Source organism: Achroia grisella, unplaced genomic scaffold, assembly GCF_030625045.1.
Source record: "Achroia grisella isolate CSIRO2021 unplaced genomic scaffold, CSIRO_AGI_Agris_v1 utg567, whole genome shotgun sequence".
In the NCBI taxonomy this organism is placed as follows: domain Eukaryota; kingdom Metazoa; phylum Arthropoda; class Insecta; order Lepidoptera; family Pyralidae; genus Achroia; species Achroia grisella.
The window spans coordinates 715413-766595 of record NW_026712947.1 but is presented as its reverse complement, the minus strand read 5'-3'; the positions used below and the strand labels follow the sequence as shown (position 1 = coordinate 766595).

The window sequence follows — 51183 nt, the reverse complement described above, 5'->3', positions numbered from 1 at the left end:
TAAGCCGGGCACTCTATTCTCCCAAATTTGAATTCAAAATGAATACGTATTATTGTAAACATGTGCAACTATATTTGAAAAGTATACGAGCTTAGTTTTTTGTCACTTCTCATCTCGAAATCACTCCGAACTGACGGTGGATTTGACATAAAGATATTTTGAATTTGAATATAATTTAAACTAACGCAATAATTATCCCTTTTTAGACCCTAAAATCGTAAACTTGAATCTATCCGTCACTAAACATGTAAGTAGTATTAATTTATATTTTAGACTCCAGTAATTGACACATTCATAATAAAACAAATTAATCTGAGAGACGGCTGTAGAGAAAAATTTAGGCTTTTTGGTTGCCAAAGTCTGATCTGAAAACCTCGTATATTAGGCTGTACAGCTTCGGTTTTCTAACCGTTTAGCTGTCCTCGCACGGTGGATAGTTTAGTATTGAATATTCAGTAGTCATTCTTGGTGTTTTCTATATATATATTATGTGTGTATTTAAGAAAATAAGTATTTTTTTCATGGATTATAATGGAATGGTGCACCCGCCTGCGCTAACGCTCCTAAACTAAAACCCTAAACCCCATTACTAACAATTCCCTTTCCCCCAAAAATAAGTATTATGTTGATACGGGTTATTCTATTGGTACTAGACAACTGATGTTGACAACATCAGACAGCGCCATCTAGTCCCAAACTAAATAGAGTTTGTGATTTTTTTATTGCTATTATTATAAACAAACTAACTAACCCATCTCGAAGTTTTAAAACTATTTTGACAATTGCTAATGGTATATGTTATTTCGCTTATAGTTTCTTTTTATGGGAAATACCGCGTGAGAATATTAGTCTTATTGATAACGATTAGTCAATAAACACCATTGATAGGGAGTTATATTGCTGTTCATTGAGGTGAACGTGTGAGTGCACTAAGTGCTAATTGCAGTGGGTAATTTATATTTTTTATATGCACTGGATTTAGATTATAATATTATTATAATAATAAAATCATTGTTGCCGATGCTATATTTTTTATATAGATTTATTACTTTTTATAATTTACCATATTCCAATAACAAATAAATGGTACGTAGACTGTAAGTTTCATTACTGATAATCATATAACACAATACTACTTTTTTTTCGGACTACTCTAATGCTGTTGGCCGATGTGTGTGTGTTGGCGAGTGCAGATGGCACTCGAAACCAAAGGAAGAACTTATGGAGCGGCTGAAGGCCAACTCCCGTCTGATGGATACGACTTTAGTCTGATGGCACCGCTAGGGGTTCGAACCTCGGCTCAGGCCGTCGTAGTATCGATCGGAGGGTACCTTCTCATTGGTGATCAAATTTCGACTGATATTGAATCTACATCCATATTGCGACACGTGTTTGCAATCAGTCATTTAATAGAGTTCGGATATAGCTTGGAAGCCTAGTGGTGACTGTTTGTCAACCAAACTGCAAGCAAAGACTACTGACTATAATCCGCCAGATGCAGCTGGATCAAAATAAAGATCTATATGTATCATAATAAGGGGCTTTAATTATTTCTTATTTAAAACTTTGACTAAAATCATTGACAATAGATGACAATTCTTAAACAACATATATAACATCCAAATTTTTCCAGAATGTATCTTTTTTCATATAGGCCTATTATAGACTCTTAATAGACCTACATGAATAATATATTAAACTAGCTGTACACGCGACTTCGCCCTAGTGGAATCTACTTTACATTATTCTTCTAAAATAAAAGTAGTCTAAGTTCTAAAGTTCCAAAATCAGTCCAACCATTTCAGAGATTAGCCGGTACAAACAGACAGACAGACAGACAAAAATGGTAAAAAAAAATATTTTTGTGTATGTACCGTATTTATATTCATATGCATGTAGTAAAAAACGGTTATATCAATATTACAAACAGACACTCCAATTTTATTTATATGTATAGATGTGATGAGGTGTCGCTACATAATTTATTTGTTTATAGCGTACAACTTAGCTGATGAGTGTACTAGTGAAATAATTGTACTATTTACTGTAGTTAGTGTTATTAATACAATAGTTGGAGTGGAAGGGATTATTATTAAAAGAGGATATTGACCTCACTACTAGCAATATACCATGTCAGGTTGTGCTCCAACCACGTAAACCATAATAGTTTTAATTCATAGTGAATTCGTCACGATGAACCTATCCGAGTTATTTCTCACCCTCTAATACTCCCCTGGTGTCCATTAGAATATAGCTATAGTTTAAGTGCAGGCGAGTGCATTATTCTTGATTTATCCATCGCAAAAAAATAGGTACTTTCATATTTTGTTCACTGAGTATGTGTATAACTATCCACTAGCGTATAACAAAAGCTTAAGTGCAGGCGGATGCACCATTCTATACTTATCCATTGGAAAAAAATAGTTACTCTTATATAACTAATTATTTTGTTCACTGAGTATATAAGTTTAGACACTCCTAACGCATGATAATGTTATATGAATTTATCTAAATAACATACAATATTATTGTAAATATAATCTATATTATGATGTTTACCATTGTTAGTTCAAAACAGAGCAGATCGGAGAAACAATTAATGGATCACGTGATGTGTCGGTAGAACGCCTACAGAAAATATTTATCTTCGTAATATTGCCTAATATATGTATACTATTTTTAATGGTTGATAATGGAATGGTGCATTTTGTGTTAACGGTTTCCTGTAATTTCACTGTTCTTGATCTGAAATTTAGCTTACAAAGAATGCTCAGCGAATTGATGACGTAGACTTCTTATAAATAATATAATAGTAATAATAATAATAATCTCAGGACAATTCACACAGCGCCATCTAGGCCCAAATTAAGCTAGCTAAAGCTTGTGTTATGGGTACTAGATAACTGATACAAATTTGACGACCTCGGTGGTCTAGCGGTCTAGCACACCGCTTTACGTCCGATGGTCGCGGGTTCGATTCCTCGCACGGCACAAACATTTGTATTCATGAGTATAATTGTTTGTATCGGTCTGGGTGTTTTCTCTTGTATAATATGTATGTATTTAAGAAAAAAAAAATATGTATCTGTATCAGTTACCTAGTACCCATAACACAAGCTTTAGCTAGCTTAACTTGGGACTAGATGGCGCTATGTGAATTGTCCTGAATATATATTTTTTTTTTTTTGTAAATATATACATATTATACATAGAAAATACCCAGACCGATACACACAATCATACTCATATATACAAATGTTTGTGCCGTGCGAGGAATCGAACCCGCGTCCATCGGTCGTAAAGCGGTGTGCTAGACCGCTAGACCACCGAGGTGGTAATTGGTGGTGGTGGTATAAAGGCAATATAAAGCACGAAATGATACACCAAATAGCATAATATTTTTTTATTTTATTATAAATATATTTTATACAGCATATAACTAAATTAACAACAAACATACTTAACCATTTAACTACAGATTCAGGTACATATCAAATCTATAAATAATTTTATATTGTGATAATCTTAATGATATTATGGATCGATGTTTGTTACTCTTTCACGCAAAAAATTATTTATTTGAGCTTCTCTTTAGTTCAGTCTTAGTTATTTCGAGTTATTTATGATATAAAATATTTAGAATTAGTTTATTTATCTTCAACCGGATCTCTTGGTAGAAACCACGTGACTGTTATAGCGCCTGTGAAATTATTAAATATTATTAGTATAGAGTAGAGCATAATATTGTTTATTAAGAAAATATTTTTTTAAATGCAGATACAGAATATAAATTAACACTCAGACCGATACAAACAATTATACTATTAAAAACAAATGTTTACAACGAAGAATCGAACCTGAGTCATCTGACTTAATATACTTAGACGCATTTATTTAAATATATCAATATAATTGTATCATATCGATTTGGGTTTTTCCTATGTATATTACATAAAAAACCACCCAGACCGATGCACACAATCAATCAATCAAACAAACATACTTAAAGCGTTTGCACTGCGCAGGAATACAACCCGCGACTATCGGAAATTAAGGCGATTTGTTAAACTGCTAAACCAACGAGGTCTCTATATCTATATCTTGCCCTTGAAATAAGAACAGTTGACACAGCACGTCACTTGGCGGCTTAAAAAGAACACCCATGTCGTGGACTTTGTACAAAGTGATCTGACTTTCTATAAAGTCTACCTTGACAAATTATAATATAATTATCACTCACTGAGTAAAAGTAGCGACCACATGTAAAAAGTGAGTTCGCAGTTGGCCGATATGAGATATCCAATTGCATTGACGCCAATGAATGCACTCGATCTGCCCAGCATGACTGAAAGGCATGATACCATCCCTCTGTAACAAAACAGGCAAGGTTAAGGTAAAAAATTTGACGACCTCGGTGGTCTAGCGGTTTAGCACGCCGCTTTACGACCGATGGTCGCGGGTTTGATTCCTTGCACGGCAGAAACATTTGTATTCATGAGTATGATTGTTTGTATCGGTCTAGGTGTTTTCTATGTATATTATGTGTGGATTGTATATTGTATCAGTTGTCTAGTACCCATAACACAAGCCTTAGCTAGCTTAACTTGGGTCTAGATGGCGCTGTGTGAATTGTCCTGAGATTATTATTATTATAGAATGGATTCCTTTATTTGCACTTTCTATAAATACACTAGCAGACCCGACCACGCGTTCCTGTAGCCAAGGTTAAATAATATTGCGACTATAAATTGAGATGTAAGCTATCCTATCTTTCAAGTTGGATCAAATTGCACACAATGTGCAAATCAAATTTGCAATCGGTTCAGTAGTTTAAGAGTCCATCGCGGACAAATAACGTGACACGTAATTTTTATATACAAAGATTTATTCGACCTAAAGATGAGATACCTTTGGGTGGAATAAATGTATTTATAGAAAGTGATAATAATAATAAATAACCCTAGACAATAAAGACAGTGCCATCTACGCCATATAGTCCCACGGTAAGCAGAGCTTGTGTTATGGGTACTGGACAACTGATATAAACACCTACATAATATACAATAGAGAACGCCCAGACTGATACAAACAATCATACTTTTAACTACAAATTTTTGTACCATGCGAGGAATTGAACTCGCAAAGGAAGAAAAGCAGTGCAGAAAATCTTACAATAATACTAATTGCTGAATTTCACCATCGTACTACCCGCCAAGAAGTAAAATACCATCCTAATCATCTGGATGATAGGCGCTCTTCCACCGTGCGTTTTTCCAGAAAAAATTTGCCACGCACAACCACATTGTGGAAACTCTTTCCAGCAATAGTATTTCCGAACTGATACGATATTAAAACCTTAAAAAAAAAGAGCTTATGCCTTCTTAAAATGACGGCAACCCACTTACAATTCCCCTGGTATTACGGGTGCTCATGGGCGGCGGTAATCGCTTAGCATCAGATGAGACGCAAGCTCGTTTGTCCCCTATGCTATAAAAAAATGTAATAATACTAATGAAGCCAGAAACGCTTACATATACTAATTGTAGCGGAATTAAACAAATAATAAAAAATGTGTGTGTTTTCATAGGTACATACAAATCGTAAAAAGAAACAGCCCTACACCGAATGAGTGGTTGAGTTTAAGTTGAGAAAAATTGATATTGTGTTTATATGGAAAATATCCGAAACCACTAATAATAATAAACGATCCAGGACAATTTTCACAGCGCCATCTAGTCTTAGCTTAAGTTGTGTTATGCTTAGCTTGGGAAATACTTACATATACCCACTATTTAAGTATTTCTATCAGTTGAGCAGTATTTCATCATTAATAATTTCTTACTGACCATAAAAGAAGTACTACTTACCTTAACGAAGTAGGATATAGCTCCACGAAATAGACGCTCAAGATCCCCATACTGAGTGCACACAGAATGAAGAAGAAGAAGAATATCCCTCCAGCGATTGGTACAGCAACCAGGTTGAGGAGTACAGCTGCTGATGCTGAGGTGGCCAGGATGGCCATCATTGCCGTGCGCTTCCTGCTGCCACAAGTCAGGGACAGCACCAGATTGCTGGAGCTGGCGAGGGCTCCATAGGTCATAGCTGACAGTAGAGTCGTGTCTTGTATCGTGTCATCGCATACATCTGTAATCATCTAGAAAAGAATAGAAGAAACATTTTTTATTTTATTTTAAAGTATTTGTTTAATTGAGAGGACCACGTTTCGCAGGACCGATCGTCGTGGAGTGTTTTGAGGGGTCTTTGTTCAGTAGTGGACGTCTTACGACCTGAAATGATGATGATGACTATGATGAAGAGTTACTTTATAAAATTTCCTAAATTAATTCTTTGAACATTTTAAGTCACTCACCACTTCTTATGCCACGCTGTTTTAGGTTGTGATGTCACATATTTCATAATTAACATCTAAAATTGTTCAACTTAACAAAGTGCAGTTATGACATTAGTTTTATTTCTGTTATTAAAATGTGACGTCGTGAAAATAATCCTTCGAAGTGTGACGAAGTATGACAAAGTGTAGGGCCCCTTTGCCACACTTCGTCACAGTCTGCACACGTTGGGGTAGGATAGTGTTACACTTTGTCAATCGCTTTTCCACCCTTTCGTGTGACGTAGACGACTAGTGTGACGTGACGTAATTTATGGATGAACTTTTGGGAATAGCGGCGCGTCGTGTCGCCTTATCTTCGTTTGTAAGGATAAGAGTAATACTTACAGTTTCATTTCCATTTGTAACATATTGATCTTCAGTGGAATATCTGATGATGGAGCAAAGGTTCATACCATCCCCACCCCCAGTCCCCAACGCCGAGAAAAGATTATTCATAATATACGGAAGCCAAAGGATGAAACCGCTTCCTCTGTGAATAAAAGTCTTTTCTTACTTTTTTTATTTGCTCTTTTGTGACTAACACACCACTTCCTGTGTCATGCGGTTTTTAGAGATAAGTTCTCCTTTGCTAACAAAAGTTCTAACATGTATGTGAAATCTTGTATTTAAAAATGAATATATATAAGAATTATGTAATTTCAGCTAATTAAGTAAAGTACAAAGAAGGCGACAACTTATCTCATGGAGTGTGGTGATTACATTATTATGAATATTAATAAATGTAGATACTAGGACGCTGGCTGTTGAATATAGATTATCCAGCTATAGGTTATGAGTCGTTATATTATCTGCCTTTACACGTACGCTCTTTCACACGCAAATTGGCTTTCACTGAGAAAAGAAACAGCATGTAAAAGTAGAAAGAGAAAGACCGCGTGGACCGCCAGTGAGCGCATTCCCGCGCATTTCATTGCAAAATGGCGGACATCTGAATATGGAGCAAAGACAATTATTAATAATTTATAAATCTTAAACGTGTATTTGGAAAATAAAATCAGTGGAATAAATTATAAAGTTTTAAAAGAAAGTGAATAGATATGAAACATACGGACAATTATGCACGAAAAAGTGAATACAAAAAATAGTCGAATGCAATCATTCATGATTGGGCCCGCTGGCTTTCACGCGCTTTAAAGAACGTGTCGTGTAAAGGCAAAAATTTAATATGACGCCCTCCAGACGACATAAGAATACGAAATATAAAAAATACTATATGGGCTAACATTTTTTTATGAGCTTTAGACATTAAAGTGTCTCTAAAATTTGCTTGCTAATATACATAAAACAATAACAATTAAAAATAAAATAATCAATGTCTTGTGTAACAAAAATCAATGTATTTAAAAAAAATAACTCTACTCTATGTAAAACTAGTTAATTTAAACTTACGTCATGTATATGATGGCGACCAAATAGAAAAGTTTTATGGTGTTTTTTAACAAAGGTGCTTGGAATAATGGAACGGTTTGATGCCACAGGGATTTCAGGAATGACCCTTGAACAATCGAAGTCTTTTCTTTCTCCTCCAATAGTTTTGTTACCTGAATACAGATGAAATATATCATATACAATCATAAATAAAATATGTTAATGTATTTCAACCAAACAACAAAGGTACTAGGACTCCAGAAAATCGCAGAAGTTAGCAATTTTGAAATAAACATTATAGGTTACGGAGACAAACACGGGAGGTGATAGTTTTGATGCTGTTCATATAAAAACATATAGGTAATTTCTACCACCCAGTAGGCCACCTGCTACTTGTTTATTTCATAAAACACAGCACAGACTTAAAATTGTATATATAATAAATATATAATATATAAATTAATATATTTATCAAACAACGAAACTACTAGGAATTCATAAACCGCCAGAAACAAGTTTTAGAATCAAAATTTAGGTTACATGATTTTGATATTAATACAAACCGGAAAATCTTCTCCGCTCTTCCCGGTATTGCAAGCGTAGATATTCTTGAGTACATTGAGGGCTTCTTCATATTTTCCATGTGTCGCGAGAAATTTGGGGCTCTCGTAGAATAGTTGGAGAAGACAAGCCGTAGCGGCACACGGTATTGCCATTACCAGAGCCAGCAGACGCCACGGATGATAGTATATGTTTAGGAAATCGATCCGATACGAAAATTCCAATGGGAGAATGGGGTATGCGAATACTGTAACAAATGTAAATTGATAGATAGATAGAATATGCTCTTATTTACATTATTATATAAATAAAAACATATTCTATCTGTATCTAGTAATAAGTAAAAAGAATAAGTTCATTTAAATATTAATCAATGCATCTGTAATTACCAAAGAGCGGCAATAAGTATTGATTAAAGCAAACTATAATAAAAACACACTATATCTTTCTTGGTTGTATATTTTTATTTAGAAGACGGTAAGTAGTGATTATAAAAATTACATTTTCAGTGAATTTCATAAGAGGACTTCCACAACTAATCGTTTGTTTGTAACGAGTTCTGATCGATTCTTTCTAGTGAATTTTATATAATATTAAGATAAAATATTAAGATAAATAAATACATCCGTAATTAAAATATTTGATACCAAAAAATTTGATGTAGATTATCTTTATTGAAAATTTATTATAAAGTTTTTTTTTTCATTCAAATTCAATTTTGAAGACAAAATAAATCTATCATATCGCACGTCATACAGTTTGTAACCTAACGTTAATTATTGTTGATAAACTTTATAATTACAAAAAGAACTTTAATTTATACATTACATTGTTTAAATTGTTATAGTATTATTTGAAGGGTACCTACCAGCTACAGCGGCCTGTGAACACATAAGTGAGCAGTTGCATAGCAACATAGAACGGCCGCGCGCTCGCGCCGAGCAACTCTCTCCCAGTAAAGTGTATACGCCAGAATTACTCGCTGAAGTACTGTGATACAAAATTACTAAAGTAAGTATCTATTAAATACTACCCTCGCGATATTTCACCAAGGTAGACTTATAAGGTCATGTAAAAAGTGTCAAAGTGTGCAGTCGTACTTGGGTATTTCTGTCTCAACTGTAATATTATATATAATATCCACTCCGAGCGATCTCCCGTCCAATTCGAATGGGTATCTAAATTACGATAGCCTGAGCCGAGTCTTGAACCCCTAGCGGTGCCCTCAGACTCATATCTGTCAGGCGAGAGTTGGCTATCAGCCGCTCCAAAAGTCCTGCAGGTTTGGAGTGCCATCTGCACTCACCGGTATCGTCCGGTGAAGCTGTAAAGGCGAGCTGCGGCGAACAGCATTAGAGTAGTCCGTAAAAATACATTCTAGGACTAAATAGTGCTGTGTGAATTATCATGTGAAGTTATAATTATATATGTGGAGACATTTTCATTTTTTTAATAGATGATAATGGAATGGTGCTCCTGTCTCCGCTAACGGTTTGCGCTGGCGGGACGCCAGTGGATGATGATAAGATAAACATGAGATTAGGGCAGCTAGCCTATGCATTATGTCAAATTTACCAGGAATTGTAATGGTTTCTACGGGGAACTGCTTGGAGGTCAACCTGACCTGGTACATTGCATGCAATGAGATCATCAATCCTATTTTCTACATTTATTATGTACACCTTAAAGAAGACTATTACAGCATATCTATAAATGTTTAGTACAACACAAACTCTGCTTAGGTTGGGACAAGATGGCGCTATGTAAATTAGCCTGGGTTATTATTATTATTATTATAAAAATAACTTAAACTAACAAAGAGTTAACAAACGTTTGCGTAATTATTAAAAGTGTCTGTTATTGTCTCACCGTGGGGGTAATATTATCGTGCGATAACGGAATTCCAAAGATAACAACAATAATTGCATATTATCTTGTTTATTTACACAAAACAGATAACTTTGTTTAACTATCGCGTGATGTAACACAGTTGCAAAATGGAAAAGCGGGTTATTTACAATTTATAACAATGGTTATGACGTTTCATGATTGTTAATTGTTACGTCAGGTAACCTCCGTTCACGATAAATATGTTTATTTACTTCCTGACAACGGAAATAAATCCGTTTCTATACGAACTTGATGCCGGCCTCGGTGGTCTAGCGGTTTAGCGATTACCGATTTACTTCCATTGATCGTGGGTACGATTCCTCGAACGACATAAACATTTGTATTCATGAGTACGAATGTTTGTAACAGTTTAGATATTTTGTATGTATTTACAAAAAAAAGTGACTATTTTTATCAGTTGTCTAGTACCCTTTACACAAGCTCTGCTTAGCTAAGGACTATATACTGCTGATTGAATTGTGCTGAGATATAATTATTATCATTTTATATAGAAAACAGATCTAATACATTTGTATAACAGAATCTATGCATTAAAACAAAATTGTGCTCAATAACTTAGCATTGTTACAACGGAGGCTACTTTTTGCAGTAATAGTAGAAACTTTTGCCATGCACAATCACATTATGGAATCACCTACTAGCAATGGTATTTCCAAACCGACATGATATTGAAATCTTCAAGAAAAATCCCAATTCAGTCTTAAAAGTCGAGCAACGCACTAACACTATAATTCTCCTGATATTACTGGTGCCCATAGTTGAAATCAATTACCATCAGGTGAGCCGATAGTTCATTTGTGCCATAAAAAAACAGAGTACTTTTATGATCTATCAAAGATCGACTGTCAAAGTCGGCTGCGTGGGTCAACCTATTTCAGCCGTCAATCAGCTTAAGCCGTAAGCTGTGTTTCGGCTGTAGGGTGCAGATTAGGCAGTGGAATTACAGGATCAGAGACATGATATATTAGTTCTCTTGAATGACGCATGAATGATATCACGGGTGTCACATGATAACCATAATTGCATACCAATTACTTAAAAATACTAATCCATTTTTTTATTAAAACACAGTTTTTATTAAAACCAAATATGTGTACTGTTCGAAAACAACGAGCTGAGTTTCTTATCAGTTTTTCTTATGTCAAAATCACTCCGAACTGACGGTAGAATTGAGATACCATAAGATCGTCTGTAATAGACCTACATGAGTAAAGATATTCTGAATTTTAATTATTTAACATTGTATCTTAGTAGGTCGTTGTCTCTTACTTGTTTATGTGTTGTTAAAGCCCTGTTTCCTTTTATTTATTTAAAACTAACAACGCGTCCCAGCTTCGCACTGGCGGATTAGAAATCTTTCCTACTCCTAATGGAATGTTTATAGTTTTATCGTGTATAAACACATTTGCCTACACGGTACGATTGGCGTGCAGGGTACGTAAGAAAATCATTTTTTAAATATCTCTGTATACGTAATAAAAATAAAATTAGGTTGAATTAGTAAGTCTGTAGGGAATTGCAAAGGAATTAATCGAATCATTTCCAAAAGGATCACGTATTTAGTCAGGGGAGGAGATTGTTAGTAACGACGACCTCGGTGGTCTAGCGATCAAGCCGCTTTACGACGGATGGTCGCGGGTTCGATTCCTCGCACGACACAAACATTTCTATTCATGAGTATGATTGTTTGTATCGGTCTGGGTGTTTTCTATGTATAATATATATGTATATACAAAAAAAAATATCTATGTATATGTATCAGTTATCTAGTACCCATAACACAAGCTCTAGCTAGCTTAACTTGGGTCTAGATGGCGCTGTGTGAATTGTCCTGAGATTATTATTATTATTATTATTATTATTATTGTGGTAATATGAACTAATGAACCTATTATTAGCAATGTAAAAAATCAGTCTCTCTGGAAACCACCGTAATAGGTTTCTGCTGAATTTATCATAAAGAGCTGGCTGACCAAAGTCATACTCATCTACATTTGAGCCCCTCCAGCGTAAATCGTTTGCTCGAGAGGATCCACCATTAATTTTCATCCATTAAAAAAAATCTAAATAGTTACATTTTACACAGTTATTTTCATCGAGTATTTCAATTGTAGTACAGTCTGTCTTATACATTGTTCTATGATTTCATGGATGCGATAAGCCAATGAAATCTGAATATATATAACTCAAAGGTGACTGACATAGTGATCTATCAACGCACAGCCCAAACCACTGGACGAATCGGCCTGAAATTTGGCATGCAGGTAGATGTTATGACGTAGGCATCCGCTAAGAAAGGATTTTGATTAATTCTACACCCAAGGGGATAAAATAGGAGATGAAAGTTTGTATGAAACTTTGTCAGTTTTAAACCGATTGGGTTGAGACTTTGCATGCATAAAGCTACTATGACGTAGGCATCCCCTAAGAAAGGATTTTGATAAATTCCCCTAAATTATCCCCTAAGGGGATATATTAACGCGAGCTAAGCCGCGGGCAAAAGCTAGCTATAGCATAGGTGGCAAGACATCTTAGTCCTACAGAATAGTAAGGCATGAGTAGTAGCACGAGCATTATTTTTATACCACGATGATGAAAACTGAGCATATATCGAGCATATATACATATAATAGTTGTAGTTATATACTTACAAAGTAGACGAAATCAGTTTGAGTACAGCCATGGTCCTCCAATCGGGCGCGAAGCTGCTGAGGGCAGCAAATATAAAGCCAACAGACATAGACAGCACTAGTGTCAGCCGTCGGCCCTTCGTGTCCGAAATGTAGCCCCATAACTGAGCTCCGGCCACCACTCCTAAACATATGGGATGAGAATATTGTACTATATTTAAAAAGCGAATTCGTTCTAGACATTTAAATCGTCGGTTCCCGCCATTTCTTAAAACGTCTGTATTATCTTTTTTTTTATTCTGTTTTCCCGTCACTTGGAAATGCAAAAGACTCAGCCCATAAAGCCAAGCAGACTCTCATTCTGTAAGATGTACAGATGTCAAGTAAGTCAAAAGGCTTAAAAGGGAGGATATTTCCTGTTTGGACGCCGTAGAGTTAATACCTGGACCTTCTAATGCTAATGAGCCGATATTGTAGACATAACAACTGATTTATTAGGTACATAAGAAACTTGAATAATAAACAAGTGAAACATACACGCACTCACTACCATCTCTTAGATTGAGATCAGCAGAAAATCAATAGTGACATATCGACAACTAACCGACGAGAGGCATGGCAGTCAATAGAGCTCGCTGTTGCATCGTCAGCTCAAGGTCACACACGGCTGCAGCCACTACGAAGCTGGTCCCGAAAAGGTCCATCCCCATGGCTTGTAATGTCCAGCTGCATACCAGGAGTAGACCAAAATTATATTTTCCAAAGCCTAATAAAAGATATAAAATAAAACAACTTCTTATAATAAAAAAAATATAAATAAAAAGTATCTCACTTCTTACTTAATATTATAAACGCGAAAGTTTGTGAGTATGGATGGATGGATGTTTGTTACTCTTTCACGTAAAAACTACTGAACTGATTTTGATAAAACATTACAGTAATATAGTTTATACATAGAACTAGCTACTCGCCCTGGCTTCGCACGTGTACATGCATTATATATATATATAATAAACCTTCCTATTGATTCACTATCTATTAAAAAACCACTTCAAAATCCGTAGCGTTGTTTTAAAGATTTAAGCATACCTAGGAACGGACGGACAGCGACAGCGACTTTGTTATATACTATGTATGTAAAGATAATATCACATAGGCAAAATTATAAAAGGCTATATTATTATAAATTGAAAAGATATTATGTAAATTGGGCGAAATATAATGATAAATGTCTAAAAGTGTGATGCCAACGCAGTCGTGCGGGTCAGCTAGTACCGAAATATGTAACAATTGCAAAATTGAGTAACAATAGCGAAGTAATCTTGGTCAAAAATAGTTTACTATTTGGCCGACATTATGAAAGAAAGAAAGAAAAATATTTTATTCGTGCAATGTAAAAAATACAATATAAACAACAAACGAAAAAAAAAGAGCAAATAAATAAAAATAATCATAAAATAATCATTTTTTTATATCCATATATACACTGGAATGGCTCCACTCAGCTTTAATATATGTACATTGTACATTATGAAATTTTATTCAGAAATATAAATATTCTTTATTTAAATAGATGCACTTTTGAATAGTATTTTTTTTTATTCTGCCGGTCATTCGAAATGCAGATTCAATTAAGAGAAATGGGAAATTTGCATGTACAAATGTAATTACGTAATATACTTTTGAATTTTTAAGATTTTGTATCTATACAAAGTAGATTATCAAATAACGAAATTCATAGTGAAAGTATTTTAATTTATATTCCAGTTAATAATAAAATAATAAATAAAACATATATTTTAATTAAAAATAAACAGATACATTTTCTCGATCAAAATATTTTCTTGTGTTCACATAAACCTTTAATATTTTTTTTTAATGTTAACTATGAGATAAATGATTTAGTTTCAGGCAAAGACATCCGGCTTATTCAGCTTTAACCTCAAGTAGGTTTATTAATATATTAATTGAAAATTATTGTTAGGGTCTAGTATTGTATTAACAAATTAGATTAGTTAATAATATAATTGCTGTTTACATCTCTCAGTGACCTTTGGAAAATCATATCTATTTCTATAAATAATGTACCTACTATTAGCACATTGTAATACATACTTATAGGGGCTCAAAATAATTATAAAGCTTATCATATTGTCAACTTATATACTTGTAACACTATTATGGATCATGTTAGTTACATTTACATCTTTTATTTAGAATAAGCGTGTTTTATTTACTCTGTTTTTTTTTCGCGCAAGACACGCGTCTTTGTCGGGAAAAACGCGCGAAAATGGAATTAATTAAAATAAATTATACTCTATGAAAAAATATTCGCGCTAATATAATCTATACTAATCATATGCATGCAAGTATGTATCATTAATTTAAAATATAAAAAAAATAGTGTATACTTACGTAAACGAGGTAATAAATAATGTATTTTTAGGATTTTTGCCCGTTTATCACACTTTTCCTATTGCAAAAAAAGGTACATATGCAAAGGAAGATCCGCGGGTCAGCTAGTTTTATATACATATATTTACTTAATACAACAGCCCTCCTAAAACTTGTCTTATCTGTGCTAAAACCGAACGAATGTCCATGATTCTTTGTACAATGTATAGAGATCGTGTTAACCAGAGACAAACATCACGATTCAACTTCATATTGTTTAGAATAAAATCTTATATATAAAATTCTCGTGTCAATACTATAATATAATAATAATAATAAAATAATGAAATTTTATATGCATATTAAGTAGGTCTGAGAATCCGCTACTATCTATTTTTCAGACCCCTAAATGATAAGGTTTGTCTACTCCTAACGTTTTTTTAACGATAAAACGTCTGGTCAAAATTTTAGTTGCCATTTTTTTTTGCAATGCGGCAATAAAAAATCGTGGCATTTTTTATTGCCGCATTACAAAAAAGACCCTAAATTTTCACCCCTCTATCATGAACCCCTATTTTTTAATAGCAAATAAAATTCTCGTGTCACAATGTTAGTTACCATACTCCTTCGAAAAGACCGATTTTTATTTTCTTATTGGTCAAATTTTTTTTATAATGTGCCATTAAAACTACATACAACCCTACAATTTCACCCTTCCATTACTAAACTATTTTTTATTACAGTAAATAGCGATTTTAATGTATATGGCAAAATAATGTTTATGGGGTCAGCTAGTATATTATATATATTTGATACCTGTGAGAGTTAAAGCTTCTTCAACATCCACCACGCGCTGCTGTCTCTTTTCAACGTTCACTATATCCAGTTTTTGTTTCATTTTCTAAACTGAAATTAAATAGTCATATGAAGGTTTTTGGTAATAATTCACAATAGAAAACTATTTAAAATCAACCATTTTAATTATAAAAATGTAGTTAAATTTTCTATGCCTTTAAACAGATAACTTTTGTTGTTTAATTAAAATTATATATGTGTTGATTAAAATAGCGAAACCTGTAGAATGTTAACTCATACACGTACTTACTGGAGAAATAATTAATGGATTTTCTACAGTAAAAAATGATGCACAGTGACCATGTAGAAATTTTTATGCATAACTATCAAAAATGAGTAAAATTTTAGGTTCGGAAATTCAGGGTATCTTTTGATTTTCATGATTATTTCTGAAATTCACTGGATTAATTCTGTATTGTATGGCATGTACTCGTCCTATGCTCCCGATAGGCAAGAAATTAAGATAAACATAGTAATAATAATAATAATAATAAATCCATTTATTGCCAACATCAGCACAGTTACACAGTTACACATTTATACATATTTAACATGATTGGCAATAGGTACAAACTCAGCTATTGCTGGACTGATGGGCGTCCAGCGCTGGTTTTCAGTTTGTACCTACGCAGGCGTACCTAATCACACGTGCTAGATAACAATACCACAACATAATGAAATAAAAATTTAACAAATTAATACATAAATAATAATAATATCCACACACTTCCATATTACCCGTACATATTCATACTAAATGTATGTTCACTTCTTGGCATCAAAAATCTTTGTTTAAAATAATTACACTTTCACGGATGTACCAGATGAGGAAGGTAGAGGTATTGTCAAGTTTAAACGTGATGAGTTCAGCACTCGACATGCGTAAATTTTAGCGTTTTTTTATTTATTATTTTCTTTTATTGATGTTAATGGAATGATGCACCCACCAATAGTGCATGTTGGTGGTCTTTGCTAACGTTTTACGCTCACGGTGCACCAGTGGTGGATGGTAAGATGCACCAGGAATTTATCATGATAGTTTGCAGGGGGAACCGTGTGGAGGTTAATCTGAGATGGTACATTACTAGCAACATTTCAAACATTCCCTTTCGACGTGTTCTCTGTATTTCTATCCAAAGAATCAGTTGGTAACATAATGTTACACAAATATACTGTTGAGTTCATGTATTGAATTGTAAGTTGTGGGTTTTTTTTAATAAATAAATAAATATGAATTGGCACAGATTATAATAATTATAATATCAGGACAATTCACACAGCGCCATCTAGACCTAAGTTAAGCTAGCTAAAGCTTGTGTTATGGGTACTACACAACTGATACATATACATAGATATTTTTTTCGTAAATACATACATATTATACATAGAAAACACCCAGACCGATACAAACAATCATACTCATGAATATAAATGTTTGTGCCGTACGAGGAATCTAACCCGCGACCATCGGACGTAAAGCGGTGTGTCAGACCGCTAGACCACCGAGGTCGTCCGATTGTTTTAATATTGCTCAGTGTAACCTGTTGGGTAGTACCGTGTCAGGTCAACCTCCACGCGGTTCCCCCTGGTAACCATCGTGTTAAATTCCTGGTGAATTTGTCACGATGGGCTAACTGACCTGACATCATGCTCGTCTTATCATCCTCCACTGGTGCCCCGCTAGCATAAACCGTTAGCGCAGGCGGGTGCACCTTTCCATTATCATCCATAAAAAGAACCTTTTGGGTGTGGTAAGTCTTTGTAGTTCGTAATACCGTACGCAGTGATTCTCTCGTAATGGATGCAAATACCAGTTCGCGCGGGTCGTAAGTATTTTATAATTTTTACTTACATTTGATATATTCTTGGAAATTTGTATTATGAATGTATATTTTATTATATGTATTTATAAAAAAACTTTAAACGTTTCCCTCTGAATCTGTTTTTTTTTTATCTATGGTGAGTATAGAGCGTTTTCTCTTATATATATGTGGGCAGGACGCGTCACATCAGTGTCATGTTAGATAACCGGCGTCATCATGGATTGGCATGAACACTAGTTATGATAGGGGTTCCCAAACTTTATGTACGTAGGCAACGGTTGCTATCAGGTGCTAGTTTAGTTTGCAATTGCAATTACATAATCGAAACCAGGAAAATAACCTGAATTACAGTACAGGGGCCCATATCCCGTACGGAAACGCAGGCGATTCTGGGAGTAGCAAATTCGAACTTGCAGACGATTCAAACTTGACTACTGAGACTTCATGTAAATTATTTATGGTCAATGCATTTGAAATATACAGATTATCATTACGTAGTATATAACAAAGCACTGTCTGTCCGTCCCTATGTATGTTTAAATTTTTAAAACTACGCCATGGATTTTGATGCAATTTTTTAATAGATAGAGTGATTCAAGAGGAAATTTATATGTATAATACATGTACCCAAGCGAAGCCGGGGCGAGTAGCTAGTATAGATATATTTTTAACTATTAGACATAATAATTAACTGCAATAGTAATTGGACAAGTTGTTATTTTAATATGTAAATTGTAGAAATGTTTTGAGTAATTAATTAGTGGTAGATGGTAGTTTGTATTCAAATATTTGAACTTAAAAATATGATGTTACAAGAATTGTTTAAAAGAGCAACCCGCAAGTTTTTCGTTCTTCTTGCGATGAAGGCTGTCCGAATGAGCGGCATTACTAACAATCCCTTTACATCGGAGTTGTCATCTAAGTTTGAGAACCCCTGAAGTAGGCTTTACTAGTTTGCATCTTATTTGCTATATTCTCACGCGGCATCTAAAAATATGACGAGTATGTACAACTATCTGCTTACTTTTAATTATTTGTTTAATTATTAATAATAAACTTTATAAATAGCACAGATAATATTACCTATGTTGTGCTTATGTTGTGAAGTGGAAAATTAAGGAGATCGTTTTATTTGTATGGGGTTTTCTTGTTAACTAAGTAAAGTTTACGGCCTCGGTCGCGGGTTCGATCGAATGAGTAACAAATTGCAAACCAAACATTGCTATTTTCCATTATGCATTCATAAATATTAGTTATTTTCTGTTTACAGGTAAAACAAAGCAAATTTAATTTAATTACTTTACGATTATAAATTGTTATTATCTATACATATAAATAAAATTGGAGTGTCTGTTTGTAATATTGAGATAACCGTTTTTTACTACATAAATATGTATATAAATACGGTACTTACACCAAAATAACATATTATACTATTTTTGTCTGTCAGTTTGTTCCGGCTAATCTCTGAAATGGCTGGACCTATTTTGAGATCACTTTTTTTGGCAGGCAGCTGATGAAAAAGGGAGTAACTTTGGCTACTTTTGTTTTAGAAAAAATGTTTTATTTTAGAAAAACAAATGTAAATTCCTCGCGGATGAAGTCGCGGGTACAGCTAGTTGTAAATAATTTTAATTATCTAACTCAATATTGGAACATACAGTTTCTTTTCACATTTTACTATGGGGAATCATAACGATTAATATTACTATTATTTGTTAAATAACAAGCTCAATATATAGTTGCGTAAGGTATGATATATATTTCTAAGAACAATGTAAAATAAAAATTTAATTAAATATAAAAATCCACATAGGTCTATAATCATTACATACATTACATACAAACGCAACGGTTTTGAAGCGGTTTTTTTAATAGATAGAGTGATTCAAGAGGAAGGTTTATATATATAATACATGTATACTCGGGGCGAGTAGCTAGTGTTATATATAATTGATTTATAGTTTCAGATTTCATAAACAAATAGGATGTTACTGACGGCCTTGGTGGTCCACCGCTTCATGTTCGATGGTCCCGGGATCGATTACTCACACGGTACAAACACTTGTGTTCCTGAGTATGATTGTTTTTAACGGTTTGGGTGTGTATATTATGTATGTATTTACAAAAAAATATCTATGTAAAAAAACTAGCTGTACCCGCGACTTCGTCCGCGTGGAATTTAACTTTATTTTTCTAAGATATAAGTAGCCTAAGTTACTCTTTATTACATCAGCTACCTGCCAAAAAAATCCCGTCAAAATCGGTCCAGCCATTTCAGAGATTAGCCGGGACAAACAGACCGACAAACAGGCAAACAAAAATTATAAAAAAAAATATTTTGGTATATGTACCGTACATACATTCATATGCATGTAGTAAAAAGGGTTATTTCAATATTACAAACAGACACTCCAATTTTATTTATATGTATAGATTATGTTATAATGAACTAAAAAATAATTATATCTTTTTTGTGGACGTAACCGTGTTAATTATAATAGCTATATATGTAATTAATAAATAGATAAAAGATAAACGTTGTCGGATAAAGGAAGGTGAAAAACAATTACAATATGTATATATATCGTGCATACATACAATTAGCGTACATAATTATCTACCTACGTACAGATAGAGAGTGCGTAAATGTTATAGCAATCCACTTTGAATGGATATGATTGCGCAGTGCTTCCTAAAGAACGTCCTGTAAATTACACGAATTAATAAATTACACATTGTATTGGATTGACGTGGTCGCTAACTATGGGCCCCATCAACAAGCTCAGAGTCACTCAGAGGGCAATGGAGAGGGCTATGCTCGGAGTTACTTTGCGTGATCGAATCAGAAATGAGGAGATCCGCAGAAGAACCAGAGTGACCGACATAGCCCGAAGAATTGCGACTCTGAAGTGGCAATGGGCAGGGCACATAGCTCGTAGGACAGATGGCCGTTGAGACAGTAAAGTCCTCGAGTGGCGACCACGGACCGGAGGACGCAGCGTGGGAAGGCCTCCAGCAAGGTGGACCGACGATCTGGTCAAGTTCGCTGGAAGGCATTGGATGCGAGCAGCGCAGGACCGATCGTTGTGGAGATCTTTGGGGGAGGCCTATGTCCAGCAGTGGACGTCTTCCGGGCTACGATGATGATGATGACATTGTATTGGATTGTGTTCCTGCTTGAAGAGTGGGTACGGTAGTGATCATAGAGCACAGCATGAAACGATCTTCAGGATTTGGCACGCTTAGGGGAGCAAAAGACGGCCTTACTGGGTACCCAAATTCAAACTTAAATTATTTATTAATGTACGACCTTTGGACTATTGTACACCTGATATTTTTAACACTCTACCTTCCATCCATCTATTTCTACCTTTTAAATGTAGGATAATGGTATAGAATAGAATAGAAAATCATAAACTTACATCGAAGCACTTTTGAATATCACATTTTTTAATCTACCGCTCATTCGGAAAGCTGTCTCATCAAGAAGAACGAGCAAGAAACTTGCGTGTTGCTCTTTTAAATAATTTTTAAGTTTAAGTGTGTGAATACAAACCACCAATTAGCACTAATTCAAATAGAAATAAATACTTAAATAGAAAAAATATTTAATATATAACGAACTGGTTAAACAATTAATAAGAGGGAATCAGTCATAGTGTAATCACTATGACTGATTTCCTCATCTAATGATGATGATGATGTTTAGTATAGTGTACCCGCCTCCGCTAACGGATTACGCTGGCGTGGCACCAGTGGAGGATAAGATGAGTATGAGCTCAGTCAGCCCATCATGACAAATACACGAATTTAACATAATATTTTCCAGGGGAACTGCGTGGAGGTCCACCTGACATGGTAAATTGATAGTAATGGGGTTAGTAATCCACATTACTAAGAACAATAAAATAAACAATACTTCTAAATGAATTTTCAGTTAGGGATATCAACAGAGGAGTAAACCTAATCTTTCTTAAGAACACACATAAAGATTGAACGAAATCGTTTGAATTTGGTCTGAAACATATAAATAAAATTGGAGTGTCTGTTTGTAATACTGATATAACCGTTTTTTACTACATACATATGAATATACCATAAATACGGTACATACCCCAAAATAACAATTTTTACAATTTTTGTCTGTCTGTTAGTTCCGGCTAATCTCTTAAACGGCTGGACCGATTATAACGGGATTTTTTTTGGCAGCAAGCTAATGTAATATAGAGTAACTTAGGCTACTTTTGTTTTAGAAAATAAAGATAAATAACCACGCGGACGAAGTCGCGGGTACAGCTAGTAATATATATACAGACGGATAGTGGTAATCTCTTATGCATCTACATGGATTATTATTATGCATATACTATGGAATACTCGTATGTATATTGTTACTGATGGAGATATTCAGTATGTATCTTTACTTATGGGGCTATAGTCAGGTGTCTTAGCACCTGACTATAGCCCCATAAGTAAAGAAGAAACACTGCGACCTGTATAGATCTATAGTGCTTACCCTTATTCAAAATTAGCTACCTAAACCCGTCAGGGACAAGAATTTAAAGATATTCTTAGGACCGATGGTTTTTACCTCCTCAGGATAGAGTATACTTTCCAAAGGAGATATTTAGTTTATGCATGAGTGGGCTACAACGATATAGTGGTGTTTCCTGTTGAGCTTGACAAGAATCAGCAGATTTATTACATAACGGATCCACATAGAAAATCGTAAACCCGCCAATTTTAATCTATTGCAATAGAGAATTGTTAATAACATAGATAAACACATAAGATGTGTAGTAGCGTTTCCTCTTCAACTTACAAAATCTGCAGATTGATGTTAAGCTAAAACCTAATTTCGCCATGTGTTTATTCAGCTTGCAGTGTCCAGTGAGGGCCCTAGTCATGATGAATAAATACAATTTATTCTTCATTTCATCAGTCGCAAGTAAAACATAACTGTTACTTAGCAAAAAGAATACTAATTTTAAATGTGATGGATTAGTTTTTATTCCACGATCGATGTTCCTAATAGTTACAATGTTCCTAATTACAATGTTAACCTATAGTCACGCGTAAGACTAATGATCCTGAGTACTAAGATGTTATTGCCTCTTACCCTGTAACTTCACTGCCGTATCAGTTATGGTAGGCATTTGTATGTATGTAATATAGCAATCATTGTACATAAATACTGATACAAATATCATAATCGTATTAAACACTATATCCGTTTTTGTTCAGACCACAAAAAACAGTGATTAACATCGGTCGTGTATTCTAATTATGTTTATAAACATGTGCAATATAAAAAGCAATATTTTATTATGTTAAGTGTATAAACTCATTAAAATATAAGTTATTTATTGATATATAAAATTAAGTACATGTTAGTTATGACTTCGGAAAATGTGGATAATGAGAGAGTGCCTTTTGAGGTCGCGATTGATAGAACAGGTAAGGTTTCATAATTTCCTTATATTGCATTTACCATGTTAATCTATGTAAGTAATGTTATAAAGTACAAGATTCATTTCTAAAGGATAAACTCAAAAATAACTTAGCCGATTTTGAAACCTATTTCATTTATAGATAGGTATATTATTGAGTGACATAGGGTTTATTCCAGGCGGACAGTGCCATAGGATGCAGTTACATGTGAAGGCTATTGAAAGGATGGAGGTACTTGGGAAGACTCTGATCCATCATGACCAAACATATCGTATACTGCCTGTACACGACGCCTCTTTTTCTATGTACACTAGCTGTCCTGGCAAATGTTATTTACCCATATAAATTGATATCGCTATTAAATAAGGGTTGATGGTAGAAGGGTGAAAATTTATGGTTATATGTGTATTTTTAATGCCGAAATTAAAAAAAAAGATTGTGTCAAAAATATAGATTTGTTTACGGTGGCTCTTATAATATTGGTTATAAAAATAGATAACGGCCTATTCTCAGGCCTACCGTGCACATATATAAACTGTCATCAAAATCATTTCTGTAATATAGGATTCCATAGCGAATAAAGAAGAGATATTTTTCTTATATATTGTTTATGTTATATGTAATATTGTATTCTGTCATTCTTTTTTATATGCTATTCTTTCTGAACATTTAAATACACTATTTATTGCTTAAATATATTTCCATATTTCTGTATTTCCATATTTCCGTAGTTATATTTACCATAATAATAATAACACATTTCCTTCGCTCCCACTGTCTGATAAAGTTACCAAATCAATTATTTTTTTTTTACTGTGTGTAAGGATAGAAACATTAGTTTCCACAACCGTAAAGTTTGAGGACTCGGTTCTCCTTTCTATCTGCCTAGCCTACTTCAAGATCGGGTCTGAAGATAGGCACATAAAATTGTAATAGTATCATAGTAAATATAATCGTCAAAATCAGTTCATAATGAACATATAGAAACCTATATTAGTAGTACATGTGTTGTATTTATTAAAAAAATTAGATACTCCTATAATTGTATCCGAACTAATATTTTTTTTTTCTTTTTAATGGATGTTAGTGGATTGGTACACCCGCAACTGCTATACCATTGGTGCTGGCGGGGCACCAGTAAAGAATAATAAAATGAGCATGAAGTTAGGCCAGTTAGCCTATCGTGACGAATCCACGAATTTACCACAATGATTTCCAAAGGAAGAGAACCACGTGGAGGTCGACTCAACCAGTAAATTGTTTGCAATATGTTTATTATTACCTATTACTAATAATCCCATCCCACTTACATAATTTAAGTGTAAATCTCTAGTATAAAGTCGAAGCGAATCACTATTTAACGTTATAACTTTTTATTAAAAAAAACTTTTCTTTGTGTTCTATTCAGGTTTTGGTTTGTACAGCTACATCCTCACGGCCCTCACGGGGCTGGTCATCATCTCCTTCGCATGTATAGTGTTCAGTAGCACCATCATTGTGCCATCCAGCGCCTGCGAGCTGGAGACCACGGGCGTTCAACAGGGCCTGCTGGCTTCGGCACCTATAATTGGTCAGTATGCATAAACTAAATATTTCCTTTGGTAAGTATACACTCGATTCTGAAGAGATAAAAAAACATAGTTCCTTCAATTCTTGTCCCTGACGGGTCTAGGTAGTCGTTCTAGTATGTAAATACATGTTGCAATATGGTTGTAGACTCAATAACGATCCGAATTTCACCTTAAACTCACTAATAATATGACCTTAAACTCTGAACACTTCTTGAAAAACCATATGCTGTGGTCTCGTATTAATCGTACAATATGATTAATTGCTTGTAAAAAACATTTTGTCCTATTTTGCTATGTCTTTCTTAGTCAGTAACAAAAATAAATTATTTCAATTACTTACAATGATATCATTGCTAATTCGATGATTATCAATCTGGCGTACCGTTTGGCTGACTGATAACAATGATTCCTGGGCTGATGACGATATTGTTCTGATATTTAGTGTTACGTATATTAGACATCAGGTGACTAGTAATCAACTAAATTCATATATTTACTACCTTTTATCCACGGCTTCGCTCGCTTTGAATCAAAAATATTTCTTATTTTTTTTTTAATAAATAGTATCCTATGTTAATTCTAATATCATTCAGGGAGCTAATGGCCCATATTATAAATAGCTTACAGATATAATAGAACAACCTACATATTAATAATATAATTATAAGAAAAGATATATAAATTGCCTGTGTGGTCACAGCACTGAAGACGGTAATCTGCCACGGTAGCGCCGACACACCACACCCGCCAGTAGTCCTTCTTCATGAAGGTGGGCAGCATGTTCGTGGGAACACGGGCCACAAATGCCTTGAAACTTGCGTTATGACTCGATTCCAGCTGCCTCACCCTGACATTGCCACACCTGACACATAATACATAATACATAGCAAATGTCAACTGCATACGGACCAGGAGTAACCTGACAAGGTCCGTATGTAGTCGACATTTGCTATTTTTCATCAAATGGGTCCTCAGATTTTGTAAAGAATTAATGAAACTCTGTATTAAGGATATAGGTCTCTTCCAACCTTTCCCACTTTCTCTGTCTTTGGCCAGTCTCGTCCAAGAAACTTTACTCAATAAATATATTTTTCTAGGTACAATAATAGGGGCCATCTTATGGGGCTACCTGGCAGACACGCGCGGCCGTCGTTCTATGTTGCTGGTGTCACTCCTCGGCGGCACCATCATAAATGCAATAGCCAGCTTATCAGTCAACTGGATTATGTTGCTAATACTGCAGTTTATTGCCTCTTTGTCGTAAGTAAATCATTATCATTACACAGTACATAACAAATTCGCTGTCGCTGTCTGTCTGTTCCTATGTATGCTTAAATCTTTAAAACTACGCAACGGTTTATTTGAATAGATAGAGTGATTCAAGAGGAAGGTTTATACGTATAATACATGTACACCCCTGCGAAGCCGGGGTGGGTAGCTAGTTATATAGATATAATAATTATGTATCAGTTTGAAGGGTCGTTGGTCTAGCGGTTTAGTACACCGCTTTAGTTTCAATGTTAGCGGGTTTGATTTCTGGCACAGTATCAATATTTATATTCATGTTCGCATTACGAAGCGCCTTGATATCACTCAGACTTTGCCATTTCTGTGGATTAAGATGTCATGCCTCTTATACTGTAAATTAATTGTTTTATCTAATATCTATCTATAACCGAATATAATTTTATATAAAAAATTCTCGTGTCACAATGTTAGTTACCATACTCCTCCCAAACGGCTTGATCAATTTTTATGAAATTTTATGTCTTAGAATCGGCTATTATCTATTTTTCATACCCCTAAGTGATAAGGGTTAAAATTATGTTTTTATGTTTTGCGCAAAATTTTTTATTTATATTTGTTATTGTGTCATTAATAAATACATACAACCCTAAATTTTCACGCTTCTTTCACCAACCCCTATTTTTTATAGCGTTATTAACTTATATGGCAAAACAACGATTGCCGGGACAGCTAGTATAATATAATATCCGAATATAATTCGAATATAAAATCTATCTATAACCAAAACTCATCTTACAAAAAGCAAGTTGCTTAGCGGCTGAAGTACTACTAACTAAGGTGTGTACGTCTTACTTACTTCAGCCAAATGAAGTTGCAAAATAAAGTCTGCTACAACATATGTCTATCTAAGATTAACCCACTCATTTAGTGCTGTACTAATGACCTGAACTATACTAGATCTTAGACCTCAAGCATAGTACTATATATGTTTATATTCCGTGGTAAGAATATATTCTTCTCTCTCTCTGATTACAAAAGGCACTATGTCTTAAGACATAATACAAAAAGATCTTGCCACCGCGATGTAGAAATTCTACATATTTGACACAGCGACATCTAGTTCACATTTTGGTACTATTATATTGTGCCCTTAAATATATTAGCTTAAATCAAAGGCTTAAACACACTACATTATTGCAAAAATTATATGGGTTATAATAGTTGTGATTAATAAACATACAATAGCAAATACTATTACCCTAAAAAATTGGCATGAAATTTTTCCAAACTATTCTGTTGGTCCAAATAAAATCATTTGAAGGGGGTTGTTGTATTGTTTTTAAGGTGATCAATTTTTTTCTATAACAATGCATTGTTTGTGAAAGTTATTGCTTTACAAAAATACCTTCGATAATAATGATATTAATCCTTATCTAAATAAATACTTTTTTGAACAGTTAAAAAGTTAAACATATTTGGGGCCCGTGCAAAGCTATGACGGGTTACTAGTATGCTATATAGCTGCTGGTTGATACTTAAGTAGGTAGGTACTTATAATTACAAAATAGTAGATATTAATCGCTTCTAAATGAGAATTATTAACAACTCCATCAAGTAAATAAGCTCCATGTAATAAAGTGTTATCAGACTACTTTATTATAAGATCAAGTTATATATGTTCATACTTGTCTGAACTGTATAAATAAATTATAGATAAATATAATGAATATAAATTATGATAATCAATTATACTTAACATTATCATCAGAATATGCTGTCAAATGTCTATTGAATCGAAAATGAAGGACTACTTAACACGTAAGAGCGGATTCACCATTTCCGCTTAGTCAGTTAAGCATCGATAATTAATTAATTATACAGATAACATTCTCATAATGTTTTATTCATACATTTATTTAATCTATACTATTGTATAGAGAAAAGGTTTGATTTCTTATATGTTTATTTAACATCTACTTCTTCCTAACCTATTTATTTGGAGTCGGCGTAATAAGTTTTTTATTTATAACAAGCTGTTTACGCGACTTCGTTCGCGTGGAATTTAATCACCTTATTACATCAGGTACCTAACAAAAAAGTTCCGTCAAAATCGGTCCAGCCATTTCAGAAATTAGCCGGAACAAACAGACCGACAGACAGACAGACAAAAATTGTAAAAAATGTTAATTTGGTGTATGTACCGTATCTATATTCATATGCATGTAGTAAAAAACGGTTATTTCAATGTTACAAACAGACACTCCAATTTTATTTATATGTATAGATTAATAAAAACAATGAGTACATCTTAAATTAGGACCATTTTAAAAAAATTACTTCACACACGCAAATTTACATTATGAGTAATTTTTTTCAGCGCCGTGGAACATTTTTGCCGCCGCAGTTTTAAATAATAAAAATAAGTTTATTGTGCAAAAAACAGTTACAAAAATAGACTAAACTAAGTTTCTATGCCCAGTAGTATATACAAGTATTTAAGTTTGAGGCGAGATTTCGTTTCGCTTTGTATGTTCTACCGAATATACAACGGACTGTGTTCTGAGGAATTGTTCACGTAACACCCCTGGTGTTTCAGGCGTCCATAGGCTACGGTAACGATTTACCATCAGATGAGCCGTATGCTTGTTTGCCACCATAGTAGTATAAAAAAAAAAGCAGTTCTTAAACTATTTAACATCAAGTCCAGTGCAATAGCGTCTAAACTAAGCCTAGCCTGTATCTCAGACACCATTGCCCTTCTAATATGCAGTTGCTATACAATTTTTAAGCATTGAATTAAAAATGAAGACTCAGGAGTTTAACTCTATCGCAGAGACAGTGTGTCCTGCACAATATTGGGACTTTCAAATCAAGACAGAATAGGCACTACTAAGCATACGTGTAACAGCATAGACCGCATCATCTCAACATCAGGTGTGGGGGGGAGGGGATTGTTAGCAATGGGGTTTAATGACCCATTACTAGGAATGTACCATGTTAGGTCGGCCTCCACGCGGTTCCCCCCGGAAACCATCGTGATAAATTCTTGGCGAATTTGTCACGGTGGGCTAACTGACCTGACCTCATATTCATCTTATCATCTTCCACTGGTACCCAGCGTAAATCGTTAGTGCAGGCGGGTGCACCATTCCACTATCATACACTAAAAAAAAAACATCGGGTGTGGGGGGGGAGGGGATTGTTAGCAATGGGGTTTAATGACCCATTACTAGGAATGTACCATGTTAGGTCGGCCTCCACGCGGTTCCCCCCGGAAACCATCGTGATAAATTCCTGGCGAATTTGTCACGATGGGCTCCTCATATTCATCTTATCATCTTCCACTGGTACCCAGCGTAAATCGTTAGTGCAGGCGGGTGCACCATTCCATTATCATCCGACAAAAAAACATCAGATTTCGGTCATACGCGTATTTCTTGTAACTTCTATTTTACACCGATAATAGGCCATTTTTTAAATGAGAGATAGTTTACAAGCGATACAAATATACTCCACAAAATTTTCGCACATGTAGCAACGTCAACTGTTGGCGTCGGATATATCATTGCCTCAGACTATGCCATGTGGTATCCCACAACAGATGTGAAGATCAATATAGTATTTGCAATATTCCAGGTCGTCTGGCCAGTACACAATATCAATGACGATTCTCAGCGAAAGCGTGCCAATGGCCAAGCGGAATATCGTGCTGCTCTTGGTTACTAGTATATTTCTGCTGGCACAAGGAATCATGGCAGGTAATGATAACAACAAAATAACCACATAGCCTAATGGATTGTTTGTTTGTACATAAAGGTTATTATTTTCTAATTTCTACACACTTAAAGTCTACCGTATGGAAAGTTTTTTTGGTAACTGTAATGACAAATAACTTGGCTTCAAGCGTACATACAACCTGTGGAAATTTTGTAACCATGTGACGCCCATATGCGGTCATCCTGGAAGCAGTTGGTTAATTCCTGGTAAAATCACCATCCACAAAAACACCACAGTTTATAAAGCAAGTTGCTTGGCAGATGAATTAATGCCTAAAGCCTACCTCTATAAAAGAAAGAAAGTTTTCATCATTCTCCTCGTTATGTCCTTATTTTGGGTCAGTCCGCCTTATACGTTTACGCCATTCTTGGCAGTTTTGCATCATCTCAGATGTTAAACTCGTCCTCCATAATAAGAATAACGAAAGAAATTAAAAATCACCACACGCAAAATAAGATAACGAGAGACTTGGTACGATCCGTTCTCGGTAGTAATTATCAGCTTTAAAACTAGAGAGAAAATAATAATAAATGGCTATCCATGATGATGTATATCATACCCAGGTGGTACGCGGACATCTTCTGTATCGTTTACCATCAGCAATTCTGATCAAATAATTACATGGACATCAAGTCGATACATAAAAATAGTCATGTTGATAACTTCCACAATTAATACCATTTCAGCTCTGGCGATGCCGGTGATTCCTCTATCGTTCTCATACTATCTATCAGGACTGGGGATATACTGGAACTCCTGGCGTACTCTCATGTTAGTGTACTGCATACCCAGCCTCATCTGTGCCGTGTGGCTAATGTTTATGCAGGAGAGTCCTAAATACACTTTAGCAAAAGGTGACGAGGAAGAAACATTGCGAATATTAAGAAGTATTCATAGAATGAATAATAGAAACTCAAATAAACAACTTCAGGTAAGTTAAAATGGCGTCAAGGTTAATTAATGCATTGTCTAATGGATTTGTATCATTTTGTTTTATTTCACTACCATTAGCATGTGTGAGACCACAAATATTTAGTCTGGAAATCTGACCAATGCTACTAGAAGCGTTATGACCTTCCTCCATTCCTATCGGTGCCGCCCGGGTGTCGTTTTAATTCTATACACTCACTTTACTATATCGAGAGTATCTATAACTATTGAATTTTATATAACTGTGGATATCATAACTCAAATAAACAACTTCAGGTAAGTTAAAATGGCGTCAAGGTTAATTAATGCATTGTCTAATGGATTTGTATCATTTTGTTTTATTTCACTACCATTAGCATGTGTGAGACCACAAATATTCAGTCTGGAAATCTGACCAATGCTACTAGAAGCGTTATGACCTTCCTCCATTCCTATCGGTGCCGCCCGGATGTCGTTTTAATTCTCTATAACTATTGAATTTTATTTAACTGTGGATATCATAACATTTCAGGTCAATGGGCTGGAAAAAGAATCATCACAAGAGAAGACTTCAGTTAAGAAGAAAATAGCACCACTTTTCAAGCGGCCTCTCGTGAAATATACGGCGATTATGGCAACCCTCTCAATATTTCACCAGTAAGATGATTTTTATGATAAAAAAAATAAGCTATACATATATCGAAAAATACCAGTGTATCTTTGTAATGTACGTATCTTGTTTGTTTTCAATGTATCTTGTACAAAATAGTCTGTTTGTTGTTCTGCCTCTCGTGAAATCGGCGAAGACACATTTTGAATTTTTTTTTAATAAAAGTATTCCTTACAATATCTATCTGCGAATGAAAGTTACAGAGATTAGCAAGAACAGACAGACAGACAATTTTTTTTAAATATTTTTTTGGTGTAGGTACCGCAAGTCCTTTAAATGCATTTAAATTTAAGCTGTTAATTTTAATTTACAAACCGACACTCAAATTTATTTATCTTACTAATATTATAAATGCGAAAGTTTGTGAGTATGCATGGATGTTTGTTATTCTTTCACGCAAAACAACTAAAACGTATTTTGATGAAACTTAACAGTAATATACGAGTACATCAGAATAACAGGGTGAAAATTTCACGCGGGTGATCGCGGGTACAGTACTAGTTTGTATATTTTTTATTTACTACAGAATGTTTAATTATATGATGTTTAATTGCAGAATAACAGCATTCGGTGTTTGGCTGCCAACAATAGCAAATAAGTACGTCAGCTTGTTGCAAACTGGAGAAGGATCTGATTTGACTCTGTGCGGTATATATAACGCAGATATTGATATACCTGAAGACGTAAATAGTTTATTTCTATATTCATTTCTCAGTCATTCAAATTCAAAATATCTTTATTCATGTAGGTCTATTACAGACTTATGATATGTCAAATCTACCGTTAGTTCGGAATGATTTCGAGATGAGAAGAACTGACAAGAAACTCAGCTCGTAACATTTATTTGAAAAGATCAAACAAACGTTGTACATGATTCAAATAATACAAATTCTTTATTAAATTCAAATTGAGAGAATAGATTTACCATTAGAATATGCTATTGGAAAAGCAAAACTGTATTAGTTATCAATTGATAAAGAAGGATTTTTACATTACAGTTTTATTATTCTGTGTGTAAATATTAAAATTAATATCCCTGGACAATTCACACAACGTAATCTAGTTCCAAGCTAAGTAGAAATTGTGTTATGTGTAACTACTAAACTACTAGTTCTTTTTTTGGCAAGAGATTATTTTAACTTTCGCATTTAGAACACATTATTAAAATGAGTTTTAACACGAATAATTTTATGACTGACTCATCAAGTCATCTCGTGACCACGCCTAGTGTAAACACTTACACTAGCCGTGGACACGAGGTATATACAAGAGAAGTATACCTTTTATTATCATAAAATTATACGTGTTAAAACTCGTTTAAATAATTAATAAAGAGGTTAATTCTTTCACTTATAGACAACTTAACTCCATCAGTGCTTATTTTTTTTTATTAACTATTTTCACGGCCCTGGAAATTTCCTTTCAGCCAAACAACCAGTGCTTAATATACTCGTATGGTTTATCGCACGCGGCCATCGCTTCTGGTTACAACTAATGTAGAAAAAAAAGAATATTATTTAAAATCAACATTTATGTCCTAAGTTCTGTTTGAAATACTTTTTTTAGAATACAACTGTGTAAGCGAGAAAGTAGAGTTTAAATCAAATGGAATACAAGACACTGTGGTGGATATATGTATATTAAAACTAATAATTATAATTTACATTTGCTAATTTCAGCCTGATGCTGTACCATGTGCTTTGGACACTACAGCCCTGACCATAGTACTGAGCGTCGGAGCATTGCAATCAGTTGTTAATTTACTGATCAGTGTGGTAAGTAGATGCATGAACTTATATAAAATTTACAATAAAGTAAACTGTATAAAGTCTACATGGGTAGCTCTATCTCATCTGTTTTTTTTTAATGGCTGATAATGGAATGGTGATCCCGCTTGTACTAATGGTTTACGCTGGCGGAGCACCAGTGGAGGATGATAAGATGAGCATTAGACCAGGTCAGTTAGCCCAAATTCATTAGAAATTTGTCACGATAGTTTCCAGGATGAACCGCGTGGAGGTCAACCTGACATGGTACATTATTAGCATTGAGGTCATCAGTCCACATTACTAATAATTCCCTCTCTCGTTACGGCCAAGCTGCGTCCTTTGTAACCTATGTTTCGGTCGGTATGATGTATGGACATGGAGGTGAAATGACAGGTTACAAAAACATAATTTTAGTCCTCAAGAATAGAATAGAATAGAAAATAATTTATTCAAATATACTTACATTGAAGCACTTTTGAATAGTTATCTCATTTTTTTTAATCTACCGCTCATTCGGAAAGCTGTCTCATCACAAGAAGAACGAGCAAGAAACTTACGTGCTGCTCTTTTAAATAATTTTATTCTTACTTTACATTTTTAAGTTTAAGTGTGTGAATACAAACTACCAATTAGCACTAATTCAATTAAATACTCAAATAGAAAAAATATTGAATATACAAGAATACCCTTACCGTTTACCCTAATCTATATCTATTTTAGTCACTAAATAGTTTGCTCTCTAACCTATAGAAATAGATATAGAAATAATCTTTATTCAAATAAACTTAATATAAGCACTTTTGAATAGTCATTTTTTTTTATTCTACTGTTTATTCGGAATGCATATTCATCACAAGACGAATAAGCAAGAAACATGTGTGTTGCTCTATAGAAATAGAATAATATATAAAAAATATAGGCATGACATCTTTCATCTTCCGGAATGGAATTGCGTTATAAAGAGCGTCACTTGATAACATGTCTATGGTGTTATTCTTATAGATAGTAGTCGCCCAATAGTCATAATTCGATCAGAATTAATTTTAATTATAACTTTGAAATTATTGAGGTTCTATTGTCAATAATAATAATAATCTCAGGACAATTTACACAAAAAAAATCATGTATTTGTATCAGTCATCTATCACCCATAACACAAGCTTTAGCTTAACTTGGGTGTAGATGGCGCTGTGAATTGTCCTGAGATTATTATTATTATTAATAGCTGTACACGTAAAAAATCCTAAAAGTAGCCTAAGTTACTCCTTATCACATCAGCTGCCAATAAAGGTCCCGTCAAAATCGGGACAGCCATTTCAGAGATCAGCCGGAACAGACAGACAGTAAGACAAAAATTGCAAAAATGTTATTTTTGTGTATGTACCGTATTTATATTCATATGCATGTAGTAAAAAACGGTTATTTCAATATTACAAAACAGACTCCAATTTCATTTATATCATATATGTACAAGCATTGCCTTGTTTGCTTGCCTGTTTCCCATTCCAGATATATAAAACTTTGTTTATTATTTAAATATCGGCAGGTCGTCATTTACACTGGTCGTCGCAACACTGTAATGGCGATAGCTGGATTCTGCGGGATCTGTGGTATCCTCATCAACATGGTGCCGAACGCCATTGTCAGTCTTGTGCTGTTCGGAATCTACTTAATGGCTATGATGCTGCTGGGGCTGTATACAGCTATAAGTGTTGCACTCTTTCCAACAAACCTCAGGTATGATGATGCGGAGATCACTTCATTCTCAATTAAGGGTAGAAGTAAAAACCTGTCTTCACCCCCAATTCAGGTAAGAACCTGTCTTGACCCCGAATTGAGGGTTGACGTAAGAACCTGTCTTACCCAATTGAGGGTAGACGTAAAAACCTCTCTTTACCCCCAATTGAGGGTAGACGTAAGAACCTGTCTTCAACCCCAATTGAAGGTAGAAGTAAGAATCTGTCTTCAACCACAATTGAGGGTAGACGTAAGAACCTGTCTTCAACCCCAATTGAGAGTAGAAGTAAGAACCTGGTATCAACCCCAATTGAGGCAGTGGAGACTTAGGTAACTCTTTGCCTCGGTAATCTTATCGACGGGTGCCTGTTCGGGGACAACTAAACATTTTTCATTTTCTTTAGGCTGTTTTCCAATTTATTTCAGCTCCTATGAAACTGAAAAGGAGTGGAAAATATATATTTAAGAGTTCCTCAATTAACAGTCGCTCCTGTCAATTACAGAGAACATGTGATCTTAAATTTGACATGGTAACTTAAATACGCGGCTTTTTTACATTGTCTTTATTGGTTACTGGTATGGATGCTCTTCTGAGCCTTTTTCTTCTTTCTTCTGAATTATACCCCATAGGTTTTATCACGTGTTTAATAATAAACACAGGGTTAAGTATAGAAAAATAGAATGTAATCTTTAAAGTTTCAAAGTTTTTTTTAAAACATTGCAATAACAGTATCGATTATTTTACCGAAGTAAACTAATTTATATTGATTTACCTTTACCATACCATTACCATCAACTCCGGGGGAAACAATCCTCGGGTAGCTGAATTATAAGTCTCCTAGGGCAGGTTACTTAAAAACTAACATTAGCATTACTTATAAGACTTACATTTCAACTAAACTTAACCTAACTTAAGGAATAGTATTTCAGTAGGATGTCATTATTATTATTCAATAATAATAATAATGACATCCTACCGAAATGGTTTAAATACTATTCCTTAAGTTAGGTTAAGTTTAGTTGAAATGTAAGTCTTATAATATTACAATTAATATATATGTTTGTTCTTTTCAGAGCCCTAGCAGTTTCCCTGACCATGACGGGAGGTCGAATAGGAAGCTTCGCCTCGATCCAGATTCTCAACTTTCTTCTCGTAAATAATTGTGAAGTTGGTTTCTACGTATACGCCTCTATATTCACTTGTAAGTATAATTTTCATTAGAGTACACTTTGTACAATGTCGTCTCTTTTTAATGGACAATAATGGAATGGTGCACCCGTCTGCACTAACGGTTTACGCTGCAAGGCACCAAGGTGCATGATGATAGGATGAAAGACACCATTTCATTATTATTCTTACAAAAAAATAAACTTAATTCATCTTCAAACATTCATTCTCCATTTTTGTCCCGTACAACTATAAAGTTTAACTGCGATAAGCATTAGAATAGTTCCCAGAAATGTGTAATCGAGATTCTATCGATTTTAATGTTTTACAATCGAGAATTGTTAGTCACTGCATTATATACTTAATATATCGGCTGAAAATACTTTCTGATTTCAGTATCGGCGGTGGTTGCATCATTCCTGCCGAACGACAGATTAGTGACGCAACAACATCTGAAGCAACTCAACGAAGAAATTGAAAGCAAAAATGATAATAAAAATCTATAGTTAATTTTACGCAGTTATTGATTTACTTCCATTCCATTTTGAAAGCAGTCGAATATTGAGCGTCATTTTGTAAGGTCAAGGGTTCGATTCTCGCACAAAGTCAATACTTATTTTCGTGTGTGTAATTGTTTATATTTTCTAAGTATTATATTTATTTACAACATAATATATGAATATTTAAGTATTTCTATTAGATCTTTAGTACCTCCCAACTTATAGTAACTAGTAATTCTGTTTAGTTTGTGATTAGATGTGGAATTATCCTAGGTCACCTATTGTTATTATACTAGTATAACATCACTCTATGTCCAATAGGAGCGGAGCATCAATGTTGATGGAGAGCTAATGAAGTTCCGCGGCTCAACTAGTTATTCATAAAACAAGTATTGTGGATACTTCTATTTTTGAGTTAAGAAACAATAGTACAGTAGCATTTAATCTTTTTAGCGCAGTTACTATGTAATATTCGATACAGTATGGAATTAAATGAAACGTAATAAAAACACGGCATGATGAAATAATTTTGAAATTGCAGTTATATACCGTAAGGTTTATTTTTAATCATGATGTAGGATTTGGATGGTCTGATGTTCAAGAATACTATTAGGGGAGTCCCCATATTGCCTGTAAGATTGTTATTTTTCATAGTCGATGATGTTTAAAATCTGTACATGACATGAGGTTGTTTCTACCATGTTTTGTTAGTTTCATTTTATGCAGACAATGTATTGAATTATCAAATTTTACAATTGACTGATCTATATAATTCGATCTTAAACGTAAAGAGATTACTAATTTCGTGAGAATTTTCCTTTTCTTTGGTAATAAAAATATTGAAAAACTTGAAAGAATTAAATTTATTTTTTATTCCAGAAACGGAACGTTTAGTTTTATGTCACTGTCAGTGTCAATCCCCTTGTATGCTTATATATTTTCCCATTTACCGATCATTTCATCATCAGTTCAATCAGCAGTCAGTCAGTTATCAAAACTTGGTGATAACAGTTCTGATTACTACTTGAATATGTTTGAATAGTGAATCTTTTAAAATAAACACTATTTTCGAGCTTTGTACCTTTCGGTCAACGTGCAAGGACAGCCTTCACTAATTTTTAAGGTAATGCTACACAAATAAATCTCCTATTGCCCTAACTTAAACACCAATTTGCTATACTTCTGTACGCGCATTGATTTTTCTATAAAATAGGCCAGTAAATATTGGTCCTGCCTCATTCATTAGGCTTTATTCTCAGTATATATCAACCGTTTATATGTGCCATGAGTGTCGCAAAGTTATTACTGCCGGTTTCTTAAAAGTGCAGTGATTATAATATATATTTTTCGAAGGTGTTAATTTTCTTTTAATTCCTGAAATTAAAGGTTGTATATACTTGGGTAAATATTAAATCAAATTATTATACAGTTATTTATGTTGTATTTACTATGAATAGTTTTATAATAGAGGTTAAGTAGGGTCATTCAACAAGTGGTCACTTGGTCAGAAGGTCAGTTGATTTTATTTCTAAATCATATTACTTCACTAGTTTATTAAATATTTCATATAATAATATTTGTGTCCATTAAGTTTTCAATAAGCACTATTCTTTTTAAAAAAAATTGGATTAGTGTGATTCTCAAGTATAGAAAAATATAATTCATAATATTATATTTGATTTAGTTCACAATCAGCTTTAGAAACTTATCACATTATCATTTATATTTATTATAGAAAATTATTCAGAATTATTTTTATTGCTAATAGATATCTATTTGATTGTTGTTTTTTATTTATTATTGATTTCTATGTGCAATAAACAAAGATAAGATAGACTACACAAGTAACTCAAAATATGACTATACTTGCCTTAATATTTAATATCAAAATTGTTATGACACACATCCTCCTAAACTAAAATGTCTGTATACTATTTTTATAAAACCTCAACATGTTTTTCAAAATATTTTTAAAAAGAATTCCAAATCACATTACTTTCAAATAGATTTATGCTAAATAAATGTTTTATAATTTCTATATATTCTATTTTATCGAATTAAGTGTTATTTTGCAGAAATCCATTTCATTACTTCATCAATTTGTATTATTTTGTTTAAAGAGGCTTCAAAGTTAAGTAATTAATTACTTGATGGAATTGTATTTTTTTGTTTAATTCCACTACCATTAGGATGTGTGAGATCACAAATGTTCTGTGCGATAACCTGACCACCGCTACTGAAAGTGTTACTTTCCCCATTAGTGATTATATTCCAAATATATTGCAACATATGTTTCAACTCTTCTCAAGGCATGATCAGGCAATGAATAGAGTTGATGATAATGACTATGATGAATATGGATGGTAAAGGTATGATGGTATATGTATGATATATGACGTTTCCCCCTGGAAATCATCATGATAAATTCCTGGTGAATTTGTCACAATGGGCTAACTGACCTAACCTCATACTCATTTTATCATCCTCCACTGGTGCCCCGCCAGCATAGACTGTTAGTGCAAGCGGATACACCATTTCATTATCATACATCAAAAAAAATATGGATGGTAGTGGAATTAAACAAAACAATAATAGATTATTGGGATAAGTGGCCTAACAGTAAAGCTCACCACTTTTCTTCTGAATATTGCGTGATTGATTTCTCGCAGGGTACAAACATTTGTATTCATGACTGATTGTTTGTATGAATCTGGATATTTTCTATGTATATTATTTACAATTTATAAAAAAAATCGAAGCATTTATATCAGTTGTCTAGTAATCATAACACAAGCTCATAATACAAGCTCTTTTTACCTTGAGACTAGATGATGTGGTGTGAATTGTCAGGATGTAAAAAAATATATAAATCCATTAAGTAATTGTATAGAATTATAAGTTAACTAATAAATATATTATTTATTGTTATTATTTCATATACATTTTATATATCTCCCTTTTTACGAGGGTAATAGGTTCAAACACATGGGCCTGAACCAAGCGTGGATGTTATTAAAAACTTATATGATTATGATGAAAGACATTTCCTTACAATATGGCATGTGTTAAGAAAGACGGCTTTTTGTAATAGTTCTATTGTAGAGGAATTTCCAATGTGTCTAGGTGTTTGCTAAGACATCTTGGTATAATTCCTATGCTGACTATTGGTACCATATGAATGATGTGTGCTTTCCGTTGTTTTTTAAAATTCTATTGCTAAATCTGTACATTATTATTATTACTATAGAACCATAATGGCCAGTGGTTCCTGGGAGGAGTTCTTTGCGGTCCACCTACCCCCAATAGACTTTGAGGACAACCGCACACTGCTGAAAGAGTTTTGCGAGCGCCATGACAAATATGGAAACAAAATAGTACTTGTAACTGTGAGTCTTCTTTTTTTGTATGACTAATGACCCGACTTCGCATGGATACATTACAAATCTATGAAATTCTCTGTTTGTTCGATACTATAACATGCATGTATTACACATAAACCTTCCTCTGTAATCAATCTATCTATTGCTGACAACTGCATTAAAATCCGTTGCGCCACTTCTGCTGTCTGTTTGCTTATATCTATTAAATTAATAGATATAAGCAAACAAACAGTCGCAGAAGCGACTTCATATGTAAAGATTATAACGTAAAATTGTGATGAAACGACTATGGATGGAAGAATTGAAATATTTCTTTTAATGAATATATCTAATATTGTAAAGGCGGAAGTTTTTGAGAGTGAATAGATGTATGGATGAATGTTTGTTACTCTCACGCAAAACATACTGAAAAGATTTTACCGAAACTTTAAAATAATATGCTTATACATCAGAATAACCGATAGGCTCTATATTTGACGCAGGTGAGACCGCGTGCACAGATAGTATAATAATAAATATAGATAATAAATTTATAATTTAAAATTTTCCTCTTTTACAGTCTGGAGGCACGACGGTTCCTCTAGAACATAACACAGTCCGTTTTGTAGACAACTTCAGCGCTGGCACACGAGGCTCCGCGTCTGCCGAGTATTTCTTGGAACATGGTTATGCGGTGATCTTCATGCATCGTCAAAAATCACTGGAGCCCTTTACAAGACACTTTAGTGGCCAGAAATTGCTTGACATGCTGGATATACAAGAACGAGGACCTAACACTACCATCACTGGTGAGTAATAATAATAATAACCCAGGACAATTTACAATGCTCCATGTAGTCCCAAGCTAAGCAAAGTTATGTTATGGGTACTAGACAACTGATGTAAATACTTATATATATATTGTGTTTTCTATGTATAATATATACATTATGCATAAAAAAACACCCAGGCCAATACAGTCCTACTCTTGAATACATTTATTTGTATCGTGCAATCAATCGAACCCGCGACCATAGGAAGTAAGGCGGTGTGCTAAACCACTAGACTATTGAGGCTGTCCATCTATATATACATATCAAAGGGTCCACTATTCCATGTGTACGAAATGATAGCAGAACTAGTGTCGAATATATGGAGAGAAAGGAGAAGGAGATTGTTAGTAATGTGGACTGTAGGCCCCATTGTTAGCAATGTACCATGTCCGGTTGACCACCATGTGTTTCCCTCTGGAAACACATAGTGACATATTCTTGGAGAATTTGTCAAGATGGGCTAACTGACCTGACCTCATGTTCATCTTATCATCTTCCACTGGTGCCCTGCCAGCGTAAACCGTTAGCGTTAGCCCAGGGTACATTATTTAGGAGCAGGACATTGTCGATTATATCCGTATAAAGAGTAACCTGACATTGAGGGTAACGCAGCTGAAGCCGAGTCACAACGCGAGTTTCAAAGCGTTTGTGGCCCTGGTCCCCACCGACTTGCTGCCCACCTTCATGAAAGAGGACTACTGGCCGAAAGGTGTGGTATACCGGCGCAACCGAGGCAGATTGCCGTCTTCAGTGCCGTGATCACACAGACAATATTATTGTATTAGATTTTAAATATTATATTATATGTATGTTAGTCTATATGGTATTTTTAATATGGGCCTAGTTGCCTGAAATAAATGAATAAATAAAATAAATTATTCCATCTTATGTTAATACATTTAAAAAAATTTGGAAAGTCAATTTTCGGACTATTCTAATGCTGTTGGTCGCAGCTGGCCTTTACAGCTCTATCGGACAATAGAGGGCGAGTGCAGATGGCACTCCAAAAACGCGGAAGAACTTACGGAGCTTCTGAAGGCCATCTCCCGCCTGACGGATACGACTTTAGTCTGAGAGCACCGCTCGGGCCTTCATAATTTCGATCCCTTTTGAATCGGACGCGGTATCGATCGGAGGGGGCAGAGCTAATGCGTGTGTCTATATGCGTGTGCAGTGCGTCCGGACAGCGTGGACGTGCTGGCGCCGGTGCTGGCGCGGTACAAGGCCGCGCTGGCGGCGGGCGCGGTGCTGCAGGTGGCGTTCACGTCGGTGTCCGAGTACTTCTGGCTGTTGCGCGCCGCCTGCGAGTGCCTCGCTCGGCTCGGACCGCGCGCCGTGCTCTACCTCGCCGCCGCTGTCTCTGACTTCTATATACCCAAGGACAGAGTCGTAAGTACCCGCACTTTCTTTAACATATCTGATTATGAGGTAGAGACTGTTTGAGGAATTATGACTCTAACTTAAAACGCTGTGTCAGCCTCAGACTTCTGTGTACCTTAGGACTGAGTTGTAAGTACGCTCACTTTTTCTAATCTATCTACTGATTGGGGAAAGATTGTTCGATGGGGACTAGTGATGTTTACAGTAACAGGAAGAGATTGTTCGGAGAATGGTAACTAGTAATAATTATAGTATAACTATCGAAGTTTAGAATTCTTACACTCACTTAAATCACTGTGTAAGTCTCAGACTTCTGCATACCCAAGGACCGAGTCGTAAGTACGCGCTTTCTTTAATATATCTGCTCATGGAGGAAGCTATTGTTTGGAGAATGTTGACTAGTTCAGAGTTCTTACACTAACGTAAATAGCTGTGTTAGTCTCAGACTTCTGCATACCCAAGGACCGAGTCGTAAGTACGCGCTTTCTTTAATATATCTGCTCATGGAGGAAGCTATTGTTTGGAGAATGTTGACTAGTTCAGAGTTCTTACACTAACGTAAATAGCTGTGTTAGTCTCAGACTTCTGCATACCCAAGGACCGAGTCGTAAGTACGCGCTTTCTTTAATATATCTGCTCATGGAGGAAGCTATTGTTTGGAGAATGTTGACTAGTTCAGAGTTCTTACACTAACGTAAATAGCTGTGTTAGTCTCAGACTTCTGCATACCCAAGGACCGAGTCGTAAGTACGCGCTTTCTTTAATATATCTGCTCATGGAGGAAGCTATTGTTTGGAGAATGTTGACTAGTTCAGAGTTCTTACACTAACGTAAATAGCTGTGTTAGTCTCAGACTTCTGCATACCCAAGAACCGAGTCGTAAGTACGCGCTTTCTTTAATATATCTGCTCATGGAGGAAGCTATTGTTTGGAGAATGTTGACTAGTTCAGAGTTCTTACACTAACTTAAATAGCTGTGTTAGTCTCAGACTTCTGCATACCCAAGGACCGAGTCGTAAGTACGCGCTTTCTTTAATATATCTGCTCATGGAGGAAGCTATTGTTTGGAGAATGTTGACTAGTTCAGAGTTCTTACACTAACGTAAATAGCTGTGTTAGTCTCAGACTTCTGCATACCCAAGAACCGAGTCGTAAGTACGCGCTTTCTTTAATATATCTGCTCATGGAGGAAGCTATTGTTTGGAGAATGTTGACTAGTTCAGAGTTCTTACACTAACGTAAATAGCTGTGTTAGTCTCAGACTTCTGCATACCCAAGGACCGAGTCGTAAGTACGCGCTTTCTTTAATATATCTGCTCATGGAGGAAGCTATTGTTTGGAGAATGTTGACTAGTTCAGAGTTCTTACACTAACGTAAATAGCTGTGTTAGTCTCAGACTTCTGCATACCCAAGGACCGAGTTATAAGTACATATTTTCCTTAATATACCTGCTGAAGGGAGAATAGATTGTTTGTAGAACGGTAACTAGATCAGAGTTCTTACACTGACTCAAATCAGACTTCCACGTACCCAAGGACTTACGACTGGGTAGTCTTAAGTACCCGCTTTCTCTAATATATCTCAAGATTTTTATGTTACTATTTCCATATAGTGAGTGGTTATACGATATTTTTTAATAGAATAGAATAGAATTGCTAACTGTGTGGGTACATTTTTTTTTTAAGTGGTGTAACAAAGAAGATAGTATAACAAAATATAAAATGTTTGTCTACATTTTCTGTAAGTTCTGTTGTAACGGAGTATATAAATAGAAGTTTAAAACGCTCAAAAAACCTATTGTAGAGCATATTGAATATCTCGTTTTATAAATGGTTGTCAGATGACTTTATTGATATATTGTCATATAAAAAAAGTGTACTTTCAGTGACGGTCTGGGTGGTCTAGCAGATCGTTTTACTTCCAATAATCGCGGGTTCGATTCCTCGCACGTTGCAAACATTTATATTCAATCGATCTGAGTGTTTTGTATGTATATTATGTATGTGTTTACAAAAAAATCTTTAAGTATTTACATCAGTTGTCTAGTACCCGTAACACAAGCTCACCGTGGGACTAGAACGTTGTGTTAATTGACCAGGGTTAGTTATTTATTTAATTATTATCCAGCCGACACATAAGATGCAGTCAGAGAGCGGTGCGCCGATCATCCAGCTGCACCTGGTGCCGAAGATGTTGGCGCCGCTCGTGAACCTCTGGGTCCCGTCGGCGTACGTCGTCTCCTTCAAGCTGGAGACCGACGACAGCCTGCTCATACCCAAAGCGAGGGCAGCACTCGAGAAATACAAACACAAGGTTATTATTGATTTCCTTCTTTATAAAATAGTATCGACTTATATATATATTTCTAAAATAAAGGAACCCTTATTTACCCTTTATACATTAGCTATCTGTGAATAAAGTTCAAAAACGGCCCAGCGTTTCAAAGGATAGGAAGCACAGACAGACGAAACATTTTTAATTTTTTTTTTTTTTATTGTAGTACTGTACTGTCTCAAACGAGCACAACGATGAGATACCATCATAAAAGCCACGACCACTGTGCCAATAGTGAATGATTTAAGAAGAAAAGACTGTAATAGTACAGTCTTTTCTTATACATATAAGCTGTTAATTTAACATTACAAACAGAAACTTCAATTTTGTTTAATAGTATAAAATACATAGAAATAAAAATCTCATACCATTGAGTTTGTTCACACGATTTTACTGTCTTTATCAAAGTTTTGTTGGTTATTTTCTTAATCCCTAGTCATAAAAATCCAGAAATATAATAGCAAAACTACATTTGCCCTGTCAGTTAGTAATATATATATAATAATAATAATAATAATATATATTATTATAATAATAACATATATTGTTTTAGATGTTTTCTTTCTTTTTTTTCCTCGAACTACTCTAATGCTTTTGGCCGCAGCTGGCCTTTACAGCTTCACCGGACAATAGGGGGCGAGTGAAGATGGCACTCCAAACCCGCGGAAGGACTTATGGAGCGGCTGAAGGCCAGCTTCCGCCTAACGGATTCGACTTTAGTCTGAGGGCACTGCTAGTGATTCGAGCCTCGGCTCAGACCGTCGTAATATCGATCCCCGTTTGAATTGGACGGGGATCGATCGGAGAGGCAGATTTAATGAATGATAATAAAATTGTGCACCTGCCTGCACTAAAAGTTTACGCTGGCGGGGCACCAGTGCAGGATGATAGCATAAGCATGAGGTCAGGTCAGGCCCATCGTGACATTCACCAGGAATTTATCGTGATGGTTTCCAGGGGTACCGCGTGGAGGTTAACCTGGTACATTGTTAGCGATGGTGTTACATGTATATACGACCTCCTCATCGATTACGGTTCTAATATATTGTTTAGTGTCAAATACAGATTGACATAATTGTAAAAAAAATTATGCAATGCAATTCTATTCTGCAAACAAACGTATTATTTATTTGAATAGAATAGAATAGAAAATCATTTATTCAAATAAACTTAATTTAAGCACTTTTGAATAGTCATAACAATTTGTTTTTTATCTACCACTCGTTCGGAAAGCTGTCTCATCACAAGAAGAACGAGCAAGAAACTTGTGTGTTGCTCTTTTAAATAATCCTTGTAAGTTTTGTTTTGTTTTTTTGTTTTGATATTACATATCATCTTATCATCCGCAAAAGAACCCAAACAAAATAGATGGAATAATAAGTTCACATTATAATTTCTTTTTTCATATTGCTTTCTTGAAATATGATAGCGTAGCGGCTTCTGTATTTATTGCCGCATGCATCCTTATGTAAAGTGCAAATACTGTAACTACCATATAGTAATTTTAAGTAGCTATAATATGGTCGAGTGGAATAAGTAGTCATGCTAACTAAAACGTCCAGACATGTGGCGGCGTGGTGGGCCGGGTCATTGGGCTCCCTAAAATATGGTCGAGCGCAGTGATGGCTGGCTCATCCGTCATACTCGTGAACAGATGCTTCTTGTAGGGACTGGTCTACTCTTATCACTATGACGGATTTAATTTTATTGTGTATTTATATTTGACTCAAATAAATTAGTGCTAGTTGGTGGTTTGTATTCACACGTTTCGACTTATAAATGTAAACTTACAAGGATTATTTAAAAGAGCAACACGCAAGTTTCTTGCTCGTTCTTCTTGTGATGAGACAGCTTTCCGAACGAGCGGTAGATTAAAAAAAATGTTATGACTATTCGAAATTGTTTAAATTAAGTTTATTTGAAAAATTATAGGATTTTCTATTCAATTCTATTCACATTACTAATAATCTCTTTCCCCCCACAACCTTTTAGATGGTAGTCGCGAATATGCTTCAGAGCAGACATCACCGCGTCATCCTAGTATCACCTGAAGCCAGTCAGGAGATAATGTTGACCAGGGAAGACATACACGCAGGTTTGTCTTTGTATTCATTTTAACATAAGAAAAATCATTACTATTGTAAACCTTATATGCATGTCTTAAGGTTTTATTTAGTACAGATACAAGTGAAATTCATAGCTTTATATACCGAAATTAGTTGGCAGCTATTAATCTGTCTTTATATGTATGCTCTTTCACGAGTGAATCTATCACAAATGAGAAAGACGGTGCGGTACGCCCGTGAGCGCATTCCCGCGTCTTTCAGTCGTGCGTGCTTAGTGCCTATTTCTTAATAATTATTATTGCAAAGTGGCGGACAGCTCATGATGGAGCAAGGGCATCATTATATAGTTATTGATAATTTACACGACACATTCTTTCTTCAGCGCGCACAACCGTGAGTGATTGCATTTTACTAGTTTTTGGGTTCACTCTTTCGCGCGTGATTGCACATAAGGTTTCATGTAATTTCTTTTAAGGTATTATTTTTTGTTCTACAGATTTTATTTTTTTAAGACACCGTTTAAGATTTATGGATTATCAATAACTCTATAATTATTTCCTTGCTGTAAAGTCTGAGGTCCGCTATTTTGGTAGCCGCTAAATCACGCACGATCGTAGAACGAATAGGAACTCTACTTATTTAAAAGAGCAACACACAAGTTTCTTGCTTATACTTCTTGATAATGAATCTGCATTCCGAATAAGCGGTAGAATAAAGAAACTTGACTATTCAAAAGTGCTCATATTAAGTTTATTTGAATAAAGATTATTTCTATTTCTATTTCTACATTTACTTGCACCTTCTATCCTGTATAAAAGCGGATTCGCGCGTCGAAGAGCGTATGTGTAAAGGCAACTATTGCTATATAACAATACTCGTAGCACCTGTGCTAATAGAAACCGTCATCTTCAGGTGTGGACATAGAGTCTGCTATAGTGAGCGAAATCGTGCGGCTGCACGCGGAGCACCTGGGGGGCGGGGGCGCGGGGCTGGCGGGCGCGGGGCGGGGCGCGGCGGGGGGCGCGGGCGCGGCGGGGGGCGCGGGGGACGCGGGCTGGGCGCCGCGCTCGCCGCGCTGATCGTCGCGCGTCCGCCGCCGCCTCTACCTCACGCCAGAGTAGGCGGCCACGGACGCACGCTACCCGCTAACACTAAGGCCACACGTTTCGAATACTAATCTGTTTAAGGTCCGCCCGCTCGGAGTGCGTTACGGACAGGTCGGGATCGAATCCGCGATGTAACTTTGAAATGACGTACGTATATAGTTTAAAAATTAAACCAGGTCAAAGTGCGCTGTTTCAAGGTTATTTGGTAGCACTACAAAAACAAACAGTTGCAGTAACCTTGAAACGGCGTAGTTTTTATGTGGTTTGACTTTTAAAAACGATTATTATTATATTCAGAATAGCCCAAAATTAATACGTTTATTGTAAGTTGGAATAGTTATTAAATTTTTATTAGTGTTAACCACTCTTTAATAAGGCAAATAAAAGATATTTAATATTATTATTTTTTTAAATTATACGTTAGTTCAAAGTTACATTTCATCGCCTATTCGATCCCGACCTGTCCGAAACGCAAACTCTGAGCGGGTCGACCACCGTAAGTAACTTTGTTGACCAAGTAATATATGGCAAAGGTGTGTGTTTTTTATGGCTGATAATGAAATGCACCCACCTGGGCTGACGACGTAATATATATTAGGTTTATACTTGATACGTTTAGTAGGGAATATTGATTTGTCTTTTTTCGACTTTGCTGTATTGGGAATAAGGTACATTTGAAATATTAATATTTACTTCACTTACTAAATATATCAAGTTTAAATTAACAAAATGTACTAGAATTCTCTATTCAAAATTAGGGATGATATAAATATTGAGTCGTACTTCTAATCTTTTATATTTATATCTATGTATATTTATATATACATAGTCGGTTATACTGCGTTTCTACCAATATACACAACTTTGTAAATTAGGGAGTATCAACAGTTTTAATTAATTAAAATTGAATTTAGTTGCTAAAGGATATTCTTAGGAACTATTCTTTATATCTCCTCATGATAGAGGAGAAATAAATAATACAGTTCTTAATAGAAAATACAATGTAAATATGAGGTATAAAACTATATGGCCAGTACGTCAGCAACAATATCTATGTTGGTATACTTGGTAGAAATGCATCATACTAAAATTGTTTGGTGCAGACCAAACCTATCCAAGATTATGTATTAAATACTATACTAATAGTATATTGTGTACATTCGGCCTATAAAGTCATTGAATTCGGTCATCTTTGTAACTGTCATATCACAGAATTATACGGTAAATAATAATTAATTAAAAAAACATTTTATTTATTTTAAATATAAAGAATTTACGTTAATTGTAATGTACACTTTAATATAATTAAAAATATATACTTAAATAATTTAATAATTTGTATACAAACACTTTATTTATTTAAAATATGGGATATACTGTTTATTTCTTCGTTATTTATGGCACATTTATTTCATTAAATGTATAAATTAAATTTATTTTATAAATTGTACACATAATAATAAATATTTTACACTCAATATAAAGTGGACAATGTAAAAAAAAAACGATAATCCTTGTGTTACATGTGAAAATGTATGTTTTACATAAATTAAAAAAATGTTTTAATTTTGACATGGTCTTTAGTTTTAGTCTTAGAAATATAATTGTTATTTATTTATTCTGTTATACAAAATTGCGTGAGTGAAGATTTATTTATTTTTATTCTCTATGTCTATTATTATGTATATTCAGAATGTAGTAAAATAAGAGAATACTTAAACATTTGTGTATACTTTAGCCCGATGTAATTAAAATTATTTAATAATAAATTAATTTAATATATTTCTTTTAAAGATCTTATAAGATCATGCTAAATATGTGTAGAAAACAATCTGTATTAAATTTGGATACACAAGTGACTTGGTTATTATAAAGAAATAGTATATATTTCTATATATTCAAATAAGCTGTATTACATGTATATAAATAATTTACTGTAATAATCATATGCCCCATTATAATATTAATATTTAATGTCATGTATTAAGTGTTGTGTAAATCTTTTTTAGGCGGTTCCATCAGACCATAGATTAACAATAGAATATAGATATCACCTTTTTTATATATTCTTATAAAAAAAAATTATAAGACACGGTTTCTTTGGTGTAAGTTTTACATCTGTTCCAAACTACAATATACATTCACTTGTAATTAATGTAAAGACCGTATTAGACCACAGATATTACTATTTAATTATTTTTCAGTAACGGCACCATAGACAATAGATCATTAAAAAAATATTTATTTCTAAGCATTCATTTAAGTTCAAGTAAAAGCTAAAAGTATATCAATGAAACGTGTTTAAACATTATGTCCGGCTCGAAGGACCAAAGAGATGTGTGGTCGATCTTTATATTTGATAAATTGCTGATTTGAGGTACTGAAATCGTATTTAATAATAAATAAGATGTTTGTGTTACGCCTGCTTTATTGGTACTGACTAATTTAATTTATATAATTTATTATATTTAATTTACGGTGTCGCCAGTACACATTATTACAAGTGAGTGTAAATCAGGGATGCCAACCCTACGCGATTTTTGACCAATACTACGAGGACATCGTCCTCTTAGAAGTGTATACGAGATTCTGACTTGAAATCGGTCAAAATACAACGCTATTTAAAGTCTCCCATTGGTCACAAAATGCGAGACGTTTAATTTCTTCGTACTAGGCATATATTTGAAGGTTGGCAATTCTGTTATAAATACATAACTTGCCTGAAACATGCCTAACACTGTTTGGACCGCCTCGTATTTGTGTAAAACCGTGAAAATGTTCAAAATATATTACTTACGTACTTCCAATAACTGTTGTCGTCTTATCTACTTATATATAGTTATATATAAATAAGATTTATACACGTATGTGTATTGTAGTATAGCCGAGTTATATTCATATCGGAATGGTGTAAAAACATGTCGTTCTTGCCTTGGATTAGGTAAAAAGGTATGTGTGTTGGGTTACATAATAGAAGTGAGACTTTCTGAAAGTGAAACTTGACAAATCTCTTTCTCTTAAAGCGAAAGAGTGGACTGCCCGTAGTCCTCTCACTGTCGCCATCAGCGTTTCTCTTTGAAAGTTCAAATCTCTTACTCTCACTCCCCACTGTTTTCTCTCTTTCGCCATCAGTCTTTCTCTTTCTCTCACGGTAACGCTTTTTCGTGACCGAAAATCCTATTGAGGTCTATATAGAAGTTTCACTTCAAAAGCATATAATAATAAATGTACAAAAAAATATACTATCATACCACATTGTCGGAATATAAAGTATCCCATATTCATAGTCTATATGTATTCTAAATTATATGGCAACCTGTTCTGCCATTTATACAAAAATTTCT

At 34.5% G+C, this 51183-nt stretch overlaps 3 protein-coding genes across 3 annotated transcripts; 2 read left to right on the top strand and 1 right to left on the bottom strand.

The window, feature by feature from the left end:
* Positions 1 to 3647: 3647 nt before the first annotated feature.
* Positions 3648 to 16177, bottom strand: LOC131848686 (synaptic vesicle glycoprotein 2C-like). The gene is made up of 10 exons (XM_059198612.1): positions 16096 to 16177; positions 13490 to 13651; positions 12907 to 13069; positions 9213 to 9334; positions 8347 to 8591; positions 7805 to 7956; positions 6740 to 6884; positions 5868 to 6157; positions 4241 to 4368; positions 3648 to 3700 (listed from the first exon to the last, which is right to left on the bottom strand). The coding sequence occupies exons 1-10, from the start codon at positions 16175 to 16177 to the stop codon at positions 3648 to 3650; spliced, it is 1542 nt and encodes a 513-aa protein (XP_059054595.1).
* Positions 16178 to 23356: 7179 nt separating this feature from the next.
* On the top strand, positions 23357 to 36766 carry LOC131848632 (putative transporter svop-1). The gene is made up of 11 exons (XM_059198554.1): positions 23357 to 23417; positions 24820 to 24981; positions 26080 to 26242; positions 29867 to 29988; positions 30694 to 30938; positions 31449 to 31573; positions 32143 to 32269; positions 33266 to 33361; positions 34902 to 35092; positions 36167 to 36294; positions 36657 to 36766. Exons 1-11 carry the CDS (start codon positions 23357 to 23359, stop codon positions 36764 to 36766), a joined length of 1530 nt encoding a protein of 509 aa, XP_059054537.1.
* Positions 36767 to 37763: 997 nt separating this feature from the next.
* Positions 37764 to 47812, top strand: LOC131848631 (phosphopantothenate--cysteine ligase). Its single transcript, XM_059198553.1, has 7 exons — positions 37764 to 37883; positions 40008 to 40146; positions 40700 to 40928; positions 42127 to 42341; positions 44461 to 44646; positions 46660 to 46762; positions 47646 to 47812. Exons 2-7 carry the CDS (start codon positions 40015 to 40017, stop codon positions 47810 to 47812), a joined length of 1032 nt encoding a protein of 343 aa, XP_059054536.1. The 5' UTR covers positions 37764 to 37883; positions 40008 to 40014.
* Positions 47813 to 51183: the final 3371 nt, after the last annotated feature.

Coding starts and splice junctions, on each gene's coding strand:
- LOC131848632 (XM_059198554.1), top strand. CDS start 23,357: ATGACTTCGGAAAATGTGGATAATGAGAGAGTGCCTTTTGAGGTCGCG. Junction 23,418..24,819: donor GGTCGCGATTGATAGAACAG/GTAAGGTTTCAT, acceptor TGTTCTATTCAG/GTTTTGGTTTGTACAGCTAC. Junction 33,362..34,901: donor TTAATTTACTGATCAGTGTG/GTAAGTAGATGC, acceptor AAATATCGGCAG/GTCGTCATTTACACTGGTCG.
- LOC131848686 (XM_059198612.1), bottom strand. CDS start 16,177: ATGAAACAAAAACTGGATATAGTGAACGTTGAAAAGAGACAGCAGCGC. Junction 13,070..13,489: donor GACTGCCATGCCTCTCGTCG/GTTAGTTGTCGA, acceptor CCATATGTTTAG/GAGTGGTGGCCGGAGCTCAG. Junction 9,335..12,906: donor AAACTGATTTCGTCTACTTT/GTAAGTATATAA, acceptor TTTGTATCACAG/TACTTCAGCGAGTAATTCTG.
- LOC131848631 (XM_059198553.1), top strand. CDS start 40,015: ATGGCCAGTGGTTCCTGGGAGGAGTTCTTTGCGGTCCACCTACCCCCA. Junction 40,147..40,699: donor ACAAAATAGTACTTGTAACT/GTGAGTCTTCTT, acceptor CCTCTTTTACAG/TCTGGAGGCACGACGGTTCC. Junction 44,647..46,659: donor TCGAGAAATACAAACACAAG/GTTATTATTGAT, acceptor ACAACCTTTTAG/ATGGTAGTCGCGAATATGCT.